This window comes from Marmota monax, unplaced genomic scaffold (assembly GCF_021218885.2).
Source record: "Marmota monax isolate L192 unplaced genomic scaffold, Marmota_monax_Labrador192_F-V1.1 WCK01_AAM20220418_F8-fsc00017, whole genome shotgun sequence".
Lineage (NCBI taxonomy): Eukaryota > Metazoa > Chordata > Mammalia > Rodentia > Sciuridae > Marmota > Marmota monax.
Window position 1 is genome coordinate 18350392 of NW_026695241.1, and position 70497 is coordinate 18420888.

Consider the following 70497-nt stretch of genomic DNA (forward strand, 5'->3'; position numbering starts at 1 on the left):
CAGAGCAACAAGTGGGCTCCACAGACAGAGGAAGTGTAAAGGGGGGTGGAGAGACTGGTGCAGAGCATGGCGGTGACGTCAGCGCTCCGCCCGGGCGGCATCCCGCGCGGCCAAGCCGGGGACAGCGCGAGCCGCAGCCCGAGCAGGAGCGCCGAGACGCGCCTCCGGAACGTAGAGTAACAATCACAACCCCACATTCCGGGCGAGCACGAGCGGGAAGGGATGCGACCCGGGCCGAGGCGCCGCGCGAGCGCCCTGCAGCCAACGTGAGCGCCGCCAACCGCGGCGGCCCGGGCGCCGGCCAGGCCAGGGGGCGGCGGGAGCCTGCGTGCGTGCGCTCCTCTCTTCTGCTCTCGTGCGTCCTAGAAGCGGTGGCCGCTGCGGCTCCCTCCGGCGTGCAAACCCTGCCGCCAACAACGGAACGGCCGACCCTGCGGAGGGGAGAAGCTCCTCTCTCGGCTGCCACCCCCTCCCCCGGCCCTCCAGGGAAGCAGCGGCTTCAGCAAGATTGGACCCGGGCACCGGGTGGCACAGCCCTCTAGCCCTCGCCCCAGGGTGCCTGGCGGGGAGAGGACGCAGCTCGTAGGGGGGCCCCCAGGGGAGAGGAAGAGGCAGCCCCGTTCGAGCTTCCACGCACCAGCCACTCCGGGGAGGGGGCCAAGAGGCAACGGCGGCCAGCACCGGACACCCTCGCCCCCTCCCCCCGGGCCCGGAGCTTCCAACCCCGATCTGCCGCACCAGGAAGAAGGCGCCTGGGCTCGTTTCCCGACGAGACAGCCGCAGTAGGAGGTGGGGGCGAGGAGCGGGCTGAACCCGTCCACCGCCCCGGCGGTGGAGCCCCGGCGGAGAGGCCCTGCGCCGGCGGTGGAGACTCGTGCTCCCTCCAGCCCCGGGGGCAGAACTTTCTCGCCCCCCCTCGTCCCTCCCCCGCAGCCGGACTCCCTCCCCAGCCAGCCAGTCCTCCCGGAGGAGAAGGCGCCGCGGAGACAGCCCGGGCGGGGGCCTCCCTTACCCAGGGCTGGCATCATGTCGGCGGCGCAGGTGTCCTCGTCCCGAAGACAGTCTTGCTACCTGTGCGACCTGCCCCGCATGCCCTGGGCCATGATCTGGGACTTCTCCGAACCTGTATGCCGCGGTTGCGTCAACTACGAAGGCGCAGATCGCATAGAGTTCGTGATCGAGACCGCGCGCCAGCTGAAGCGGGCTCACGGCTGCTTCCAGGACGGCCGCTCCCCCGGGCCGCCGCCGCCCGTCGGGGTCAAGACGGTGGCCCTGTCGGCTAAGGAAGCGGCGGCGGCAGCGGCGGCGGCGGCAGCTGCCGCGCAGCAGCAACAGCAACAGCAGCAGCAGCAGCAACAACAACAACAGCAGCAGCAGCTCAACCACGTCGATGGTTCCAGCAAGGCTGCGGTACTGGCGGCCCCGTCCGGCCTAGAGCGCTATGGTCTCAGCGCCGCCGCCGCCGCTGCCGCCGCAGCCGCGGTGGAACAACGCAGCCGCTTCGAGTACCCGCCACCGCCGGTGAGCCTGGGGAGCAGCAGTCACACCGCGCGGTTGCCCAATGGCCTTGGGGGCCCAAACGGCTTCCCAAAGCCAGCATCAGAGGAGGGGCCCCCGGAGCTGAACCGACAGAGCCCCAACTCCTCTTCCTCTGCAGCGTCGGTGGCCTCTCGGCGTGGGACACATGGTGGGCTAGTGACTGGGCTGCCCAACCCGGGGGGTGGCGGGGGCCCCCAACTCGCGGTGCCTCCCAACTTGCTGCCACAGACGCTGCTTAACGGCCCAGCCAGCGCCCCGGTGCTGCCCCCGCCCCCGCCCCACGGGCTGGGAAGCCGGGGACCCCCGACGCCAGCACCGCCAGGGGCTCCCGGAGGCCCAGCCTGTCTTGGGGGCACTCCGGGCGTTTCTGCCGCGGCGTCTACCGCGTCGTCTTCAACCTCGTCGTCGGTGGCGGAGGTGGGCGTGGGTGCTGGTGGCAAGAGGCCCGGCTCAGTGTCGAGTACCGACCAGGAGCGCGAGCTGAAGGAGAAGCAGAGAAACGCCGAGGCCCTGGCCGAGCTAAGCGAGAGCCTGCGCAACCGCGCCGAGGAGTGGGCCAACAAGCCCAAGATGGTCCGCGACACGCTGCTCACGCTGGCGGGCTGCACGCCCTACGAGGTGCGTTTCAAGAAGGACCACTCGCTGCTGGGCCGAGTCTTCGCTTTCGACGCTGTCTCCAAGCCCGGCATGGACTACGAGCTGAAGCTGTTCATTGAATATCCTACGGGCTCGGGCAACGTGTACTCCAGCGCGTCCGGTGTGGCCAAACAGATGTACCAGGACTGCATGAAGGACTTTGGCCGGGGCCTCTCCTCCGGCTTCAAGTACCTGGAGTACGAGAAGAAGCACGGCTCCGGGGACTGGCGCCTGCTTGGGGACCTGCTGCCCGAAGCTGTGCGCTTCTTTAAGGAGGGCGTGCCCGGCGCAGACATGCTGCCCCAGCCCTACCTGGACGCCAGCTGCCCCATGCTGCCCACGGCGCTGGTGAGTCTCAGCCGCGCCCCCAGCGCACCTCCAGGGACTGGGGCCTTGCCGCCCGCCGCGCCCTCGGGCCGGGGCGCAGCTGCTAGCCTACGCAAGAGGAAGGCGTCCCCGGAACCCCCGGACTCAGCCGAAGGCGCGCTGAAACTGGGCGAGGAACAGCAGAGGCAACAGTGGATGGCAAACCAGAGCGAGGCACTGAAGCTCACCATGTCGGCCGGGGGCTTTGCGGCGCCTGGTCACACTGCTGGGGGTCCGCCCCCACCACCCCCACCCCTGGGACCCCATTCCAACCGGACCACCCCGCCGGAGTCAGCCCCGCAGAACGGTCCGTCCCCCATGGCCGCCCTCATGTCAGTAGCAGACACTCTGGGCACAGCGCACTCGCCTAAGGATGGCAGTTCAGTGCACTCAACCACTGCGTCCGCGCGGCGCAACAGCAGCAGCCCAGTGTCGCCCGCGTCGGTGCCTGGGCAGCGCCGCTTGGCATCACGTAACGGGGACCTGAATTTACAGGTGGCGCCCCCGCCGCCTAGCGCCCACCCGGGTATGGACCAAGTGCACCCCCAAAACATTCCGGATTCCCCCATGGCCAACAGCGGACCTCTCTGCTGTACCATTTGCCACGAACGTTTGGAGGACACGCATTTCGTTCAGTGCCCATCCGTCCCCAGCCACAAATTCTGCTTCCCTTGCTCTAGAGAGAGTATCAAGGCCCAGGGGGCCACTGGCGAGGTGTATTGCCCCAGCGGAGAGAAATGCCCCTTAGTCGGGTCGAATGTACCTTGGGCCTTCATGCAGGGCGAAATCGCGACTATCTTAGCTGGGGATGTTAAAGTGAAAAAGGAGAGAGACCCTTGAACCACAGGGCACCCACCTCCTTTGCCCTAGACCAGCTCCTCTCCAATCCACAAAGCCCCTCCCCCACCCCTCCTCCAATCTCCCTCCCCTCACCCCCAAGATGTAGAATTGTGAATATAACAAACTGCAAAAAGTTAGTCTTATGTATAGACATTATTTTCGTCGTATGTTTCTATATTTTGAAACAAAGGTATGTAACTTCTTCATTTGAAGGATAAGCTGGTTTGTGTTAAGCAGTATAATATTAGTTGGGTCATTTGCATCATATTCGTTAGCATTTATTTGGTGGCAGAATGTTTGCCTAGGTACAGAATTAATAGCCCTTAGCAACGACTGCTGCTGGTGTGTATTTTTGTAAATGTTATGCACTCTGAAAGGAAAAAAACACAAAAGAAAAAGATTTTTTTTTTTTTTGCCAAGGCCAGTGTTGCTGCCTAAAAAAAAATAATAATAATAATAATGATGCTATAAAATGGTGAAAGCTTCTTTCTAAACAGCCCCAAGTGTTGAAGTCTTCACTTTATTTTGTTCTGTTTTGTTTTGTTTTCCTGTTTTGTTTGCAAAATGGTAAGGGGGTGTTGGGGGGGACGGGGTGTTTTTTGTTGCAAGTTTGTGAGGGGAAGATGTTTAGGTTTGTTTCTACTGACCTGAATGTGTTGGATCTTCACGTGTTGTTTTGTTTTTGCTTTATTGATGCACGGATGCTTTTGAACAGTAGAGCGAAATGCTAGACATGGAGAATCTGCTCTGTTTGTCCTTTATACATTTCTGTAGTTAACAGAACACTGTAATGTGCCTTGGAGCTTAGTAACTTGTAATAAATTCAATTGATATTAATTCTGCCCCGAGTCAGCAAGTTTTGTCTTTCTAGGGCTAAGGCCACACAACTCCTACCTAGGGGACACCTTCCCTACCCTCAACAGAACAGGAATGCTAGTCCCTTTGAAAGCCCTCAGCTGGCCTGTGAGGAAGGCCCTGTGCTGCCTGGCTGGCTGCCCCTCCCCCTCAGTACCAGGCTATTTACATTCACCTCTTGGGGAGGCGACAGTTGCTGACTAAGCGATTTCTGTTTACTCTTCAGCATCTCTATTTTCCCCCGGAAATGGGGCCCAGCTGCAAATGGCATTGTCAGGAAAGCTTTTTGGTGCCTTGCCCTGTGGCCATGAGTATACACTGATACCCAGTGCATCTGTGACTTGACAAGTGGGGCGTAGGGGGTGGGTGGAGAAAAGATAGGGTGCTTCGCCTCTTGGCTATGTCAGTATTCACTGTTGATGCACATTGAAAGCAAAAAAAAAAAAAAAAAAATGCCACAGAGCTAGGATTCTTCAGCGAGGGCAGAGGGGTGTGGGCAACCGGGCAGCAAATGCTGAGCCCAGACACGGAGAGCCCCCGCAGCTTCCAGTCGATGCGCTGGAAAAGCAGTGTTTGCCTCGCTCATTACATGCCCTCTCCCTTTTAATAAGTATTTCCGAAGGCAGAACACAGCTGATCAGAGCGGCAGAGTGGGGGTTCAGGGGATGGGGAACCGGGGCTGGCGGCGGAAAAACCTAAACCCAGTTCCTGAAGTGAAGGTTACTTATGACACCAAATAAAATCCATTTCTATCGGTGAAGACATGCAATTACTCATGGGATCAACTTTTTGGCGGCATTTGTGAAGTGCCAAGGAGTGGGGAAGGGGACAGAGGACTAACGCTTTTCGGAGCTCAGAGCCCCGGAGCTGAGACCAGAAGGCAGCCCGCCCCAGGTAGCGGAAGGCAGACAAACCTGGTTTGAACCTTGTACTTTCCTGGGAGGCAAATAGAAGAAGAGTAGAAAACAGAAGGGAGGAAGCAAAACAAAACGCCGCGATCCTATCTAAATTCATTCCTGGCCACGCCCCATTCCTGGGCGGGGCGAGCTGGGCTCCGACCGTCCCCTCGGAGGCTGGAGGAAGATGTGAAGAAACTTGGCGCCCCCACCTCACACCCATCCCAGAAGGAGCGGGAGGGCTGCGAGAGGGATGTGGGCACCGGCACGTTTGGAGAAAACAAATCACCGGTTAGCCCAGAACCCCGGTGTGGAGGTTTGGTTGGTGTTGGAACTTGCTGTTAACGACACCCTTTTAGTTTCTGTTCCTGCTATTTGCCACCACCATCATAGAAGCGGTGGAAACCAGGACTGTGTGTGTGTTTGTGTGTCTGCGGGTGTGGATACCGGGAGATATTGATGGATCTGCTGCAGTCTCTTAATCCTGGTCCATGCGAGGTGGCTGTCTCACCTCTTTAAGAATCTCCCCACATATAAATAGACATTCGTGTCAGCTTCCTGCAAATGTGTCCTTGCATTTTCATCTGCTGCCAAGTGTTGTATTGGTGCTTATGAGTCATGAAACCTATTTTCATCCTCAGGGGTAATTAACTTGGGGGTGGGGGGTGATAATGCATAGCAGACTGTAGGAAGAGTTAATTCTAAAACCCATCCTCGCCTGGCTACCAATCACACATTTCACTTAGAGGTCTGGGTTGGCTTTTCTCATAAGCTCATTAATTTAAAAAAAAAAAAAAAAAAAAACCTGAGGATGTTTCGCCTGGAAGATCTTCTAAGGTGCTCCCAACCCCCACTCCCAATGCATACACTCTTGAAATGGGTTAAGGCTCCGCAGCCTGAGAAGACAGCCATTCGTGGGTGTAATTTAACCACTGCTGAAGGAAGGAGCTGTGATATGAACTTGGATGTGTGGATTACCTGTCTGGGTGTGGACCCTATGAGTAGTCTGGTGGCTCCTACTGGGAGCCTGCCCTGTTATCTTCCTCTGTGTGCTCACCGGCTCCTGCCTGCTCACAACTCTCTTCATGGCTTTGGTATTATGCTTTTAGGATTACAAGACCCTTGATTACTGGTGCACAGAGGTAGGCAAGGGGGCCTGTCATTACGAATTTAGACCATATAGTTTTCTCCCCTCTCTTGTTGCCAGGTGCTATTATTAGCGAGAAAAGCAGTAACTGTAATAATGAGGCATCCAGCAAAGGAGACCAGTTTTGTTTCAAGCCTGACTTGATGAGACCTCGGGGAGAGGAGGAGGGAGCTGGAGGGAAAGAGTGGGTTGGGGTGGAATACTTGCTGAAAGTGAATTATAATGGCGCAGTTAATTAAAGTTTACCCTAGCCAGGGGCTATTTGTTAAATGGTGGCTCACCCTTCTTCCCCCCCTCTCTCTATGTATGTCTCTGCCTCTTTTTCTTTCTTTCTTTTACTTATTTTATTTATTTATTTATTTATTTATTTATTAGCCATGTAACCTTCCTCTTTCCTGGACATATTCAGTTGCCTTAACTTAATTTGATCCTTTCCTAAGTCCCTCCTTCCCCGAAGCATTCTGTGTGCAATACCTAGGAAGCAATTCTCCTGCTCTGTAGCATGTGAGGATTCTTGTGGGTTTCAGAGTTTCAGACCCAGGTATCTGTATGAACCAAGCCTTCATTCATCTCTGTGTCACCCGGGGTTTCTCCACTTCCACTTCTCATTCTTTCCACCTCCTTCCCCCTCAGAGCCAAAGTAGTAAACTTTCTAAGTCTATATTGCATTTATTTATATCACTACTTCTGTGCCCATCCCAAGCTGAGTATCTCTTCTGGTGGTCATGAGGGTAAGGCAATGAGAACTTAATTCAACAGCTTTGAGAGAATACTCGGAGGGAGTTCATTTCTTGATTTTGATCCCTGCAGGCATCATCATGAGTGATCCACTGTGGAGGACAGCTAAACACATCAATTTCCAAAATATTGAGATTCAAGGTACGTTTTCACATCCATCCTGCCCTGGAGTGGCTGATATAATTATGAGTATGGAAATTTACTTTTGTTTCCTTGTAAACTTCACCTAGTAAAGAAAGTTAGAAGTGGAAATGATCCTTGGGTGATCTAGTAAAGTGTTTTCTAAACTTTTTTGGGGTCAGAGACACCTTAGAAAAATCTAATAAAAATTGTGGTTTTCCCCTAATAAAGTAACAGTTTGTCTATGAATTGCACACTTTTTTTTTTCTGGTGTTGGGGATTGAACCCAGGATGCTCTACCACTGAACAATATCCCCAGCGTTTTTATTTTTTATTTTGAGACAGGGTCTCACTAAGTTGCCCAGGCTGGCCTTGAACTTGAGATCCTCATGCCTCTACCTCCAGTCACTAAGATTATAGGTGTGTGCCACTGTGCCCCAATTATTCCACATGTTTTCTTTGCTTTTTAATATATGTTTTATGCATTTATTTTTGAGTGGATAATACATTCCTTTGGCTTGAAATTCAGAAGATGCAAAAGGGAATACAGTACAACTGTAATGTCCCCTTTTTATAATTGGCCCCTATGACACCAGGTTCTCTTCTGGGATACGACCAGTGTTGTATTTATAAAGGGGTTTGTGTATATCTGAAACCTATCCATGGAACGTAAGGTTAGAACCCAAGTTTAGTGCATTTACCTTGTAATGATGAGGACTTCAAAGCACAGAGATGTGAATAACTTGCCTATGGTCACACAGTGGCAGAGGGTGGTCTAGATCTCTGTTAGGAAACAGCAAAATTTTAAGGCATTTGGCTTAACTAGAGCCTTTTAGGAGAAGGGGTAATAAGTGATGGGCAGAAGGATGATGAATATCTGGTGGGGTAGATCATCCAGGATGTAGTAAAAACAAACAAGCATTTGTCCCATGGTCTCTCTCTCTCTCTCTCTCTCTCTCTCTCTCTCTCTCTCTCTCTCTCTCTCTCTCTCTCTCTCGTCATTCCTTTTGGGAAAGGGGATGTTCAAAGAAGTTTCCATAGCCTGGTGTGGTGGTGCACACCTATAATCCTAGTGGCTCCAGAGGCTAAGGCAGAAGGATCACAAATTCAAAGCCAGCCTCAGCAAAGGTGAGGTGCTAAACAACTCAGTGAGACCCTGTCTCTAAATAAAATACAAAAAACGGGATGTGGGATATGGGATGTGGATGGGGATGTAGCTCAGTGGTCAAGTGCTCCTGTGTTCAATCCCCGGCTTCCCCCTCCTCCCAAAAAAAGAAGTTTCTATGATTCTGGCTATAAATGTCAGGTGGGTCCAAACTGTTCTTAACCTTTGATCTGTGGACCTTTATACTACCTCCCCCTTTGCTGACTGGAAACTTCTGAAAGTTTCAAGACAGTCACATAGGTAGCTGACTAAGACCAACTTGGCACAACCGTTTGTAAGATGAAGGGTGGGAGACACACCTAGCACACTTTGCTCATTTCCTTGAAGTTGGGGCTTCTCTTCCTGTCCTTGTCCTTGTCTGACATCTCTGCCTAGGTATCTCTCTGCCACTTCAAAGGAGGGAACTGAAGGTATTAACGACAGGCCAGGGGTTCCACAGTGTGCCAGGTAGATGTGCACTTTGCCATCCATGCTGCAGCCTGGCCCTCAGGAAGGTGTGGTGACCCGTTTTACACACATGCCTGCCAAGCTCAGACAGATTAAAGACCCAAGAACATCCAGACTCACTGCAGCTCAAACCCAGGTCAGCGAGAGCCAGGGCTCCTCCCAGACGCCAAGGTTCCTCCATGCAGCAGGCCTCTGACTTCTGACCCCAGGGCCCAGGGATGTGAGGCTCAGAGCATGACTCCATCCATGACCCCACTCTGCATCTTCCTGGGTCTTGGAGGGAAACCCACCAACACAGGGAGCAAGGCCATCTACAGGCGAGGACATCCGGAATACTCCAGGGGAGCCACTCGCAGGCTCCATGTTTGGGGATCACTCAGGGGTACCGTCTGAACAATATTTAGTCAGGGATTCTGGACTGAGAGTTCTGAAATCTCCCTCCATGGACTCCTACTTTCAAACTTAATTAGAGAGCAAACCCACCTTTGTCTCAGCTTTGATGAAACAGAGGGGTGGGCAGGAAGCAGATGGTGAGTCTAGATTCTAAAACATGTTGCTCCTTTGGGGAGCCTCAGCCCCACCAGCCAGTGTTTCCTGGCACTCTTGTTTGTTTTAAGGGAAAACAGTAGTTGGTTAACTTTGGTGCCTTGTGTACTTGTCCTGCCTCTTTTGGGGGCCCCAGGGTGCATCTACCAGAGAGGACAGGTCTGGGTGTTGGTCTTGGAGATCTAGTAAATCTTACCCTACACCAAAGCCCAAATCATGGGTCCCTACTTCAGTCCACTGAAGACAAGTGTCTTAGCCTCCCAGCTGGGCTCCTGGTGGCTCTGGTCTCTATCAGTCAATCCTCTTCCTTCTAGGCATGACACACCCTGGCTTAGAACCTTCCTTGGTTCCTTGTTCCCTGTCCAAACTCCTCAGCACAAGGAGCAAAGCCCTCCACTATCTCTTCAGTATTTTAATTTTTAAAAAGCTCTTACATACACATGGCGAAAGGGAAAAAAATATCAAAGAGCATGAAAAGATTCTCAGTGCAAAGTGGGTTGGTCTCCTTTCTATTCCAAATCTTCAGTTCTCCTAGGAGGGAACCTCGGTGAGCAGTTATTTGGTGTCTACTTTCAGCAGTAGTAGATGCACAAAGGAGCTTAGATCTATAATATGGATCCCCTGGGGGTAGATCTGGATCCAGGACAAGGATCTGGAATTAGGTCAGAGAGACCCCTATCTTGTTCTGGGGTGCTAACTTGAAGGTCAGCTGATGGCCCCTATCCCTGCAATGGAGGGTTAACATTTATTCTTCATATACTCCTAGGCAAGGTATGTGTGTGTGTGTGTGTGTGCACGTGTGTGCGCAGGTGTGCTGCCCTTGGTCCACATCCAGTATGTTTATATTTTTGCCTGAATTGGGGAGTTGGGCTCCCCAAGCCAGCTCCTGAGTGGCCTGAAGGTTCTCTGGAAGGAACAGAGCAAGTGTCTGGGACAAGTAGGGCAGTGACCACGGAGGCCAGCTATGCTCTGGAATATCCAGAACCTTCTTCACCAACAACCATACTCCTCTCCCTCTCCTGTCACCCACAGGGCTTGGTGAAACTGGCAGAATTGCACTGTAGGTGGCAACCTGGGGGGCTTTGGCAAAAAGAAAGAGCAAAGGAGAGAAATAGTTGAACATGAACTTCTGACCAGCCAGGGTGGGGTGGTGCATACCTGTAATCCCAGTGGCTCAGGAGGCTGAGGCAGGAGGATCACAGGTATGAAGCCAGCCTCAGCAACTTAGCAAGGTTGTAAGGAACCTAGGTAGACCCAGTCTCAAAATAAGAAGTAAAAAGGGCTGGGGATGTGGCTCAGTGGTTAAGCACCCTGAGTTCTATCCCTGGTACCCAAAATCAAAACCAAAACCAAACTGACTTCAGATAGTGAGCCAGGCATTGTTATATACAAGTTCTCCATTATCAGGGCAAATCCTTGAGGCTGGTTGTGGCTATTATTCTCCTTTGACAGGAAAATACCCATCCTAGATGCTGTTGTTACCCCCACTTAACAGATGAGGACACTGAGACTCAGGGTATTAAATAATTTGCTCCTCTCTGGCTTCCCTCTTCCAGACCTGACCCTCTGGGGCTCTGGGGTTTTGTTGCAGGGAGGAGGGAGCACTTGAATTTTGGAGCCATGGGCTCTGGTTTCTGGGGCAGCTGGAGCTACAGGAGGTCCCCTGCATCTCAAAACAGGTTTGAGAGGCTGAGGCGCCTGACCACACTGATGGCCAGCACCCTGGGAGAGTCTGCTCTGGAATGTGGGGTCACGTGGACACAAAGGAATTAACTCCGTGCCCCTGGGTCTCAGCCCAGATGGTCATGGCCATGTGACTACCTCTTACAACTGCCCCTACTCTTTGCCCCTTGTCTGCCTGGAGCTGTGGGCTCTGTTGGTTTTGGATCAGAGGTGGTGGCTTGGGGAGCTGCCAATTTGCCCACTCTGGTAGGGGCCTTCTCTAAGTTTCAGGACAGGAGACAGAGGCACCTGGGAGCTTCCCAAGGTGAAAAAGAAAGGCGGGGGGTTGGTGCTTGGGAGACAAAGGAGCTCCTGCAGGGTCCTCTGCCTCACCTGGCTAAGCTACCTGGCCAGACTCCTTGCTGGAAAGCAGCATCTCAGGCTCCAGGCTGGTCCTGCCCTAGAAGAGCCTCTAGGACCCTGGGCGAGTGGGGAGCTAACTGGGGCTGGGAGCACTGGCCGCTCCTGCAGCCCCAGGGACAGCCCCCCCAGCCTTCTGACTTCTACATGATCTTGGCCTTGACCCCCTACAGAGGCAAAAGTAGGGGTCAGCTGGTGTCTGGCAGCCATAGCCCTCCTGAGAGCCTCCACCCCCTTTTTCTTAACCCTGCATGGTCCAGGTCAAGCCCTCCTCCCTGGGAGCCAACCAAGCCTGAGCCAGGGGACCTCCTAATCCTTTCATCTGCTGTCTTCCTGCTCCAGGGGCCTCTTCCCAGGGCTCTGTCTCTACACTGAGGCTGAGGGCCTGCAGCAGGGTCCCATGCACTGCAGGATGGCAGAGGTGGCCGGGCTGAGCTGGCCGTGGAAGAGCACACGGCCCCCGCATTGCTTCTGCTCCTTTTCCCTTTGTCTCCGGTTACTCCCCTGCCTCCCCGCAAGGCCCTGAGTCTGTGGAAACTTGTGTTCACCCATTTCACCCAGCAAGCGTCGACTATTGATCTATGTTTGTTTGGGGTTCAAATCCTGACTCCGCTACTCACTTTGGACAAGCTATTTGCTCTCTTTGGGCTTTGGTGTCCTCCGTGTGGCATGAGAACCCCCCTCACACGTTGTCGTTGGAGAATAAAGCAGAGTGTGTGTGAATTGTCTGCAGAATCCAAGCTTCTGGGCTTGCAGAGATGTTACTCTTCTTGCTTCCCTTACTCGTGTGTGTGTGTGTGTGTGTGTGTGTGTGTGTGTGTCGGGGAGGATGCTGGGGATGGAACCCACGTGTGCTCTACCACTGAACTATATCCCCGGCCCATTTTAGTTTTTATTTTGAAACAGAGTCTCATGCCTGTAATCCTAGTGACCCTGGACACAGGCGTGAAGGAACTGGATGAAGAGAGGGCTGGGGTGCCCAGGGACTCTGAGGGCTGTCAGCAGGAGCTATTCAAGGCCCTGGTACCAGGGACAGGAGGGAGAAAGGAATCAGGGTTATCCCTCAGCTCCATGTTCAGGGGAGGCAGCATGAAATCAGGTTTTAGGGAGGAAATCCAGGCCTGAGGTGCCAGAGACCATGGGACAGAAGAGGGTAGAGGACAGGTGAGCAGGTGGATGCGCAGGTCTGGTCTTGAAGACTGGCCTGGGCAGGAGATGGTCCTCTGAGTGGGTGATAGCTGGAGGAGTGACTTTGGATTGGGACCCAGGGAAGGTGGGCAGTCTGAGAAGGTGGGAGGGGATGCTGGGAGCGAATGCACCTGAACTTGGGGGCAGGACAGGAAAAGCAGGACAATGGCAGGAATTAGTGTCTTGCTTCCTAAGGAGACCTGCAGATGGGGCCGAGGTAGGACCTGCTGGACCGAGATGGACGGAGATACAGCTGGAAAGAGTCCAGGAAACCTGGGCCAGAGGGATGGCTTCAGAGTGGAGGGGCCCAAGCCAGGACGCAGGATGCGAGGGGTGGTGGGGACATGTGGGCACAGTTGCCCAACTTGTCCTGTGTCTTGGCTCTGAAGGGCAAGAGGCAGCCTGGCAGGAGGGGCAAGTGGGAAGAGTTTCTTTGATGCAAGATGAGAGGGAAATAGCACAAAGAGCTGGGTGGGAAGGACAGGTCGGCTGTACTGAAGGGTGATGGTCATTAACAGAGTGACAGCCTTTAAAAGGGGAAGGGACATCCAGGAGATGTGTGATTTCCCAGGCAGTATAAGGTACTGGAAAGCCATAATTTGTATCAACCATCTTCCATTTACTCAGCATCATCTACTAGGTGGCAAACACCAGTGTACATACTACATGCACACACACATACACAGACACACACACACACACACACACACACACACTAACCCACTCTATGCACCCCGTAGCCCTATGAAGGAGATGCTGTCATATTCCCCATTTCATAGAAGGAACCCTGGCACAGAGATGTTAGGTAGCTTACTCCAAGTCACACAGCCCACATGCCAACGTGGTATTGCTGATGTGTGGGGGTGGGAGGATGAGGGGGAGTGAGGGGTGACTCCAGAGGTGTGTCATGGATTCCAGGGCCAGATTGCAGGGGTTTCAATTCCCACTTATCTGCTTCACTCCTCTGTTGCTTTGTTTCCCCATGAGGAAAATGGGTGTGAGAAGTGATACCTACTTCATAGTGCTGTTGGGTGGATTAAATGTGCAAGTGCCGGGAGGTCTGGCATATAGGGGGCACAAGTAGGGTTAGAACTGGGTGCCCTCTGACTCGGAGAGCAGAGGGTGATAGACAGATGGCTGCCATTCCTCCAGGCTTTTCTAGGGTATTTTTCTATTTCTTGGCTCTGCCCTGGGTGGGACAGGACCCCTTGCAGGCAGGTGGAGAAGCAGCTTGTGGCAGAGTTACAGATGCCTTTGGGACCAGAGGCCAGTCTCTTTGCTCTACTTGGTGGTAGCTATGGGGCCTTCTGCACAGTACTCTGAGAGCTTCAACCTCCTCTGGGCACAGACCGCCAGCAATACCCCACTTTGCTGGGTGGCGGTGGGAATCAAATGCATGCGTGAGGCACTGTGTTCCATCCTCAGCACCACCTAGAACTAAAAAATAAATATTAAAAAAGAAAAAGGAGAGCAGAGACCGTCTCTCCCCTTTGCTTTATAACTGGCACCATCAGATGTCCTGGGTCCCTCTGTCTTGCCCCACCTAAGTCAGCTTTCTGTGGATCACAGTTGCTCTGGGCAGCCCCTGGTTCCATGCCCATGTGACCAGGAAGAAGCCAGGCCAGGCCTGTGAGCACTGGGGGACAGTGGCAGGGCCTCCTGCTCAGAGGATTTGCTTCCAGACCAGACACTTGGGGCCCTGAAAACCAAATTCCCTTGTGTCGGGGCTCTGTGATTTCCCAGGCAAGGGAGGAGTTTGTTTTGGGGATACTGTGGGTTCTGGGCAGGCCTGACTTCATGGGTGTGGACTGCTGTGGTCACACGGGGCCCCACATTCCGAAGGGATGCCACCAGCTTGCGATTCTGAGTAATTCTGAATAAGGAGTCCCCACAGTTGCTGTCGGTTCCCAGAATCATGTAGCTGGACCTGGTCCTAGGACCTGGGGTGCTGGTGTGTCTCCCACAGTGGATGTTGGGGGTTACTCGCCTGCCCTTGAGAGGTGCAGGATTAGGTGGGGGAGGGAGAGCAGGAGGGCTGCTGGCTTTGTCCCTGGGGAGGCCCAGGAGCGGCTGAGACCTGCGGTACCCAATAAAGCAAGCCAGGCAGCCAGACAGGGTTTGCACTCCAGCCTGCGGCTGGTCAGCCGCGTGCTCCTCAGGGGACATTTAATATCTCTGAGCAGCTTCCTCATCTGAAGCAGGGGGCTGGTGTGAGGGTTCACACGAGGTCATGCATGAGAGTACCTGGAGCGGAGCAGGTGCTTAGCAAGTGTTTGCTGTCGCTCGTGGGGCTGTGGGCAAGGAGGCAGCGGTGAGGTGAGGTGAGTGAGTGTTCTGCTGTGGGAGGCTGGGGGAGGGGAGGCACAGAGCCCTGGCCAGCCCTCCCAGGCTCTCAGAGGGTCCAACACCACGGTTGGAACCAAGTTCCAGGAAATGGGCTGCCAGGTCCCCTTCAGGTGACCACCCTCTTTGTCTACTTCTGACTAAGAGCTTTGCCAATTCTGGAGTGACCAAATCCTAGCTCTAGGAGGGAACCTCAGGTGGCCGGGCCAGTGAGGCCTGGAGGGATCCTGCCTCCAGGTCCGCCTCCAGTGGGGGAGGGAGCCAGTAAGTCCTCAGGGCACCAGAGACCCTCAGGGCACCTAGGCTGGGCTAGGCCACTCTCCTGAGACAGCCCAGAAGTCTCCCTGCTCAGGGGACAGAGCTTCAGGCTGCCTCCTCCTCAACACCCCTGTCCACTCCCATTTCTGACCCATGACCCTCAGCAGCCTGAGAGCTGAAAGGTTATGGTGCCCCTCCCCCCATCCAAAATAGAAAACACCCTGATACTTAAAATAAGTGTGAGGAAGTCCAAGAAAGTTCTGATTTTTTCCCAGGATGTGTACTTCCTTGCTATTTTTGAAGTACCAAGTTTTAGCCCTTAAAAAAGCAAAACCAAACCCAAACACTTTGTTGATGCCCTTTTCCTGCCAGTGCCCTAAGTACATGCCTAATCTGCCTATTGGGTAACCTGGCCTCGCCTGCCCCCTTCCCAGTGCCAGAGAAGGACAGAGGCCTGGCCTGCAATACCAGGGCATTGGGCCACTCTGCCCAGAGCCTTCCCAAGGGAGTCAGAAACCCTGGGCCAATCAGCTTCTGCCGGGGAGGTGACATCAGAAAAGCCCAGAAAGTTCCTCTGCTTCCGTCCCTGCCCTGGAGCACCTCTCCTCCCCATGAGAACAGCCAGGGCCAGCAGGGGCCAGCCCGGCCTCCTTCCAGTCCTCAGCTGGCCAAGGACAGCAGGGCTGCGTTGGTCCCAAGGCCAGCTGCCCTTCACCCACACCTGTTGGGCAGGTCCCTCCGCCTAGCCAAGAACTGCCCCTTCTGCTCACTCTCCAGGGCGGGCGGGGGAGGGAGTAACAAGTCCCGGAGCGGAGCCTTTTCTGCAAACTGGCTTTTCCAGATCCTGCTCATAAACTCTGGTTAAAAATAAAACCACATGTCTGGAAAGGAGAGGGAGGGGAGGGGGCGCAGAATGCACAGAGGCTGTGGATAAGCAAGGACAGGCGGCCCAAGCACAAGACTGGAGTGTCCCATGGGAAGAGGCAGATAGGGGAGCATCTTGGAAAATTCCAGAGGAGTGGCATCTCTCAGGGCACTCCACTGTGCAGAGAGAAAACAGGCCCCCAAAGGGGCGGGTGACGTCCACAAGGTCACTAGCAAACAAGTGCGCTGTTGGCCTTGTTCTTTCTTTCTTTCTTTTCCTTCTGGGCTGGGGATCAAACCCATCAAACCCAGGGCTTCCTGCTTGTGAGGCGAGCACTCTACCACTGAGCTACATTCCCAGGCCTTTCTATTTTATTTTGATACAAGTCACCCAGGTTGGCCTTGAACTTGCTATCCTCCCGTCTCAGGCTGCCAAGTAGCTGGGATTACAGGTGTGTGCCACCACATCTGACTTTGACCTTGTTCTTGCTCCTGTCTTTTCCCCTAGTGAGGCACCAGGACAGCCCTCCTGTCTCCTCCCTCTGTGGAACCCCTTCTCTCGGTTCCTTCTCTCCCTAGCTGCTTCTCGTCCTCTGGGGGGGGGGGGCCATCCAGCTGCTGTCCCTTCACCTTTACCTCTCCAAGGGACAGAAATGTATGGCGTGAATCCATTCCTCTTTTTCCCCCCGGTGGTTCTGGGGATTGAACCCAGGGCCTTGGGCACATGAGGCAAGCACTCTACCAACTGAGCTATATCCCCAGCCCCCATTCCTCTTGATAATAAACCCAAACTAGGAGGCTGGATGCTTCCTGAAGGCAGAGAAGAAGGAGCTTGAATCCTGGCCTGCAGGACTCCCACTGTGAACACCTCCCACTGTGAACAGCTCCGTGGGGGCCCAGACCTGGGCCTGAGAGCTGGTGCAGAGCTAGGCCTGGGACCTCTGTCTGGCCACCTTGTCCTTTGTTTCTGGAGCACCACAGGCTCAACTCCCCAGTGCTCAGTATGGAGCAGGCCCTGCTATGAGCCCTGCCGGGCTGTCCTCATTTCATTCACAGGCACCCTGGGGCGGTCTGGTTAAGGGGCTGTGTCCCCCAGCCAGGAGGAAGAGGAGCTGGGATCCTGTTTTCCTCCCTCCCTCCCTCCCTCCCTCCTTCCCTTCTTTCTTGTGCTGTGGATGGAACCCCAGGCCTCATGCTTGCTAAGAACTTCTCTACCACTGAGCTGCGCCCCCCAGCCCTGGAGCTGGATTAGAACCCAGGGCTTCCTGCCACAGGCCCATGCTCTTAATCTCAGCACCATCTGGCCCCAGAATCCCATCTTAAAGACTCAGTCCGACCTTTCAGCTCTTCCTGCTAGACTTCTCTGTCATCCACATTTCTGGCTCCTCATCCAGCACGGCATGCCCTCCCCTAGCCTGCAGCCTCGGGCAGTGGGTTCAGGCCAGTCAGCCTGGGCTCTCCCTGGAGGGGCAGAGGTTGTGGGTCCTCCTGGGAGCTGGGACGGAGAGGTGGGGTCAGTAAATATGAGCTGACTGACAGCTATTCCAGCTCAGGGCCTGGGGAGGGAGGAAGTGGGGTGTGAGCTGAAGTGGGGTTTGTGTCTTTCCCTCTCTTGCCTGTTTTGGAGCTTTAGCTTTGTCCCCGTTGCTCTGGACACTAAGGTTGTATATTTCCTTCCTAAACAAGTGTTCCCAGAAAAGCCTATAAAACAGAGATGGGATGTTTGGAGAGAATCCATTCGGGCTTTGGGATTGTCCTGGTGACCTTGGGCAAGTCACCCTGGGCCTTGAATTTCTGCCAAGTAGGAAGAATGGTGCCTCCCTGAGAGTATTATCCAGGGGATCAAGAGAGACAGTGGAGCATTCTAGACTGTAAAGTGATCCGTATTGTCAACCATGATGCACCGAGGCGGCTCTCTTCCTTCCTTTATTCATTTATTTATTTGGGGGGGGGTGGGGGGGTACTGGGGATTGAACTCAGGGACACTCTGTCACTGAGCCACATCCCCAGCCCTATTTTGGATTTTATTTAGAGACAGGGTCTCACTGAGTTGCTAAGTGCCTGGCCAATGCTGAGGCTGGCTTTGAACTTGCCATCCTCCTGCCTCAGCCTCCCCAGCCGCTGGGATTCCAGGCCTGCGCCCCGCACCCAGCTGAGGCCATCATCTTCCTAAAGGAAAAAAGCTATTAGAGGATCAGTGGCTAAAGGCAAGGAGGCTGTCTGCAGAGTGGAGGTCGTCCTGAGCCCCACCACTTCTGAGCTATGACTTCCGAGCTAGTGAGGGAAGCGGCAGATGGGGAAGGGTTGGCTCTACCTATGCCCTGTCCCCAGCCTGTGGGGAGGGGATCCCAAGATACTGGCCCTGCCTGGGCTGCTCAGGGAGCAGCAGGGGCTCGCACTGCCCTGGGGTGGAATCACCTCTTCCCCTTCCAGGGCCTGTGGCTGGACAAGAGCAGTGACATTATCTTCTACGCTGATTCAATCCTAGCAGCAGCAGCACCACCACCCCCTCCAAAAAAGGAGGCCCTTCCTGACCTTTCCGGAAAGTTGACAGGCTGCACCTTTCAGGGGTCTTAGTTCCTGTCAGTGTGGGAAGCCTTGGGCAGAATGGTGGCTAGGGATAACAAGAGGAGCCTTCACCTACATGGAGCTGGGTGTCCATGGCTGCAGAAGGAGGGGGCTGCCGTAGGCTGACAGTCTGTCCGGTTGCGGGTCACGTGCCCATCCCCTCAGCCCTCAGCAGCGCATGTGCAGGGGGTGGCTGGGAATAGATACCAATCTGGTTGCAGCAGGTCATCAAAACCTGGAACTGTCCTTGCCAAACAGGAACATCTTGCCCCAGAGTTGAGCTGACACCTGGGTTGTGGGGAAGGAATGAGGAGATCTAATCAGGCTGCCCAAGTGAGCAGGCCTGGCTTCGTGGGGTCGTTTGGACAATTATCATTTATTCAGCCTTGGGTGCGTGGCCGTACACAGGCCTACGTCCTGCTTGACTTGCTCGCCGTCTAGTGGGTAGAATTCCAGAAGCACCTGCCTTGGTCATGGTGGGTGGACTATTTAGCCTGAGCAATTGGACCTGGGTTTTGATGAGTGAATAGGAGTCTCCAGAGCAGGAACAGGAAAATCTCAGGCCTCAATTATCTACTGGTTGAAGATTACAAACTGTCCCTGCACAAAATTCAGGAGTGGAGGGAGGCACTGTAGGGGACAGAAGAGCCTGACTCAGGAACGAGGCCATTCTGGGGCTGAGGGCAAATCTCCCAGATATGGTGATGTTGGCTTCTGCCCCACTGGTCAGGCCTCCAGCTCTTCCTTAAGGTGGATGGAGGAAGATTTGGTGAGAATTATGGTTTTTTTCCTTCAGATTTAGCCCTCCCCGGGGGCCCTGATAGTGGGAGGACTGAGCTGGAGAGGGTCAGGGGGTCAGCACAGAGGGGAGCCCGCAGGCCTGCCCTGTCCACGCGCACTGCTGTCTTCATGCTCGTCCCTGGTCCTGGGCACCCAGCAGAAGCCAGGAGCTGCTGTTTTCTGGGCCTCTGATTGGGCTCAATATATTCAGGGCCCAGATTCCTTATAGGGGCTGTCTCCAGTGGTCCCCTTCCTCCTGGCTTTGACCCAGGCGACTCTGCTCTACCTGGGGACCCTGGGATCTGGCTGTGAGCCAGCTGTGTGCACTAAGCAGCCGCCCACCTGGACACAGGGCAGCTGGCGTTCACCATCCCCGGGACCCAGTGGAGCAAGGCCAGGCCCAGTGCAAGGAGGGGACACTCAGGCCATCTGTAGTCACAGCCCTTTGTCACCTAAATATCAGGGGAGGCCGAGCTGTGTGGCTTTGGTCTCAGCTGAATTTCTTTTTCTTTTTTTTTTTTAAAGAGAGAGAGGAGAGGGAGGGGGAGAGAGAGAGAGAGAGAATTTTTTAATGTTTATTGTTTAGTTTTTGGCAGACACAACATCTTTGTTTGTATGTGGTGCTGAGGATCGAACCCAGGCCGCACGCATGCCAGGCGAGCGCGCTACCACTTGAGCCACATCCCCAGCCCCTCAGCTGAATTTCTTTGCATCTGTCTTTAGAAGAACTAAAAGCATGTCTGATTGTCATGTGATATCCCCATGTGACAAGTGAGAGTGGGGTTCAGTCACCTGTTTCACCAGAGGGACACTGATGACTGATTGGCTCGCAGTTCCTCTGTTTAACAGACACAGGATGGAGCACCCACTACCTGCTGGGTGTCATTTGGCTCAGGGGATCAGCAGGAAGCACGGGCCCCACCCTCAGGGAGCTGACCTTCATTCAGGTGGATAGACCAGCAACCAACAAAGGCTCCTAAGCAGGTTGGGTTGTGGTGAGCACTGTGAGGCTGGCTAACGTGGGTGGGGGAGAGGGCCTGGCTGGATGGGGAGAGTATCATTATTTTATACAGATGGCCCTGGAAGGCCCTGCAGTGAAGGTGAAATCAGAGGACAGGCAGAGGGAAAGGCCTTGAGGCAGTGCAAAGGCCCTGAGGCAGAACTATGCCCGGTGTTTTTGAGGAACAGCAAGGAGAGCAGGGTAGAATTCACAGGAGGGAAGATGATGGAATTGGGAGAACTGACCGGCCCTTAGCTGCCCTTCTCTTGTCTCCTACCACGCCCGGCTGAGTAGCATGGGCTCAGTGCCTATCCCAGAAGGCCTCTCCAGGGGGCTGGAGGCCAGGGCAGTTCCATCCCGAACATGCTGCATACACAGCACTTGCCATTGCCCTGTCTGCCTCTCCTCCCTCTGCAGCTAGATATAGCTCTTTGAAAGGAATATTTATTCCTTTTTGAGTCCTCAGTTCTGAACGTGGCCTGAATGCTGTTTGCCTGTTCCCAACTCCCCCTCCAGCAGGTCTTCTCTGACACCGAGTCTCAGAGTGAGAGCCGTGTCTGAGCAGAGGTGTTTGTTGACTGACTGCTGGATGACAGAGGCCACTGCTGGAGGAGGGGCAGGGGCTGGGCCGATGCACAGTTTAGGAACGAGGCAGGAGAGAGTTCTGATTTCAGTTACCTGGAGTGATGTAGTTGCTTCATTTTATTCTGTTGCAGAAAAAACAATTGTGAATTTTACACTGCGTGAGCCACTGGTCTAAGCGTTCGTTAATGTGCTGAAAAGCATGGATAGCAGGTGCTACTATTATCCCCATTTAACAGGCCAAGGTGTTTGTTTGTTTGTTTGTTTGTTTGCTGCAGCACAGGATGGAACCCAGGCCTCACACACACCGGGCAAGAGCTCCACCCTGAGCTGCGTCCCCAGATGTAAGCCAAGGTTCTTGGGCACAGAGTGGTGAAGTGATTCAGCCAGGTAAACACAGCTAAGAATGGGCAGAGCCAGGATGTAAACCCAAGAACGCCCATTCTTAATTAACTAATTAATTAATTTTGGGATTGAACTAGTGGTATTCTACCCTGAGCTTCATTCCCATCCTGTTTTATTTATTTTTTTTTAATTTCAAGACAGCGTCTCACTAGTTGCTGAGACTGGCCTTAGACTCTCCTGCCTTAGACTCCCAAGTCCCCAGAGTCATGGGCATGAGCCACCACGTCTGGCTATGAGCCAGAGGGTTTTTGAGATTCAGCTTTTAAGCAAGGATTTCAGGGGAAAAAAAATTAAGCATTTAATTATAAGAAATTTAAGATAATTGACAGATACGGTGAATAATACCAAAAGCTAGGTGAATTTTTAAGATATAAAAGGAGAGAGGGAGTTCCAAGAAATGCCGCCCTACTAGGGAGTTGCTAGGTTTCTGTCCCCAGACTCAGGCTCAGCCCAGGGTAGACTATCATTGTCTGTGACTTCCCTTTATCCCAGCATAAGAGGGTGTGGCCAGGTACAGCGGTACATACCTGTGATCACAGCTCCTTGGGAGGCTGAGGCAGGAGGATTGTAAATATGAGGCCAGTTTATGTCACTTATTAAGACCCTGTTTCAAAAAATGAAAAGGTCTGGGGCTGGGGATGTGGCTCAAGCGGTAGTGCGCTCGCCTGGCATGCATGCGGCCCGGGTTCGATCCTCAGCACCACATACAAACAAAGATGTTGTGTCCGCCAAAAACTAAAAAATAAATATTAAAAAAAATATATATAAAAAAAAAATGAAAAGGTCAGTGATGTAGCTCAGTAGTAGAGTGCACCTGGGTTCATTCTCAGTCCTTAAAAAAAAAAAAGTGTGTGCACATGGGAATGCATGTATACACACACACACACACACACACATGCATGCACGCACGCACGCACACACACGCAGTGTATGTGAATACCCAGATACAGGTGAGCTGGGGTCCCCATGCCTGTGGACGGGCCTCAGGAGACCTGCCGCCCTGCAGCACTGTGAGACTGGGGCCCAGGAGGAGGGTGGGGGACCTGGCTTTGCAGAGACCCCTTACCTGCTCCTGGCTGCGGCGAGAGGCTCATTCGGTGGCCTGCGTTTTCTGCGTGTCTGGGTATGTCAGACCCAGGGACACGTGCCCTCACTGCCACGTGCCGCAAAGTGGGTCCCCCTGGGGAGGCCATGCCCACGGGATTCTTGAAGGCAGAAGGAGATGGATGTAAGCTGACACTTCCCCCAACCACTGACAAGGAGCTGATGTGGCTCGGCCGAGGACAGGCCCGGTAATTAATGTGCCAGCGGCTTCATTGACAAAGCAGAAAAGCAAACACAACGGAAGCGAGTGAGTCACACAGGGAGACGGCTGTGGAAGGGAGAGGGCAGAGGTGTGTGGAGCACGTCTGGGGGACAGGCAGGGTGAGCGGAGAAGGAGGGAGAGAGGCGGAACAGAACAGTCTGCATCTGGGAGGACGTGTGTGCGTGTGAGTGTGTGTGTGTGTGCGTGTGTGTGTGTGTGTGTGTAAGGGAGCGAGAGAGAACATGCGAGAATATGTCTGAGAGGGAATGTGTCTGGGAGGATGTGCAGCTGAGAAGTGTGTGTGATTGACAGGAGGGGGAGGGAGGGAGGCTGGTGGAGGGGGAGGCCAGCCTCTCTCATCCCTGCTTCAGCCAGGAGGGCTTCTGGAAAGCCCTGCAGTCTGGAGTGGGGGACGGACATGCAGGAGAGGTGAGATTTCATTACCTTTCTCTTTGTGTGATATTTTCGTGTTAGAGATGTAAGACTGGAGCTATAAATAATCCAGTCATAGCTGCAGCATCCTAGAGATTTATGGCGCGTGCCAATGCCAATCAGCTCGGACTGGGGGGAGGGCAGGTCTGCTTTACAAAGCCAAGATGAAAGGCTGCCTCTTCCCCATGTGATCCCCTAGCCCCAGAGAGCCCTCCCCACACCCCATGCCTCCCTCCTGACCCGCAGAGCCCAGGGGGAGCAAAGCTCACTGATGCCTAGATCCCTCCCTTGTCCTGGGCAGTTGGGCCTGAGCTGGGACAGTACCAGCAGGCTAGGTAGACCAGGGCGGAGGGAGCGGGGTGGGTGGAAGGAACATGTCCTGCCCAGGGGCTCCATTTTCTTTTGCATCAGATCATGGGCAGGGTTGGTGGTGCCGAGAGAGTGTACAAGTGGTCCAGAGACAGATGAACTTGAGCCTGATGAGGTCCCTGGAGCATGGGGCATTGACACCCTGGTTCCTGATCTCCCCCATGGGCTGGGACCAGCAAAGACTGTCAGTATTTGATAGGTTGAAGTCTCTGTGTGGGGCCGGGGATCCCCCAGCCCAGGAAAGGATGCTGGGGTCTCCCCAGGTCACTTCCTGGGCTCTGTCTCCAGCCCTGATGTGAGGGCACTAAAGAGGGCATGGAGGTGAAAGGGAGACTCAGGGAGCCCAGACCTAGGCTTCCCACAGTCCACAGGGGCTGGAAGCGGGTGGGATCAGGAAGTGGCAGGTTCGAGGCAACCCTCGTACATCTGTGTGCCCCCAACAGTTTCCCATCTAAGCACTTGGCCACCTGTGTCCCCCACAAGTCCTGGTTTCCTGACAGCAGGGAACAGAGGGAATTTGCTCTCGCTGGCTCCCTGGACACTTCACGTGTGCCAGCCCCTGTATCTATGCACCGGTCTCTGTGAAGCATAGTCCTCCATGCTAGGTGCAGAAAGCAAGGGGGCCAGAGCCGCCTGGGTCTTTGCTCAGCCAGGTTCCCTCCTGCCAGCCCTCACACTGCTCCCTAGACCAAACATCTCCTGGACTCTGCCTGCTGCCCCTCCTGCCCTCTCTGGGCCCAGTGTGGCCCCATTATCTCAAGCTGGTGCTTTGCTTGTCTTCTAACTCCCTGAGCAAATTGAAGGCCCAGAGAGACAAGCAAAGCCCGGGGGTTGGGGGGAATGGAGGGGCAGCTCATCTGGCTACTTCCAAGAATGGCTCAGTCGAGATAGACACACCTCAGGCCCAGGCCTCTGGCAGAGGGAGGCTGCTGCAGGGTGGGTCCCTTCCTTCAGAGGACTCCTCTGGGGTTCCGTGTCTGTCGGATGAAGGACCAGGCCTCCAGCCCAGTGCTGGTTCCTGGTGACAGGATCTTTTCTTGGGACCGGGCAGCTTGTTCTCCTGCGGCCTTCACCAGTAAGCCAGGTCCGGGAGGGGGATGCACACAAGAGGATTCACTCCTTTGAGTTCAGCTGAGCACACAAATGACCTTGGACCAAGCTCGCCTGATTGGTGAATGGCAGGGCCTGGCAGGTCGGGGGCATCTGCGGACTCCCCTGCTGCATTCCTGGTGCACCTGCCAGAGGACCACCTGCCACCAAAATGCAACATCTACCTGTCCTGGATGGTGGCAGCAATCAGGCTTCTCATGGGCACCAACACAAATGGACTCTGACGTGCATGAGCAGAGGGTAGATCTACTGGAAGGATTTGGGGAGGCTCACGGCACTCACAGGAAAGTGAGCGACCCACCTTGGCCAATGGGAAGGGTCCAAGCAAGGCTGCCAAGGGGACACCGTGGGGCAGTCTGGTTAGGATGCCCTTGCTGGCCCACCTTCTGCCATCCATGGTCTCCCCTGCCCACATGGTGACTTCACTGCCACAACCCAGATCTCTGCCAGGAATAATTTCCAACTGACTCTGAGTGTTTGGGCTGCTACTCACCATGCTGAGGCCCAATGGGACTTTCTGACTGAGCCTAGGTCCTCCTCTCCCACCCTGGCAGCCAGCAGGGAGGGGGAGAGGGAATCCCTGACCTTGATTTCTATAGTAAAAAGCAGGGTCTGTTTTATAAACGCCCCCTAGGAAGGGAAGTGTCTACCCCTGGTCCCAAACAGGAGAGGAACACGCTAAAGAACCCTGTCTTTTTGTTCCTCCAGACCTCCAGCTGCCTGTCCTCCACCCAACGCTGAGGTCCAGAAGGTGGACCTGCATGGCCGCCTCAGCTGAGGCCTTTGGCTTCTGCTTGGGCTTGTCCATTTGGGGACACCACTGGAGAACAATGAAGGGGAGAATAGAGAGGTTGGGGTATTTGTCCCCTTGGTCCCTTCCCTTTGTGGCTATGGCTCTCTCTAGCTTCCAGCCTCCTCCCTCCCAGGGCCTTCAAACTCCTCATTATTCCTTGTGGGATTCCTTCTAGTATCTTCTTGGGTTTTTTTTTTTTTTTTTTTTGGTCCCGGAGATTGAACTCAGGGGCACTTGACTACTGAGCCACATCCCCGCCCTATTTTGTATTTTATTTAGAGACAGGGTCTCACTGAGTTGCTTAGTGCCTCACCGTTGCTGAGGCTGGCTTTGACTTGAAATCCTCCTGCCTCAGCCTCCTGAGCCACTGGGATTACAGGCATGTGCCACCGTGCCTGGTTCTAGTATCTTCTTGAAATGTTCCTCCATTCCCCTGGTGAAGGTAACACTGTTTCTTTCTGGGACCCAAAGGAAACAGGGAATTTGAAGGTTGGGAAGTGACAGATCTCCAGTAAATGCCACAACATGGCAAAATAGGTACCCAGTGGAAAGAGGCAGCATGGAGAAGTGGCAAGAGAAGGACACTGACAGCCAAGGGCAGTGGCGCCCACCTGTAATCCCAACAGCTTGGTGTAGGCTGAGGCAGGAGGATTGCAGGTTCAAAGCCAGCCTCAGCAACATACTGAGGCCCTAAGCAACTCAGTGAGACCCTGACTGTAGATAAATTACAAAAAAGGACTGGGGATGTGGCTCAGTAGACGAGTGCCCTAAATTTAATTCCCAGTCCAAAAAAAAAGAAAAGAAAAGGATTCACCTTCTGAGCCCTTTATCAGCAATCCCTCCTTGGAACACAATGCACAGAATTCTGACACCTCTTCCTGGCCTGGAGGTGATAGGTGCACTCGTGATAAATTAGTGATGTCTGTCCTGGCGTGGACTGGAAATGGTAGCAGGATGGGCTTGCCCCCTCTGTAGGAGACCCTCACTAAACATAGTAGTTTTCATATTGTAATCTTCTCTGAAAGGGAAGTAGGGTTCTGCTGGAATCCGAAAGGCCAGCTCCCTGTTTGTCCAGCATCCACTCCTACCAGCACTGCCCAAGTCCCAAGGGGCTGAGCACTGCTCCTGGCCACCACTGACTCCTCAGCAGTGCCGACGCCCTAGCCAGCCCTCCCCTTTAATCAGCCTTAGACAGGTCACGTAAGGACTTCTTTCTCCTGGGGCCTTTTTAAAATTCTCTGTGCAGTTTTGGGTATTGAGCTACATCCCCAGCCTTTTTAATTTTTGTTGGGGGGGGGGGCGCTACCGGGGATTGAACTCAGGGGCACCTGTCCACTGAGCCACATCCCCAGCCCTATTTTGTATTTTATTTAGAGACAGGGTCTCACTGAGCTGCTTAGCACCTCATCTTTGCTGAGGCTGGCTATGAACTCAAAATCCTCCTGCCTCAGCCTTCAGAGCTACTGGGATTATAGACTTGCATCACTGCACTAAGCTCCTGGGATCTTTTTTATTTTATTTTATATATTTTTATATTTATTTTTTAGTGATAGTTGGACACAATACTTTTATTTATTTATTTATTTATTGTGATGCTGAGGATCAAAACCAGTGCCTCAAGCATGCTAGGTGAGTGCTCTACCTCTGAACCACAACCCCAGCCCCTATTTTATTTTTTTAAATATTTTTATTAGTTATAGGTGAACATCGTGCCTTTATTTTATTGGTTTATTTTTTATGTGGTGCTGAGAATCAAACCCAGTGCCTCACGCATGTTCGGCAAGTGCTCTACCACTGAGCCACCACCCAGCCTTCCTTTCCATCACCAAATGCTCAGCCTCATAGGGGAGTACATTTAGTCACCTGAATTTCTCCACTCCTGGTGACCCGCACTGTCCAAGCCTCCCCATCACCTCCAGTCCCAGCTCAGGGCACCTGAAGCTGTTCCAGCAGCACACACCACAGCTGGCTGAAGTAGAAGACAGGTAGAGGAGCATTCATGCCCATCCTTGGATGGGCGCTGGGGCCTTAGTGATCTCCAACTAGTCCCTGGGGTAACAAAGAAGATGAGAAGGAAAAAGAAATCCTTTTCCAAAACAACCTCCTTTCTGTTTTCACTCACACAGAGGAGCAGCCTTTATTTATTCGTTTATGCCCAGGTTATTTATTGAGCACTTGCTATGTGCCAGGCAGCAGTGCACAGAACAGATACGCCCTCTGCCCCGAGGGGAGGCACACAGGCATAATCCAGCAGGTCTGGCAGCACAGTGAAGTGCCCAGGTGGAGGTGCGCACAGGAGGGACCTCGAATCACAGCAGTATGGAAGACTTTCCCAAGGAGGTGGCTCTTAAGTCTGGAAGGATGAGGAAGCTGTTCTGGGTGGGGAGTGGGGGCAGTATATGTGCGGATCTGAAGGTGTTTGTTCCAAGAGCTTCTGGTTGCTGGCTGGTCACTGTGGCTGGTGCTCAGAGCTGGAGAAGGGAGTTGCCAGAGGGGAGCTAGGCGGGCAGGTCCTTTAGGGCCTTGAAAAGACCTAAGGGGTTCAGGTATTCCCAGAGCAGCTCCCACCCCACCTGAGCCTGTCCTCTGCCTGCTGAGGCAGGTGAGATCCTGAACGAAACTTGCCCCATTCCTTCCTGGGCTGTGAGCGGAGAACCTATGGGCAGTTGCCCTATCACCACTGTAATACCCTGGGAGTCAGCAGACAGACAGACAGACAGACAGAGCCGATGACAGCCAGGGGCAGGTGGGCAGCAGGGGCTGGAGGAGGAACCGCAGAGGACTCCCACACACCTGTTGAAGGAAGGCTTTCATGCAGTCTCTGATGACTGGCTGGCCCAACCATCAGGTGCCATTCAGGGTGAAACAGGCCTTCCGGAATTTTCTTACTCCTGTGACTAAGTAGGCTTCCAATTCCCTCCTCCTATCATAAACCCTCAAACCTCTTTGTCTTAGCTAATCCCCTGCCAGGCCTGCTTCCCTTTGGAAAATGGGAAATGGCGTGACCGTGTGGAGGAGTGCTCCGGGTGCCTGGGTAGAGCCGAGTGTGCGTGACAGTGTCTCATAGTTGAGTGAGGAAGTAAATACATGGGAGTGGGGTGTTTGCAAGACTCACATGCCTTCGGTTTGCATCTAGAGAACATGTACATGTCTGCACAGGAGAGTGTGGCAGGGGTGTTTATGGACACAGGAGACATGAGGCATGCGTGTGCGCACGCATGCAATGTGTGCTGTGCGTGTGTGCGACTCTGCCACCCCAGGACCATGACTGTCTTTGGAGGAGAGAAGTTGCTGGGCTGGGATACCTAGATTCACCAAAGCAATAAACACCAAGCTATCCTCAATGACCTCTCCTTTCCCATCCATTCTCTACCCAGCAGCCAATGCGAGTTCTTAAAAATGCACATCAGATCATGTCACTCCTGGGCTGCAAACCCCTCCTGTGCTTCCCATGGCATTTGGAACAAATCAAACTTTTTGTTGTTGTTGTTATTGCTCTAGGGATTGAACCCGGAGGTACTTACCACTGAGCTACAGCCCCAGTCCTTTTTACTTTTTATTTCAAGGCAAGGTCTCACGAAGTTGGTTAGGGTCTCTAAATTGATGAGGTTGGCCTAGAACTTGTGATCCTCCTGCTTCAGCTTCCTGAGCCGCTGGGATTACAGACCTGTGCCACCACGCCCCGCTCAAATTTTGACTGGCCTATACCACATGCCCCGACTCCAATCTTGACACTTTGTGACTTGATCTCCTTTCACTCCTTGGGCACCTCCGGCCTCAGTCATAGCCCAGAACCTGCACACCCACCATCCCCTCTCTTGGTCCCCTTTGCTATCCTGGCTCCGGATATCAGTCCAACATAATGACATTATCCATGAGGCCTTCCCCGGCTGCTTTAGTTAGCTTTTTTTTTTTTTTTTTTTTTGTCACTGTGACCAACGTACCTGACAAGAACAACTTAGAGAAGGAAAAGTTTCTTTGGGGCTCACAGTTTCAGAGGTCCACAGGTGGGCGTCTCCATTGCTCTGGGCCCAAGGGAGGCCGCACATCATGGCTAAAGGGAAGCTGCTTAGCGCATGGCAGGGTTAGGAAGCAGAGAAAGATAAGGGGGAAATGGCCACAGGGGAGAGGCACCCTTCTAGGACACACCCCCAGTGACCCACCTCCTCCAGCCACGCCCCACCTGCCTGCAGTAACCACATTGTCAGTCTATGTGAACTCTCATGAAACAACCGTTATATTGTATTTTATTATTTTTGTTTTGTTTTTTGACACCAGGGATTTAACCCAGGGCACTTTACGAGCTACATCCCTAGCCCTTTTTATTTTTTATTTTGAGACAGGACCTCACTAATTTGCTGAGGCTGGCCTCAAACTTGGGATCCTCCTGTCTCAGCCACAGCGCCTGCCTGTAATCTGATCATTTTACCAGTGAATATTCCTGCATTAACAGAAGATTTGGGGATGGGAGATACGTCCTATCCAAACTAGAACACTGGTCGCCCAATTTAAATGGGTCCTCCACTCCCCTTCCCTTTGACTACGTCTGTTGGTCTGAAGCAGACACTGAGACAGTTAGGAGCGCGTTCAGTTTGGTAGGGAGAGTGAAAATAAAACAGGGAGATAAGGGCACAGTGGTGCATCCCTATAATGCCAGGTTTTTGTGAGGCTGAGGCAGGAGAATCACAAGTTCAAGGACAGCCTCAGCAACTTTTCGAAGCCCTAAGCAACTTAGTGAGACCCTGTCTTAGAATAAAAATTAAGAAGGATTAGGATGTGGTAAAACACACTTGCAAAGCACCCTTGCATTAAATCTTAAAAAAAAGAAGAAAAATAAATAAAAAGTAAGTAAAAGACCTGAATGAACACATCACCAAAGGAGATGTGCAAGTAGCAAGTAAGCATCTGAAACGATGTTCAACCTGGTGTCATTAGGGAATTACAAATTAAAACAACACTGTAACTGGGCACAGTGGAGGCTGAGGCAGGAGGATCATGAGTTCAAAGCCAGCCTAAACAACTTATTGAGACCTTAAGGACTTACCAACATTCTTTCTCAAAATGAAAAATAACAAGGGCCGGGGATGTGGCTCAGGGGTTTAGCGCCCCTGGGCTCAATCCGTGGATCCAGAAAAAACACCACCACAACAACATTGAAGCTTTGGAGCGAGGTGTGTAGCTCAGTGGTAAAGCTCATGTAAGAGGCCCTGTGCTCAATCCCTAGTACTAAAATAAAAAACAAACAACAAGAATATTGAGATATCACCATGCATCTCTCAGAATGGCTGAAACCCAGAACCTGACAACACCAAATGCTGGCGAGGATGAGGAGCAACAGGAACTCTCCCTCATTGCTGGCGAGAATGTAAAATGGTAGCACCACCGTGGGAGACAGTTGGGCAGCTTCTTATAAAACTAGACATACTCTACTACAGAATCCCACCACGGAACAGTCTTGGTATTTGCCGACATCAATCAAAAACTTAAGTCCCTACAAAAACCTGCCCATGGACATGTATGGTAATTCACAAAACATGGAAGCAGTCCATATGTCCTTCAGTGGGTGGATGAATAAATAAACAATGATACAGCCAGACAATGAAATCGTATTCAGCGCCAAAGGAAAGGAAGTATTAAGTTATGGAATATGAAGGAAACTTCAGTGCATCTGACTCAGTGAGATGAGCCAATCTGATAAGGCTACACTTGGTATCACTCCAAGTACACGACACTCTAGAAGAGGTCGAACCGTGGAGTCAGTAAAAAGATCAGTGGATGCCAGGGGTTTGGAGGTCTATCAATAATCAGAGATATGTCACTGCTCTGAAGGACGCTGCAATGGCCCTGTGTCATTGTGCATTTGCCTAAACCCATGGAATATACATACAGCCCCAAGAGTGAGCCTAACGTAAACCATGGACTTTGGGTAACGATGATGTGTTCCTGAATGATGATGATGATTAAGATGATAATAACATAAAGGGCTGAAGATGAAGCTCAGTGGTAAAGTGCCCCTGGGTTCAATCCCCAGGACCAAAAAAAAAAGGAAGAAGGACAGAAAAACAAACAGTTTACTTGGGACATTCTTCCTGGTCTGCCCGCCCCTCTCTACCATCCTGGTTCTTTCTCTCTGCTGCCCAAGTGTTCTGACCACCCCACCGGGGAATGTGTTTACTGGGGCGTCTGCCTGCTTTCCTCTTCTTCGTGGTTTGCTGGATCCTTTGTTAAAGATTTTCCAGTTTAGGGGCCAGCCTGGCTGGAAGCTTCTGGATCTCCGGTTCCTCTGCCAATCTTGTAGCCACCCACCCCCCAGCTTCCTGCCAGCCCACTGATCTTCTAGAAAGAATTTCATAAACAAATGACAGCCCTGAGCTGCTCTGCAAGTACTGTCCTGGTATAAACGTGTATTCTGACACCCAATGGAGGAGAAGAAAATTCAAGATTGGGGAGAGAAGAAAATCCTGGATAACTCATTAACATCACCTCCAACCAGGCTTAATCTGGCCTCCTTTGGAGTGAGTCTGAAGTGAGAGGAAAAACATCTTCCCTCCTCACCCTCCAAGGGAGAGAGCTGTCATGCAGAACAGACTTGAGGGGAGCCCACCGACTGTGAGCCCCACTTCCATTTCCCAGGCCTTGATTAAGACTTTTAGAGGCATTAAGCTCTGAAAAGATTGGGCATCTCCACCCCAAGGAGAAGTGCAAAAATATAATCAAATATAAGCTACAAATAAATGTGAGGGAGCCCTTCAACACTTCGCATGATTCCAAGATGACCACTTTGAAATCTTTCAGTTTTTGAAATATGTAATGTGAAATTCTTTTTTTTTTTAAAGAGAGAGAGAGAGAGAGAGAATTTTTAATATTTATTTTTTAGTTCTCGGCGGACACAACATCTTTGTTTGTATGTGGTGCCGAGGATCGAACCCGGGCCGCACGCATGCCAGGCGAGCGCACTACCGCTTGAGCCACATCTCCAGCCCCACAATATGAAATTCTTAGATGGGTTTCTCCTTCTTTGCTGATTTCCTTGTGTGGATTTGTTTTGCACGTTGCTCCTATTTGTAATCAGCTCACACCCCCAGCTGGTCTTCCTGCCTAGTGCTGGGCTGTGGTAGAATCATTTCTGAGCTGACCTTGTCCAGGTGGCTCTGAGCTAAAGGGTCCCTCCATGAAACAGGGTCACTGACTCAAGTTCTTTCTCACCAAGACTGTGCTTCATCCTCCAAGGCACACCAACTCCAGGCTGATCAGGGACAAGATGAGCAGGGAGGCGGGGGGACAGAGTCCTGTATAGGCATTAGTCCTTGGGCTAGGGTAGTTCAGCTTAGGAAATCAAACTCGAATCAAATTGATTGCTTCTGGGATCCCTGTTGTAAGCTAAAAGCAATTTTAGGCTGGAGTGGGTGGCCCAGCATGGGGTCTTATCATCAGGGGCCTGGGTCTCTTCTGACCTAGGGTGGCCGAGAGAGTGGAACAGAGTGGTCAAGAATCCACTTTGGAACTGACCAGCCATTAAGGTACATTGCCTCCTATAAGTGTTAGAGGGTCACCCCTGCACTATAGATGGGTAAACTGAGGCCAAGTTCACCTGCACAAAGATGGAAGAGTGGGGTCTGCTAAGGGGGTCAGTGTTGAGATGTGGCTCAAAGTAACCTGCAGGGACCACAACCTGGAGCCCCTTTTTCATGTTTTATCATCTCCTGGAGCTTCTGATGCTAGAGTGAAAGGCGAGAAGCCTCTGGACATCAATATCATCACTGCACGTTTGGTCCTACTATGTGCTGGGTGTTCAGGTAAATGCTTCAAATTTGTCATCTCATCTACACAGCATCCCTGCAAGGTGGGCAATTTTTCTTTCTTTCTTTTTGGTACTGGGGATTGAACCCAGAGGTGCTCAAGCCACATCTCAGCCCTTTTTTGTATTTTATTTAGAGACAGGGGTCTCACTGAATTGCTTTGGTCCTCACTAAGTTGCTGAGGCTGGCTCTGAGCTCTCGATTCTCCTGCCTCAGCCTCCTGAGCTGCTGGGATTTGCCCAAAGTAGGGGCTTGCTGGGGACTTCTTACCCGCTGGAAGAGAAGCTTCATGAGAGCAAAGCAAGTCCGACTCGTGGCTGTAACCCCAGTCACAGAACCTAACACAGTGACTGTTGTATTGTCAGCGAGCAGTGGATATCTAGCAAGTGAATAAATCAAGGAACGATGGATCGACTTCTTTTGGACCCAAATCTTTGCTCTTTCCTGGTTTCGCCCAGTCCAGGTGGCTCTGAGCTAAAAGCAGGAGCCCTGGGAACTTCCTGGTGGAAAAGGCACCCTGGGCAGAGCTGGCTGGAGCTGCCTGGGGAAGAGACTGCAGCAGAGCCCAGGCCGCCTGGCCTCTGCTGATTCAGGGAACCCCTGCCCTCAGCCCTGCCCAGCACACCTGGTGGTTATGTGGAGTCCCAGACAATACCGGGAGGGTTTCACCACAGAATCAGCATAGGGGCTGTACATCTAGTCATTCAGAAGATCCTGCTGGCCTCACTTATCCTCAAACCTTCTGTTGCCATGGCAACCGGCCTCCATCAAACCAGAGCTTGCTGAGGGCATCCCAGTTAACCCCTTCCTGTACAGCAGGGCCCTCAATATTCTTGTCCATAGGGCCTGGATGCTGATGCCCAAGCCAAGAGACAGTGGCACAGGAGCCACCAGACAGAGGAAGGGTGGGGTTGTGGGCAGTGCAGGCTGGGGAGGTCAAGGTTGAACAGGGTTGAATCTTTGGGTCAGCTCTGCAAACTCAGATATGCCTGGAAGCCTTTCCAGCCTCAGTTTGCTTTCTTGCAAGGTGGACACAACAGTGTGCCCGCTCACGGTGCTGCTCACGGGTGGGACGTGCGTGGACTGCATGGTGACAGATCTGAGGAGCTGGTGGCACACAGCTAACGCCAGTTTCTGGAGGCCAGGTTCAGGGTATCCACACAGGAGGAGCTGGGTGACACACTGTTATGCAGGGGCCCCACATGTCAGGGGACAGCTCACCAGTCCTAGACACACAGAGTGATTCATCTGGAAAAAAGGAAGCCCACAACCACTCAGACTGTCCCAAGCCTGGAGGTTGCCCAGGGAGAACCCTTCAAACAGCCCATTCATTCCACATTGAACTCAGCCGGCTCCAGTCCCACAGGGCTCTGGACTTTCAAAGTGAGAGGTTTGACTCGAATATTCAAGTCAGGCTGCAGGAGGCTGGTGGAGAAGGGGAGGCCTCCGATAAGTCTGAGGGGAGAAGGTGGGACTGGGCCTGGGTTATCAGAACTCACTAGCAGCCTGTGGGGTGTGCTGGGCCCTGTCCATGCCAACTCCTCTCAACTCCAATTGAGCAAAAAGACCCCTGGGGGATGTGAGGGTAGAGTCAACCAGAAAAGGTAGCAGTAATGTCCCACTCCCCAGTTTACTGAGGGAGCGCAGGGTTCAGAGGGATGAAGGCCAATAAGGTCACATTCCTCACCTGCTGCTTAGAGGGGTAGGATGGCTCCCCCTGCTCTGGGCACAAGGACCCAAGTCCTGGCTGGGCCTATAGACCTCCAGGTCCTGGCCCCTGCCCACCTCTCGGCTCACTTTGCATGTCTAGGCCCAGCTACTCAGTCTTTGTTTTTTTGGGCACCAGGGATTGAACTCAGGGTTGCTTAACCACTGAGCCACATCCCCAGCCCTATTTTGTATCTTATTTAGAGACAGGGTCCCACTGAGTTGCTTAGGGCCTGGCTGAATTGCTGAGGATGGCTCTGAACTTGGAATCCTCCTGCCTCAGCCTCCTGAGCGGCTGGAATTACAGGCGTGTGCCACTGGCCCCCCCCTCCCCAGGGGGTGGGGGGTGGGGCAGTCTTTCTTTATTATTGTTTTCTAAATGAATTGTGCTTTCTCCATCCACAAGGCTTCTGCACACAATGGATCACCTCTACCTGAAGGGGCCATGCACTCTCTTCCCAAGTTCAGTTACTGCAACTCCTTCATTGTAAGTTACTTAGGAAACACTGAACTGTCGATTTTGAAATAATGTCAGAATACATAAAAGTTGCAAAAAAAAATCATACAAATAATCCCCGTCTTCCCTTTGCTCGTTTTCCCTGAACGTTAGCCTTTTACCCTGCTTGCGTCTGCGCTGGTTGCTGGGTTCCTTCCCAACTCCCTCTTCATGGACTTCGCGATGCCAGTGTGAAATTGGCCGTGGACAAGAGCACCCCAGAAATAATTGGTAGCTGGACTTTTTCCCCTTGAGAGTTGATTCTTGGGCTGGGGATATGGCTCAAGCGGTAATGCGCTCGCCTGGCATTCGTGGGGCACTGGGTTTGATCCTCAGCACCACATAAAAATAAAGATGTTGTGTCCACCGAAAACTAATAAATAAATATTTTAAAAAAAGAGAGTTGATTCTTAAACAGTTTTAGCATATTACCATTTTATCCATCTCCCTCTTCTCTCTCTCTTTATTTTTTCAGTGCTGAAGATTGAACCCAGGCCCTCATGCATGCTAGGCAAGCAGTCGACCACTGAGCCACTCTCCTCCTCTTTTCTCTCTTTTTAATCAACCTTTTCTCTTTATATGTACAGGAAGTAGGTGTGTACACTTACTTTTTTTTTTCTGAACTGATTGAGAGTAGGTGACATATATGTCTCTTTATCCTTAAATATTTCTATGTGCATTTCTAAAAAAAAAAAACAAGGTCATTCACTTACATAACAACCACAGTATGTTTATCCAAATCAGAAAATTAGCAAGGCTACCGTTCTATTGTTTGATGTACAGACATTTTTCAAATGCCTCCAACTATCCTACTAAAGTCCTTTATAGTAAAAGAAGAAACTTTCTCTGGTCCAGTGCCCAGTGCAAGCCTACATATTGTATTTAGTTGCCATGTCTCTTCAATATCCTTTAGTCTAGTATTATTCAGTCTTTCCTTGTCGTTCATGACCTTGAAATTTCTTTAGGGGACAGACCACTGATTTTGAGGAATATACTTCAGGTGGGTCTGTCTGGTGTTCCTGCTTGGTTAGATTCAGGTCCTGTAGATTTGGAGGTCAGGGATAGCACACAGATGCTGTCGTGGCCATCTCAGGGCATCCCATGGAGGGACACATTATTGTCCCATTACTGGTATGAACTTGGATCACTCCATGTTTGCTACTTTTCTCAGAATCCAGATTTGATTTTCCTCACTTTGTCATCAGCAGATTTCTTTGGGGAGATATTTCGAGATATGAAAATGTCTTGTTTCCTATCACCCATTACATGTTGAATATCCCTTATCCAAAATGCTTGGGACCAGAAGTGTTTTAAATTTGGGAGTTTTAAGAATTTTGGAATATTCATATTGACTTTACTGACTGAACATCTCTAATCTGAAAATCCAAAATCTGACATGCTTCAAAATTCAAAGTTTTTTGAACACTGACATAACACTCAAAAAGTTCAGGTCTTGGGTAGAACATTTCAGATACTGGACTTTCAGATTAGGAATGCTCAACCTGTAGTTGCAGCCTCCATTGATGAATTTTGCCTGAAATGGTTAATATTATGGTGATAGTCAAGCAATTATTTTATTTATTTTTGGTACTGGGGATTGAACCCAGGGACAGTTAACCTCTCAGTCACTTCCCCACCCCCTTTTTTAATTTTTATTTTTTTGTAGTGGTACATGAACAGCATGCCTTTATTTTATTTGTTTCATTTTTATGTGGTGCTAAGGATCGAACCCAGTACCTCACACATGCTAGGCAAGTGCTCTGCCTTTGAGCTACGGCCCCAGCACCCCCAGCCCTTTTTATATTTTATTTTATTTTAATATTTTTAGTTGTAGATAGACACAATACCTTTATTTATTTATTTTTTATGTGGTACTGAGGATCGAACCCAGGGCCTCACACATGCAAGGCAAGTGCTCTACCACTGAGCCACAACCCCAGCCTCTTATATTTTATTTTGAGACAGGGTCTTAACTAAATTGCTTAGGGCCTTGCTGAATTGCTGAGGGTGGCTTTGAACTTGTGATCCTCCTGCCTCAGCCTCCTGAACTGCTAGGATTACAGGCGCGCACCACTGTGCCCAGCCTTAAATGATGAGTTGAAATTTTTGGGTTTTTTAATTAAATTTATTTATTTATTCTAATTTGTTATATATGACAGCAAAGTGTAAAAATTCTGTTATTATTTCTGCATTCTACATTAAAGAAGAGCTTCTTTCCTTCCCCATTTATTGTTGTTGTTGGATGGATTTTTTTACTTCTTTATTTGTGGTGCTGGGTTGAAACCTAGGGTCTCAAGCATGCTCGGCAAAAGCTCTACCACTGAGCTGCATCCCCAGACCCCAAACATTGTTTATTCATTCTTTTATTTAAATCAAAAGAGATCCATGGATTCTTATATAATTCTTTGAGTTATAATCTGTCATTCTCATTATTTACTTCGTATAAATAAGGCCAAATTTGTCCAGGGAAACACAGTTATGCTGGCTCCTGTACCTATTGACAACTCCCCATTTATCTAATTTATTTTTTATTTATTTGTTTGTTTGGTTTTGGTCCTGTGAGTTGAGCCAGGATCTTTCTTTTTTAATATACCTTTATTTGTATTTATCTATTTTTTTTTTAATGTGGTGCTGATGATTGAACCCAGGGCCTCACGCATGTGAGGCAAGCGCTCTACCACTGACCCACAACCCCAGCCTGAGCCCAGGATCTTGCACATGCTAGGCAAGTACTCTACCACTGAGCTACAACCACAGCCCTTTAAAAATTTAATTTAATTAATTAATTTTGCAGTCCTGGGATTGAACCCAGCGGTGCTCTCCCCCTGAGTTACATTTCCAGCCCTTTTTACTTTTTTATTTTGAGACTGTCTCAGTAAGTTGCCAAGGCTGGCCTTGCACTTGTGATCCTCCTGTCTTAACCTCCAGGGTAACTGGGATTACAGGTGTGAACTACCACACCTGGCTTATTTTATTTGTTGTTATTATTATTATTATCATTTTTAGCACATCCTCGTTTTCTGGCACAACCAGATAGTCCAGGTTTGTCTTGTTCTTTCTCTGAGCTGGCTCTAGAATTAGCTGTTTCCCACAAGGTCCTGGTTCCTTTGTGTGAAGAGTGGTATTTAGAAACGAAGATCTGGGAGCGAGGGATGCTCCCTGCCTCTGGTCAAGGTGCACCTTTTAAATTTCTGACAACAGGCTGCATTTCACAATCATGGCTGTCGAACAAGCCCTTCAGTTTGGCATTTAGCTCTCCTTCTGGCCATTCTACTCAACCAGGAGCTGAGCCCATCATGAACACTCAGCCAGGACTCCTTCTCACCCTTCTTTCCAAGCCAGCCTACGAGACCCTTTTGTCCTGTCTTCCCTCTCCACTGGACCAGCGCCTAGAAGTCCATCGGCCACAGACTGGAACTTCCAGCAGGCCAGCCTGTGCAGGGCAAGGTGGACTTCTCTTGCATTTTACCACCCTCTTCTCATCTCTGCCTTTACAGGTCCTTCTTTGTTTTAAGTAGGAAATTTAAAACAAAGCCCTTCCTGGGCTGAAGGAAATCTAAGAGAGCTCTTTCAGAAAGCACAAAATAACATTTCTACATGCAAGAAGTCGCTGTGTCATGGTTAATTGGATGAGTTTTCCTTTCTCAGTGTTATCTATAATAATAGTGTGGTACAGGGTGTGGTGGTGCATGCCAGAGATCCTAGCGACTCAACTCAAGGCTAAAGCAGGAAGATGGAAAGTTCAAGGTCGAACTGGGTAACTTGGTGGGACCCTGTCTCAAAGTTTAAAAAAAAAAAAAAAGGGCTGGGTTCAATCCGAAATCGCCAATAAATAAACAAATAAATAAAATAATGTGAATAGTCAATAGCATTTAGATTTGATGAAATGAATAACAACTAGTTATCCTTCAAAACTGAGCTCAGTGGTAGAGTGCTTCCTAGCATGCACAAGGCCCTGGGTTCAATCCCTACTAGCACAAAAACAAAACACCAAACAAAACTAGTTGGGCCAGGAGGTACATGCCTATAATCCCAGTGACTCCAGAGGCTGAGGCAGGAGGATTGCAAGTTTGAGGCCAGCCTCAGAAATTTAGTGAGATCCATGGCAACTTAGCAAGCCCCTGTCTCGTAATAAAAAAGAAAAAGGACTGGGGATGTAGCTCAGTGGTAAAGTGCCTCTGGGTTCAAATCCCAGGATAAAACTGGATTCAAACCACTTACCTCCTAAATTCTTTTCCAGCATAACACTCAACATAATTGGGCACTATGTTGTTTTTTTATCTACATCTAAAGAAGCTAAAATTAAGAGTAAAGGTGTTATATAGTCCAATTTTCCCTACCTTAAATAATGGAAATAAGTTCCTATTACTTTGTTACAGAATTACGAACTACTCAGGCGAGGGTTATGGCTCAGTGGTAGAGCACTCACTTAGCACGTGCAAGGCCCTGGGTTCGATTCTCAGCACCACATAAAAATAAATAAATAAAATCAAGGTTAAAAAAAAAAACATTACTCATGGAGAGTGGGAAAAACGTGTATTATTGACCTGTTAGGCTCATATAATACACAGAAAATGTTGGGGGTAAAAGAATAAACATATTTAAGGCAAAATATTCTACAACAAAGTTCTAAATTGACTGCTATTACTGAATTAATCTCAAGTTAACATGAGATGTGGCTTACTTATGACAAAATAAATAACACTAGTCAAAAAGTAAGAAAAAAGGCTGGAGATGTGGCTCAAGCAGTAGCGCGCTCGCCTGGCATGCGTGTGGCCTGGGTTCGATCCTCAGCACCACATGCAAACAAAGATGTTGTGTCTGCCGAAAACTAAAAAATAAATATTAAAAAAAAATTCTCTCTCTCTAAAAAAAAAAGTATCTCTCCATCCATTATATAACTTCATTTAATTAAAAAAAAAGAAAAAGAAAAAAAAACTTGGGATTAGAGAATTCAAAGATTTATCCTATTTCTCAGTTCTGCAGCATCATAAAAAATAAAAACCAAACCAAACAAAAAACCCTCCAGTGATTCCTGAAACAAACACCCAAACAACACTCAACATAATTGGTAGCATAGATTTGGGGGTCACTATTGGCTCATATTTGCCTGAATGCCACATGGGTGCACACCAATCTCTCCATTTTGAATTCATTCCTGCATCTTCAAAGCCTGATGAAGGTAGATGCTCAATAAAGATTTGTGAAAGGAAATGACTGACTCAGTTAATCTTCACAAGGAGCCTGCAAGCAGAGATGCCTTTCCCGGCTTTACAAATGCAGAAACTGAGGTTCTCAGAGCCAGAGTTGTCCAACGTTGGACCGATGCGTGGTAGAATCAAGATTCAAATTCAGATACATCAGATGGCAACATTCGTGCAGTGTTTCCTCAGAAGACATGGCTTTAGCAGAGAATCAAATTGAGTTTTTAGTCCCATGATGAGTTTAGTCCCCAAAGGAGGTCTACATTCTTAGAAATTGGGACACAGTACTAATATGATTCAGGAAAGGGCACAGAACAGGGCAGGTGCTGCAAAACCAGCTCGTCCTTTCCCACACTCCCATGGGGGAGCCCTGGACTGCCCTGCCCCCTCGTGAAAGGCCAGGCAGAGGCCAATCCGACTCAGACACAAGCAGCTGGCCTGGCCCTGCCAGACCCCTACATGGACCCACCCCTAACTTTGTCTGACAGGCTCTGGGACCCTCCACGATTTTTTCTTTTTGTTTTTGTTTTGGTATGGGGGATTGAACTCAGGGGCAGTTGGTCACTGTGCCACATCCCCAGCCCTAATTTGTATTTTATTTAGAGACAGGGTCTCACTGAGTTGCTCAGCACCTCGCTTTTGCTGACGCTGGCTTTGAACTTGTGATCCTCCTGCCTCAGCCTCCTGAGCGGCTGAGATTACAGGTGCGCCACTACACCAGCCCCTCCATGGTTGTTTCTGAGGCCAGGATCACACCTCTCAAGGGCTTCGTCTTCCCACCCTAGCTGCCTCCTGCACATGCGCAACCGCTGGGCAGAGCTACCATTACTACTTCTGCTTCAAAGGTAAGGAAACTGAGTCTCGAAGGTCTTCAATACTCACCAGAGGCTAAGACTCTCATTTTCTCCAGCTGTACAATGGCAGGATCAGATTTGGTGGGGACACAGGCTTGTCCAGCTCTCCAAATTCATTTTGATGGCCAGTGGCCACCTCCTTCGTTACCACCCCACCCAACCACAGGGCTTTCCTGCCCTCTTCCAGGGGAAAGGACATTTTAGGGGCTTCCTACTGAACTGGCTGAGTCAAACACAATCCTCATTCATGTTCCAAAGACTTTGATTGGGTCACCACCTGATCTGTACCAGTCTGGGCCAGGCAGCCAGGTTGAACTTGCATGCAGATGATTTGAGAAGCATTAAGATCATCTTGGTTGTTGTTGGTTTTTTTTTTTTTTCGTAACAGAAAAGCCACACATCCTGATACTTCACACTTACACACACTGGTGGGTGCCAAGTATTCATACCTCCCCACCCTGTGAAGTAAGCATGGTTATCTCCCCATTTGCAGATGGGAACACAGACAGAGGGAGGTTAGCAACTAGCCCAAGGTCAAGATCTGGAATTTGAACTTAATTTTATTTTATTTTTTAGTACTGGGGATTGAATCCAGAGATGCTCTGCCACTGAACCCCATCCCTAGCCTTCTTTATTTTGAGACAGGATCCTGACTAACTAGCTTAGGGTCTTGCTAAATTGCTGAGGCTAGCCTCGAACTTATGAGCCTCCTGCCTCAGTCTCCTGAGTTGCTGGGATCACAGGCTTGTGAACCACCTGGCTGGAATCTGATCATCTTGAATGCAGCCATTGCATTGCATGGCCTCAGATTCCACCCTTGGAAGCCCACACCCTTCCTCCCTCCCTCCTTCCCTTCCCTTGAATCGATCTCTCTCTCTCTCTCTCTCTCTAAACAGGAATAGGAATACACGGAATTCATGACTTGCCTAAGGTGTGGCAGTATTAGACTCCTGTCCGTGCTCTCTTTTGGAGCTCAAACTCTGCAGACAGGAGCCTAGACACACCTGGACCCTCCGTGTGAAGGTGGGCGAGGTGTGAAGGGGCGGGGGAGGCCAAGCCGCAGACCCCTCTGGATGTACCCACTGATTCTGAATCTCCTGCAGAGGCAGGGAAGGGGTAGAGGAGCTAGAAGGGGTGAACAAGGCCTTTCTCCTCCTCACACATCTTCCACCCCCACTGCTGCCTCGGTGCTGGGCACTGGGGACGCGGCCCCCTGTGGAGGATGTGGGTGAGGATGAGTGGGGGGATCTCAAAATGAGAAGAAAACCACACTGACTTACAAATGGGGCTGCGCAGGGGCTCAACTTGTCCCAGTGAATATATCTAGGGTCTGTCTTCTGAGGTGTGATTGAAGGCTGTCCCTTTGGTAAGCAGAAGGTTGGAAAGGCCTGAGGATGGGCAGGAAGGGAATCTGCTCAGTACTTACTGCCTGTCCCCTCCCCACTGGTGTATCTACTCCTTCGGAGAAGGTGGTAGCTGATGGGGGTGGGGGCACCGTTCCCTGGTGGGGCAGAATCTGGCTCAAGATTAGACCTCAGCCTGATGGTCTCCATCTGGCCCTGTCCCCTTCCCTTCACCCACTAGGGCCAGCCTCTGGTCTCCAGATCCTCACAGGTGAGAGGGGTACAAGGGACTGCAAAATGTCTGCAGGTGCTCGGACATGCCTGGGGTTCCAGGTGAGGTGAAATGCCAAGGGCAGTGTGCAGCCTGCGCTCCCTAGGAGGCTAGGACCCTCCAGTTTGGGCGTGGCATTAAAGTAAACTCTTTTCACCCTGCTTAGGACACAAGAATACAGGCTCACAGAGTGTGAATACACTCCCACAGTCTGATTCGCTTCAGTGAGCATGCTCAAGCAGTCCCAGCCAAGCCTTGGTCACACTTGCACTAGTATACCTCGTGCGCACGCGCGCACACACACACACACACACACAGTTGTTCTGCCTTTCCAGCTTTCTAACACAGGCACCAACAAGAAGATCATGTATCAACATGATCATGTATATTCATGTCCCTTAAAATTGGTATATTGAAATACCAAAGTGATGGTATTAGGAGGTGGGGACTTCTGAAAAGTCATTAGGTCACAGGGGCAGAGTCCTGATGAGTGGGATTAGGACCCTTATAAAATAGGCCCAAGATGCGGGACCCAGGGACCTGCACACCTGTCATCTCAGCGACTGGGGAGGCTGAGGCAGGAGGATTGCTAGTTCATAGGCCAGCCTCAGCAAGCTAGCAAGATGCTGTTGCAAAACAAAATTTTGAAAAGGGGCTGGAGAAGTGGTTTAGTAGCCAAGCACCTCTGGTTCAATCCCCAGTACCACAAAATAAATAAATTAATGAATTGATTAAAATAAGGCCAAAGGACTGAATTCTTAACCTTTCTACCATCTGAAGAAGCAGCAATGACCTGGAAAGTTGGCCATTGCCAGGCATTGAGTCTGCCAGGACCCTGACCTGGGACTTCCCAGCCTCCAAAATGTGGAGAACTTCCTGTTGTCTATAAGCCACCCAGTCCCCTGTGGAGAGAGTCAGAGCTTCATTACACCTGGTCCTTTCTTGCCGGGGTAGGGGTGCCCTGAAGAGAAATTGCCCCATGGCATGCGAGTGCAGAGCCGTGGTTGACTTTCCTCATACATCCCAACCCCACCCCGAGTCCCTCCTGTAGAGATGTGTGGCCTGGGAGGTGAGGGGGTGTCCAGGGTAGAGGCTGGCTCTTAGGAGGGAGAGGCTAACCAAGTTGGGTCTGAGACTCCAATATCAGAGCCTGGTCTCGCTCCCACCCCATCCCACAGGACTTGCACACGGCCCTCTGCCTGGGCGAGGTGGGCTGGGCTACCCAAGACAGAAGTGTGCTCCTAAATCCCCCCCACACACACACACACACAGGAGAGCGGTCTGGGCACCTACACAGCCCACCCTCACATGGCCGCATCCCAAGGAAGTCCATAGGGGAGAGGAGAGAGCCCAGGAAGGAAAGGGGTGTTGAAGGAGAAAGAGGAAGAAGAGGAGGAGGGGTGGGTGTGATACAGGGGAGAGTAGCAGGCTGGTCACAGTGCCTGCCAGGGCCGGAGCCTCGGCTCAGCCTTCTGATAGGACAGGGTCTCACCAGTAGTTAAGGGCAAGATTAGAACTCAGGCCTCCAGCTGCATCTGACCAAAGGGATGCTCCCTCGGATCTGTCCTCTCTGTCCAATACCACTCTAGGACTGACCGAGGCTCCTGTGTCTAATGTATTTGAGGTGGAGACCTCTTTGAGGAATTTCCTGCTGCCCAGGGCCCTCCGTGGACTTCACCAAGGATTCTGCATTAGGAGACTCAACGCAGATGCTGCGAGGATATTTCCCATGAATCAGCCAAGATGCTTGCAAGAATTACAGACGGACGCCCAGGCTCCGGAGGGCTGAGCTCTTAGAGGGGCTAATGACCATGGGGCTGCCCTCCCCAGAATTCCTCTTTCTCTCTGGACAGACCATTACCTTCCAATCTGCTGGTGCCCATGGCCTGCTCCCTGCACGCGCCTCTCTTCTCTGCTGGCTCCTCTCCCACCCCACTCCCTCCTCCTCTTTCTCCTCTCCTTCCTCCTTTAGCCTTCTGACTTGGAAGGGCAGCTGTGGGGAGCCAGCTGCAACCTCCCCCAACACACACATCCTATATCCAGACTCCAGAACCCAGAGGAAGCAGATGGGAGGATGAGAGAGGAGCTCAGGCCAAACATCCTTCTTCCCCCTTCCCAGAGTTCCCCTCAGCATCCCTGGTTTACCTCTGCTCTGAACAGGAACCCTCCGCTGCGAGAACCTTACAGGGTGACAGAAAGGACAGGCAGTGCAAGTTCACTCAGTCCTTTCATGCAACAGGTACTTATTGAGCAACTACTAGGTAGCAGGTGCCGAGGAGACCAGGGCGAACAAACGCAATAGTGTTTATGCTCACGGAGGCACCAACTCACCAGAAGGCCCTCTTTGGAGGCCTTTTGTGCCTTCCTGCCTTGGATGATGTGAGCAGTTGTCCTGGGCCCTGCCTGGGAGTCTGGGGGCACAGGCAAGTTCAGCTGTTCCCGTGACCATATGCTCTCTGCAGAGCCTTCTCCACCTGCCCAGCCCCTGGGCTCTTCCTGGGGCACTGTCCACCCCCTTCCCTTCTTGCCCCACTTCCCCCTCCCTGACAGTGGCCATCGGTCTCCCATGCTGGTGGCCACTGCATTCCCTGGAAGAGCTTTCACCCAGCTCAGCCCCAGGTCGGGCTGATTCTGGAGTCTGCAGCTGGGGCCTGGGCTCTGTGTGTTTTAAGGCTCTCCAGGTCTTTCTGCGACACTTCCAGATAGAGAGCCCCAAAGGAGTAAGGACAAAGGCCGAAGGACATCTGCCCTGAAGCTGTGATGTCCAGAGGAGGGGGCCTAAGGGCTTCTGAGAAAGACCGGGGACCTCAGAGCCGGGTTAGAGGAGGCAGGGCCAATGCAGTGGGTCCAGAGGTGGCTGTTGACACTCACTCAGGGAGACCAGCAAGAAGCAGAGATTCTGCCTCCTCTTGAGGCCTCACCCAGAGCCCTCTGTTCCTGCAGGCTGATTCAAGGAGAAAGTGGAGCAGAACAGGCATGGGGCCTCTCCGGCTTCTTTCTCTGTTCCTCCCCATCTCTTGGTCTTTCAAGGTACAATTCAAATTTCACCTCCTCCAGAGAGCTTCCCTGATGGCCCAGATCAAAACCTAGTCACAGGCTTCCACAAGTATTTCCTTTGGATTATATGCTTGATGAATCAAACTTGGATTGAAAATGACCTTGAAGTTGGCTGACTCATTCATGCAGGCCTTCAGGACGTATTGTACACAGGTAGACTCATCTTGAAGTCAGAGGCCCAAGTGCCTGGGGCCACATACAGTTGCTGGGAGCTCCTGGGAACACGGTGGCTCTCTTAAGCCCCTCTCACCTTCACCCATTTGCCTGGGTGATTGCACCTGGAGGAGCCCCTTCCTCAGAAGCTCCAGCCAGAAAACTTGCCACAAGATCCTGGGCAAACAGCCCTCTGTGTGGATATGCAGGGTCCTTCAGGAGCCCAGGCTGGAAAGGACCGAGGGGCCCCTTCCTTCATGTGTAATACAATAAAAACCAAATTTAAAAGTCAGCCCAATGAAGATTCTGGTTTTCCCGACAATGGCCTTTTCATTGTTTAAATATGACATTCTACCTTCCCCCCGCCCCACCTCACTTTTTTGAGTGTCCCTCCTCGCTGGTGACCTCAGCAGCACTTGTTACTCTGTGTATTAGGAAATCCAGCTTTGGAGTCCACCCTGCTCAGAATGCCCTTGCTGATGAAGAGAAGGAACGCTCTCCGGGGCCAGGCCTCTCTGGGGCTGTCCATGTGTCGGAGTTCTCAGCAGGGCCCAGCTGCTTCTGTCTTTATGATGGGCAGAAACCAAAGGCTCCTCACGGGAGCAGACAGCAGCCGCGTGAGCTGCCTGGGAGTGGGATTAGGGAGGATTAGTGCATGCGGTTTGGAGGGGTTCTGGAGTCTTGCAGCCAGCTCTGGAGTTTGAGGTCCAAACATAACAAGGGAAGGAGGAGGAGACTGAATGGAAGGGAGCAGGAGATGGGGGACAAGGGACAGTTGGCTGATTGATGCTTGGGGAGTGCAAAGCTCATTTATTAATTACTAATGTCTAAAAGGTATTCTCTCTCTCTCTCTCTCTCTCTCTCTCTCTCTCTCTGGATCAAAGCCAGGGCCTTACACATGCAAAGCATGTGTGTATTCTGCCATTGAACTACACCCCCAGCCCCTAAAGTGTTTTTTCTTTTCTGATTTTTTTTATTTGTTCTTTCTAGTCATACATGACAGGTAGATCATACATACATGGAGTATAACTTCCCATTCTTGTAGTACATAATGTGGAGTTTTACTGGTCGTGTATCCATACATATGAACTAGGAAAGTGATGTCCGATTCATTCTGTCTTTCCCATTCCCACCCCCCCTCCCTTCCTCCCACTCTCCCCTGTCCAATCTGTCATATAGTAAAAAATTTGGTCAATTTTGAAGTTTATAGATGACGAAATGAGCACCATTTCGGTGAGTATCCTTTTAAGCCATTTTCTATACACATATGTTGCATGTGTTATTATTTAAAAAAAAAAAAAAAAAAAAACTTGGGTCAAGCCAGGTGCCATGGCATACACCAGTGATCCCAGTGTCTCCGGAGGCTGGGACAAAAGGATCAGGAGGTTCAAAGCCAGCCTTAGAAATTTAGCAAGGTCCTAAGCAACTCAGTGAGACCCTATCTCTAAATAAAATACAAAATAGGGCTGGGGATGTGGCTCGGTGGTTGAGTGTCCCTGAGTTCAATCCCCAGTACAAAAAAAAAAAAAACTTAAATGGGACTTAAACAAAATGGAATCCTCTGGGGCCCTCCACAAGCCTTCAACTTCCTGTTTCCCAGGTGGGATGAAGAGGGAAAGACAAGAAATGGTTTGTGGCCAGCATTGTGCAAATGGGGAGTGGGGTGGGGCAAAAGGGGAACCCTGGCAGCGGCTGCTGAGCCTCAAGATGGCTGTGGGGAGAGCCTGTGACAAAAGGGGATGAAGGGGCTATCCAGGGCCATCCCCACACAGGGAGCCAGGCAGGCGGGATAATCCAGGACGCAAGGACCTGAAGCTGAACAGCCTTGGCGCCAATCCCAGCTCCAGCCCTGCTGGCTGCGCATTTCTAAGCAGGATGTGTGACCCCCATAAGCCTCCCTTGCCCAGCTACTGCAAGTGGGTGATAGCAGCCATCTTCCAGCACCTAGGGTAGGGACAAAATGAGCTGATTTCTACAGTGTTCACAACAGTGCTGGACTTGAGTGAGTGTCCAATTGGTAGACCACTCCCACCCCAACCCAACCCCACCCCACGCAAGCGCACACTCCTACTCCAACAGCTGGGTGTGAATTCCACATTTTATGAACACCTAAGCTCATTGACTTGTATATGCACCTGGGTGGGTGCATCGGGCAATGAAAAAATACTTTAAACAAACAAAATGGAACCTAAAGGACCCCAGGAGTCAGATATAATGCTGACTTGGATTATACTGACCTTGCTGCCCTGTCTCCGCAAGAATTGGTTCTCTCTCTCTCTCTCTCTCTCTCTCTCTCTCTCTCTCTCTTTTTTTTTGGTGGGACTGGGGAGTGAACCTAGGGTCCTTCTACCACTGAACTACATGCCTAGTCCTTTTTATTTTGAGACAGGATCTTGCAAAGTTTCTGAGGCTGGCTTGCGATTCTCCTGCCTCAGCCTCCTGAGTTGCTAGGATTACAGGTGTGTGCCACCATATCCGGCTTCTTTTCTATTCTTACACATGTGGGCTCTCTCTCTGGATTACACTTAATATTTGATCCCAACCTCCTACTGGTTCTAGGCACTTCCCTCATGGAACCCAAAGGCTGCCACAGTTCTAGCTCTAGACTTCCATTCTCACACCACATCATTCAAGGGACAGGAGAAGGAGTCCTCTGCAGGTTGGGTGGTTCTGTGGCTCTAATTGTTCATCTGCTGTTCCCTAGTTCTGTGGTCTTGGTTATATGAAGCTTCTTTGTAAAATTAGGACATTTGAATATCTAAAGAGTCTCAGATTCTCAGGGTGCAGTGGTGCCCACCTGTAATCCCAGGAGCTCAGGAGGCTGAGACAGGAGGATCTCAAGTTCAAGGCCAGCCTTGGCAACTTAGTGAGGCTCTAACAACACAGAGAGACCCTGTCTCTCAAAAATTTAAAAATAAATAAATAATAAAAAGGGCAAGGTATATAGCCACAGGGTTAAATCCCTAGTACAAAAAAAAGAAAAAAAATATTATCTTCTGGTCTGTGATTGAGGCTGATATAGCGTCAGGAGAGGCAACTTTAGCAGAAAATGGCCTCTAGAAAGAGGGAAGGGAAGATCCTACCTTGCATGCTGGCAGAACAAACCCAGGTGGGCAGTGTTCAAAGCAGACACGTCTGTAAGAGTCAATAAACTAGCCATCAGAGGGCAGCTGAGGCGGAAATGTGCCTAAGAATGGAGGAAGAAAAATGGAAAGAAATAGGAGAGTCTGGCCTGGAGGAGAACAGGACCCAGGAAGGAGGAAGAAGGAAGAGGAGGGCTGTTGGTCAAGACCTAGACTCCCATGGGAAAGGGATGGCCATGTCAGTGTGGCCCAGGGACAGTGGAGGAGCAGGGATACAATGAATAGGTTAGCAGTTTGGGCACAAAAGACATACTGTCTTGAAAAATTGGAATACACTTAGATGGCACTTTACCAAAAGGCAAAGAGATAAAGAAGGCAGTTTAGGGCTGGGCTCCTGTGAGCTGGCCTAGCCTAGGCTGTTCCTCTCCTTGCCTGCCCCTCCCAGCCTTAAAACCAAACTGCTTTTTGTTACTCTCCCTCTGCTACCCACCACCACCATCACCACCACCACCATCACCATCACCACCACCACCATCACCATCACCACCACCACCAACAACAACACCATCACCACCACCAACACTACTACCACCATCACCCCCACCACCACCACCATCACCATCAGCAACACCACCACCACCACCACCATCACCAACACCACCACCACCACCATCACCACCACCTCCACCACCACCATCATCACCATCACCACCACCACCACCATCATCACCACCACCACCACCATCACTATCACCACCCCACTACCATCACTATCACCACCATCACCACCACCACCACCATCATCATCACTACCACCACCACCACCATCACCACCACCATCACCACCACCACCACCACCACCACCACTACCATCACCACCACCACCACCACTACCATCACCACCACCACCACCACCATGGAGCGGAGCTGCTCTCCTTCTACTCTTCGAGGGCTTCCTTCTGTTCAATCTCTAGGAAGCTTTCCTGCCCTCACCAACCTGGTCTCCCACACCTTCCTGTCCTCCTCCCTCTGCTGCCGCTCCTGTCCTTTGCCAGTGTCCCCTCTATCCGTGCCTGCCATCCCCCTGTCTGGCTCATGGCCCAGACCTTTCATTTTCCTATCCCCTCACCTCAAACATAGCCTCTAATTACCTCCAAATGCAGATGGCGACCAGTCCAGAACTCTGCCCCCACCCCCCACTGGCCCAGACCTCTGTAGCCAGTGGCCTGGTGTTTCACAGGCACCTGAAACTCAACTCCTCCCAGAGGATCCTTGTTGTTTCACCTTCTTCTTCCAGCTCTTTCTTCTGCAGGGAAGGAGGAGGGAACCATTCATGCAGAACCTGTAGGTTCTAACCTAACCTCCACATCCCATTTTCCTGTGTCCTAAACATCTCCTGGGTCCATTACCCTCTTCCAAACAGCCTCCTGACCTTTATCTACCCTTGCCCTTCAACTCCATTCTGAGCAATATGTCATTCTGACATGAGATCCTTCAAGGGCGCCCCATTACCCTCAGGAAAAAGTCCAAATGGTTTAGGAGGTGTTCAAGGTCCTGTTGGCTTGGGCTCCTCCCTCTCCTTATGCTACCCAGATCCTGCGGCTCCAGCCAGCTTTATTGAAATGGCACCACTCGCAGGCTGTTCGCTGGCCTGTAAGAACCCTTGTTTGCAGGCTAAAAGCGGACTCCAAGTCATCCTACAGGCCTCTGTCCAGACTTCTCTGCGTCCAGGGAACCCTCCCTGGCTCCCCCAAGGCTGTCCAGGCTGTCCCTAACACCAAGCACGCATGCGCGCTTCTCTAGCACTGTGAATTAAGCCGCAGGGCCTTTGTCCACTGTTTTTAATCTTTGGATTGAAATCCCTGCATCCTAGGCTTCTAGAAGTGCTGTCCGTGCAAGAACCTCGCCTGTCTTGCTCCCATTGCACACCTAGAACCTGGAACGGAAAGTGCCGGGTAAATATTTGCTGACAACTGTTGACTCTAGACTTAGGGGCACCCGGGTCTCAGCGGTGGCCCCCACCTTGAGAAAGGACCGGGGCTAGGAGCTCCAGGGCGAGCGAGAGTGACTAGAAAGCGAAAGTAACGCGGAGCGGGGCGGAAAGCACCCCGGGCGAGGTCTGCGGAGGAGGCCGGGCCAAGAGTTCATTCAGCGGGTCCCGCGGCTCGGCGCCGCGGTCTGTGGCGCGCTGGGAAGGCGGGGGCGTTGTGGGCGGGGACCGAGCCCCGCGGAAAGGAGAGAAAATGTGTTTTGTAATTAGTCATTGCCTCCCGGGGTGAGGCTGGGAGTTTTCTCCGGAGGTGGGTTGAACAGATTTGCAAAATGACAAACAGGGGCTAACCGCGGGCTGGGGCCACAGCGGGGCTTCCGGCCCTGGTGGCAGAAGTCGAGCTTTCTAGTTTTTTCTGTCCCCCCCCCCCCATTCAAGGTTCTGCCAAATAGTGGAAACTGGGAGGAGAAAACCCAACTGGCTGTCCTGACTCCTGCTCCCGCCCTCTGCCTCTCCGCGTGGTCTCTAGAGGACCAGGAATGGGGACAAGGTGATGCTGGTCACCTGGACCTGGAAAGCTCAATCCAAAGATTTTGACAGATTTACACGGAGAGGTTGTGGAAGCATGAAGATGTTCTGGAGATGAGGGATCTGGGTCAAAGCTGCCATGTCTCTCTTCCTGCTAAAGGGACGGACCCGCGGATGCTGGAACTCCTAGAAGTTAGATAGACAGTGTCCCTCCGCTCCCCAACACACACACACACAGGGCACACTTCTGTCTCCACTCCTGTTTCCAGAGCAGTGACTTTCACTTATGTATGTATGTATTTTGTGGTACAAGGTATGGAACCCAGGAGCCATCCATCACCAAGCTACATCCCCAGCCCTGTTCATTTTTTGAGACAGGGTCTTACTAAATTGCTCAGACTGTCTCAAACGTGCGATCCTCCTGCCTCAGCTCCCTGAGCAGCTAGGATTATAGGCCTGGGCCGCTGTGCCAGCTCCGTTTTAAAATCACAAGTCACACTAAGAAATGGCATTTCATGTCTCAACCCATTACTTATCTGAGAGTCTGCCCATGCAGATACACAGAAGCAAAAACTCTCCAAAGCCCTACATTCCTACATTATGTGTTTGCGTTTTATGCTACTTTTTGTTTTGTTATCAGGAATTGAACCTAGGGAAGCTTTTCCTCTGAGCCACATGCCCAGCCCTTTTTTATCTGTTACCTGAGACAGGGTCTCACTAAGTTGCTTAAGATGCTTAGGGCTTTGCTATATTGCTGAGGCTGGCCTGGAACTTGCAATCCTCCTGCCTGACCTCCCAAGTTGTTGGGATTCAGGTATGTGCCACCATGCATGGCTTTTTTTTTTTTTTTTCCTTTAAACTTTTTGGTGCTGGGGATTGAACCCAAAAGCCTTCCACATGGCAAGCACATGATCTACCACTGAAGACTATACCCCCAGCTCTATGAAGCCAGATTTAAAATTAGGTAGTCAGTGTAGTTAGGTAAATCGGGTCTAATATCCAGTGAAATCTAAAATGGAGGCCATGTTGAGAATGAATTCCTGGAAAAAGTTGAGCAACTCTCGGAATGTTAATGAAGTCCAGGAAACAGCCCCCAACAGATTTGAAGATAGCCCATCCCAAAGAAATGTTAATGAACAGCAAACTTGAAGATGCTGACTCGGAAGTGCCCAGATTACTTCTTTGGCCCACCTGTGTCCCAACCCTTGGGCCTTCCCACCTACATTCCATCACCAAAAACTATAAAAAGGGGAACACATTTGCCCTTCAATGGATTCCATCTCTTGGGTTCCCTTCTTCCTCCAGGAGAAGTCTTTTCTGCTGTCCTTTAATAAACTTCTAATTTTCCACTCTGACCTTGCCTCGGCGTGCTTCTCTGGTGTTATTCTTCAACACTGGGGAAGCAAGGACTCCTCACAGGTCAACAGCGGTAACACACACACACACACACACACACACACACACACACACACATATATATATATATATATATATATATATATATGTATATATATATAATTTTTTTAAATTATGGTTGTGAGCCACTAAAGTTGATCACATGATCCACTAATGAGTCTCCTCCCACAATCCGGAAAAAAACTGCTCTGGAGGAGTCAATTCTGCACACTGCTGGCCTTCACCCCCTGACAGCTGGAAATGGGCCACAATTTTCCCTTTATGTTCTCCTCCATAGTTCACACCCTACACCAGACCTACCCTCCTCAAAGTCACCACACCTGTTCCCATCTGATTTCCCCTGGGCTTCTCAGGGACCCCTAGGGATTTCTGGAGACTGTTGCTGGAAGACTGAGCTAAAATAACAGCCCTAGGAGGCCACGAGGCTCATATCTGTTCATAGCTGCTGAGTCCCTTTGGCTACAAGAACAAATACTCAAGCAACTTAAATGATAAGGGGCAGGTAAATAAAATCACACACCAGGAGCCCAGAGGTAGGCGGTGGTTTCAGATTGGTTACTGAAATGGTGATATGGCCCTATGTTATCACCAACCTTTAGACAGGTCTTTTGCTAGCTTAGTCTCAGTGTGACCAGGTGCTACGTTAGGAGGCTTTGTGGGTAGCAGGAGAAGGGAAGGGTGGGGCCAGGGTTTCAGCTGGCTGGGTAAGTGGATGAGTCACTGAATGGCTGGCCCCTTTAGCCCCATGTAAGGACAGGCGGCAGCCGCCCACCATCCGCCCCAACTGTGTCTGGACAGAAATGGACCTGTCTGATTTGCAGGGTCCCCACCCCATGCTGGGACAACCCCTGTGAGTCATGGAGGCCAGAGAAGCCACACCCCTTTCTCTTTAGTAGTCACAGGCCCTAAAAGCAGAAATGACTCTTGGCCTCACCTGTGAAACCACCCAGGCCAACGCAGAGAATCCAGTGTCCTGTCTAGGCATGGGGTTCCCCAGGAGTAGGAAGGGATGGAAATGGGGATGAAGGAAGATCTTTGGCGCTCTCTTCCACTTTGGGTTCCTTGTAAGCCCAATCTCTAGGGACCAGGCCACCTGTGCTGATTCCTTTTGCCCATGTGGGCCTGCTGTCTGCTGGCTTTCTCAGGGAGAGCTGGGATCTGGGGGAATATGGGGAGGTTCCCCTCTCTTCAGTGTCTAGGTTCATGGTAGCACATGACAGTGCAGACCTAGCCATGATCTAGGTCTCATAGCATCTGGGACAGTGTATGATCTGGAAGAAACTGGGTGCAGCCTCCCTCATTTTGCAGATGTGGAGACAGATTCAGAGAGGGTTGTCAGGCCACATGGCTCATTAACAACAGAGGCATGGGGCTGGGGATGTGGCTCAAGCAGTAGCGCGCTCGCCTGGCAGCCTGGCATTCGTGCGGCCCAGGTTCGATCCTCAGCACCACATACAAACAAAGATGTGGCCGGTAACTAAAAAATAAATATTAAAAAAAAAATTCTCTGTCTCTCTCTCTCCCTGTCTCTCTCTTTAAAAAAACAAACAAACAAACAAAAAAAACCAAATCAATTAAAAAAAAAAAAAACAGAGGCATGAATTGGAGTCTCTTGGACTTCAAGCTTCCACTCTTTTTTGGGTGGGGGCACTCGACCACTGAGCCACATCCCCATCCCTATTTTGTATTTTTCTTTAAATTTAGAGACAGGGTCTCACTGAGTTGTTTAGCGCCTAGCTTTTGCTGAGGCTGGCTTTGAACTCATGATTCTCCTATCTCAGCCTCCAAGCTGCTGGGATTATAGGCATGCATCACCAAGCCTGGCAAAAGCCACTTTAAAAAAATTTTTTTTGGATCTTGACATCAAAAAAAAAAAAAAATAACCCAATCAATCAATAAAGGCCAAGGAACTGAACAGACACTTCTCAGAAGAGGATATACAATCAATCAACAAACATGAAAAAATGTTCAACATCTCTAGCAATTAGAGAAATCCAAATCAGAACTACTCTAAGATTTCATCTCACTCCAGTCAGAATGGCAGCTATCAAGAATACAAATAACAATAAGTGTTGTTGAGGATGTGGGGAAAAGGGCGCACATACATTGCTGGTGGGAATGCAAAGTGGTGCAGCCAATCTGGAAAGCAGTGTGGAGATTCCTTGGAAAACTGAGAATGGAACCACCATTTGACCCAGCTATCCCTCTCCTCTGCTTATACTCAGAGGACTTAAAAACAGCATGTTACAGGGACACAGCCACATCAATGTTTAAAGCAACACAATTGGGGCTGGGGATATGGCTCAAGCGGTAGCGCGCTCGCCTGGCATGCGTGCGGCCTGGGTTCGATCCTCAGCACCATGTACAAACAAAGATGTTGTGTCCACCGATAATTAAAAAATAAATATTAAAATTCTCTCTCTCTCTTAAAAAAAAATAAAGCAGCACAATTCACAATAGCTAAGTTGTTGAACCAACCTAGATGCCCTTCAGTAGATGAAAGGATAGAAAAACCTTGGTATATATACACAATGGAACATTACTCAGCATTAGAAGAGAATAAAATCATGGCATTTGCAGGTAAATGGATGGAGTTGGAGAATATAATGCTAAGTAAACCAATCCCCAAAAAAACAAAGGTCAAATGTTTTCTTTGAGATGAGGATGCTGACTCATAATGGTGATGGTGGGGAGCATGAGAGGAATGGAGGAACTTTAGATAGGGCAAAGGGTAGGGAGAAGGCAGGAGGGGGTGAGGGGGTAAGGGGGTAGGAAAGAAGTGGAATGAGTTAGCCATCATTACCCTAAGTACATGTATGAAGACACGAATAGTGTGAAAATACTTTGTGTACAATCAGTGACTTGAAAAATTGTGCTTTATATGTGTAATATGAAATGCATTGCATTCTGTCATGGTATTTAACAAACTAGAATAAATAAATAATTTAATAAAAAATAAATAAATGAAAACAAAAAAAAATTTGGTGATTGAACACAGGGGCAGGCACCATACCACTGAGCTGTCGTCATCGTCGTCATTATTATTACTATTGTTTTAATTTGAGATAGGGCCTCCCTAAATTGCCAACACTGGCTTCAAACTTGCTGTCCTCCCATTTCAGCCTCCGGAGTCACCTCTGCACCCTGCAAAAAGCCACCTTTAATAAGTGGGAGCAGGGCTTGCTTGGCTCTGGGAAGAACTTGCTGTGGGAGCTAGTGGTGAGTTCCAGCCAGCATGTGGGAATTCTGCCCATGGGCGGAGGGGATCCACCAGGGTGAGCTAGTGTCTGTCTGTGTGCCCAGGAAGAGGGCTCCTGATATACACATCCAGGACTGCCTGACAGGCAACTGGAATGCCAGGGTCATTCTCTCTGCCACCTGTCAGCACTGTGAGCTTGGGATGTAACCACCAGAGCTTTAGTTTTCTAAGCCGCAAAGTGAGGATGCTAAGAAACTCCTTCACAGGATTGTTCAGGAAAGAGAACAAGGCTAAGGACGGAGCTCAGCAACAGGGTGCTTACTAGACATGCTCAGGGACCTTGGGTGAGACCTCCAGCCTCACCACCACCACCACCACAACTACCACCACAACAAGAAGAAAAAGAGCAAATGAATGTGGACATCCCCTGGGACACAGCCTGGTGGGACTGCTCTGGGGCTGGGGTGGACACCCTGGCTGGTGCTGGGGGTCCCAGGCAGCACTTGGTCTGGGGAGGGGTGGGGCTGCTCCCCAGCTCCTTGCCTGCACTCTTCTCACTTTCCTGGCTGCCCAAGGCACTAAATCAGGTCATCACTTTTCTCTCCTCACAGTGGCTGTCATGCAAACTGCGCTAGCCCTGCTCCTAATCCAGGCCACCCTCTCTCCACCAGCTCTGTCCCCAGCAGCCAAGGCAAGGGCCGCTCAGTGCTTTTGTTCTTGAGGGCTGTTCAGTAGAGCCTGGCTGTGTGCCTGACGCTGGCCAGTGTTTTAAGAGGTAACAGGCACCCTTAGCTGCGTGTGCTATGCCAGACCCCTCCCGCCATGATCTCCTTTCAGGAGATGTGATCATGTCTACTTAATAAAAGAGGCTTGGTGGGGGGTGCTGGGGTTGTGGCTCAGCAGTAGAGCGCTCACCTAGCATATGCAAGGTGCTGGGTTCAATCCTCAGCACCACATAAAAGTAAATAAATAAAATGAAGGTATTGTGTCCAACTACAACTAAAAGAAATAAAATATTAAAAAAGAAAAAAAGCGGCTTGGGAAAAAGGTGTCTCCTTCAAGGTCACTGCTAGCAAGCGCAGAGCCAGTGTGGACACCTAGATCTGGCCGAACCCAGGGCCTGTGCTGTTTGTTTGGTTATTTATTTGTTTGTTTATTTATATTTGGTGCTAAAGATTGAACCCAGGGGCGGTTTACCACTTTGCAGCAATTTAGTGAGGCCCTGTTTCAAAATAAAAATATAAAAAGGGCTCTTTTATATTTTTATTTTGAAACAGGGCCTCACTAAATTGCTGCAGCTGGCTTTGAACTTGAGATTCTCCTGCCTCCACCTCCCAAGTTGACAGGCATGTGCCACTGTGCCGTCTTCAAAGCCTGTGCTCTCAGCCCCTGAGGCCCTGTGTTTCAGGGTTGGAGGTAGAGTGGTGGGAGCTGTTGTTACCAGGGTAAGGAAGATTGCTCCTAGTGGCCTCAGGAAGTCTCAGCAGCAGCTGGATGTGGTAGCACATTGCCTCTATCCCCAGCAATTTGGGAGACTGAGACAGTAGGATTTTAAGTTTGAGGCCAAGCCTCAGCCACTTAGTGAACCCACAGCAATTTCCTGAGACCCTGTCTCAAAAAAAAAAAAAGTCTCATGGGGAGGATGCTGGGACTGAGTTAGAGGCCTGTGATGTGTTGGGGAAGCACACACACACTCCCCCAGACCCAGAGATGACAGACACACAGATATGCCAGGCACATGATAGGTACAGACATGCATATGAAAACCCAGACACATGGAAAGACCGCAGGGGGTGCACACAGACGCACAGCTAAAAGGTACATACAGATTCAGCCTCCACAAAAGACACGCAGCAGACATACAGCCAGATACGAAAACACACACATACACACACGTCCTAGAAGGATGGGAAGGAAGCCTGGCCCGCTCATTTCCGGGCCTCCTCTAAAACTGGGAAAAGCCTTTCCCAGAAGTGCTGAGTCAGCAGCGGGTGACAAATGAGCCTCGGGCGCGGGGCCCCGGCGTGAGCAGGAGCATTTAGCGTGCTTGCCAGCGCCAGCCCCCGGCCAGCGGCGAGGGGGCAGGGAGTGGCTGCCCGGCCGCGCGCCCCGGGGAGGCCCGCGGGAAGCCCGCGGGAGGAAGTGACTCGCTTTGACTTTGCAAACGCCCGACTTTGCAGCCCAAGGTCACGCAGCAGGCGCCGCCAGCCGGCTTCCTGCAGGGAGGCGGGGTGGGCTCTGGCCGGCTCTGGGCTCCGGCCAGGACCAGACCTGCGCGGGCCGGCGCAGGTGGGGAGCGGAGCAGGGGCGTATCCCCCCCTGGGTGGCCGGGCTTCCCAAGGAAGGACAACGGAAACCTGCGGAGAGGGCCCAGAGTGCTGAGGACCCTCCCAGAAATGCCCAGGGCTGGCTCACGGGTTGAGTCTGGGTGGGATCTTTGGGGTCTTTCCTAAAGGTTGCCACCGCTGGAAACTGGTAAGAGGGCAAGTCCCAGCATGCATGGCCCGGCTCTTCTTCCATGTGCTTAGTCTAATTTTTTCTTCATGAAGCAGCCAGTGAAATCTTTTCAAAACCCCAATCACGTCATTTCCTCCCATGGCCTCCCGCTGCTCTCAGAGTAAGTGGCGGCGGGTAACCTATTTTGGGCATGGACCACTATTGACTGATAGGAGAGGCTACAGCAGTGACACGACAACATGCCTGAACTGGGACTGTCCTGGCAGCAAGCCCTAGTTCTAGCTTGTTCTACCATCTTTCTGTGGCTGACCCAAGTTTCAGCATAGGTGTCATTTCCTCAGAGACCTAACCTGGCTATCTACCTAAGGAGGTCCATCTGCCACTCATTCCACGTCATTGTGTGTGTGTGTGTGTGTGTGTGTTTAAATCTCCTTCACAGCATTACTTGTGGTTTCTTCTTTTCTGTCTGTCCATTCCCCTCCCTCCCTCCATAAAAGCTCTTGGCTGCAAAGACTTCTGCTAGATTTTGCTTGGCCCTGCTGGAACCCCAGTGCCTAGAATTGTGTCTGGGACACAGCCACATTAAATTCATGCACACAGATGAGGAACAGTTCGTAAGGGAACACAAACCTTAGGGCTACACTGGCAAGGAGAGCCGCGACAGGGCCACACAGGGTTTGTGTGGACGCGCGGGTCCCTGGACCACAGTTGAAAACAGATCTGGTTGAAAATTCTTGCTCTCTCAGTGGCCAGCTCTGTCTTTAGGCAAGATATTTACTATCTGGTAAAAGAACAAATACAACCTCTCTGGCTGGGTTATTGACAGCTCAGGGTCCCCACCCAGACCCTGCTGGGAATGCAGGAGTGGAGCATTCCTTTCCTTAGGAGTGGAGACACCATGATGGAGGTGCCTGTTATGTTTCTACTCCAGGTCCTGCCAGGCGTGCCTCGGTTATTACCTCCTCCGTGGATGGGCATTGATCAGGGAGGGCTCTGCTGCTCAGATGTGGACCTCCAAGAACAGTGAGGGAATCTGTCAAAATAGAGAAACTAGCAAGTGTGTCCTGGCTGTCTGGCTTTGGCGGACTCAGAGCCTGGAGAACTATTTTTTTCCCCTTTTGTTTCTTAAATCCCGTCTTCTCTATTCCACCCCAGTAAGATAGTAATCATGATGGTGATTTGGGACAAGATCTCTGGCTGGAGGAAGGGAGGGGGTGTCATCGTTACTGTTCTACCTCAGTGCTTTTGCCCTTTCCCAAGTCCCCCATCTTTCCATGGCTGACATTTACTCACATGATCGCAGGACACAGGTTGTGGTCCCCTCTCGCTCCATGCCTGAGGAGGAGCTGGTTTTCCTGCCCTCTCTATGGCCTGAGGCTGCAGCTTCAGTGCAGAATACAGAAAGTGAAGGTGGCCCTAGGAGGGGGCAGTCCTGGGGAGTGCATAATCTGTCACTGCCTGTAAGGGACACCAGCTCCTAGACCTAGGTGCTGAGCCGGATGTCCAGCCCCCAGAGCTCTTTTCTGTTGTAGCCCTGAACAAGTTGACTGGTTGCCCCCCCAATGGTGGGGTGGGTCCACAAGTGGGGTTTATGGGTCAGGAAACTGCCTCCACCTTGGCACCCCTCTGTGGACTCCCAGCAGGGTTTCCTGTGGCCTCACTGGGAGCTCCATGGGTGTGGGTGAAGGAGAGTGAAGGAAGAAGTGCACACAGCAGTCAAGACCAACACCACACATGCCAGCACTGTCCACGGCCAGGCCTGTGCCAGACCCTGAATCCACCTTGGTAAGACACAGAATCACCACCTGTGATTCCAGCTACTCAGGAGGCTGAGGCAGGAGGATTGTGAGTTCAAGACCAGCCAGTGAAGCAAGAATTAAAGACCGGCAGTCAGTATAGATAGGTAATCTGTGGATAGTGAAGATGGCGGCAGGTTTGGGTCTGGGAAGTAGGAGACCTCCAGAGCCCTTGGGTTCAGGATTACCAGCCTACACGGCCCCTCCCAGAAGACTGTTAATGAAGCATCCCCTGAACACACAGGGAGCTGCTAATTAATAATGCCGCTTCCTTCCTGCCCCATCCCTCCACCTGGGCCCTTCCAGCCCACTTGCTTCTCACCTTTAGGCCATCCCACCAGCATCTCCTGGGCACAAGAAGGAGAGAGATTAGGAGGAAGAGGGAAGGAGAACAAAGAAAACCTAAAATGTATAAAAGGGACAGGCAGCTGTCTCTTCTTGGGATACCAGGACACCAGCTGTGGCCTCCTTCTCCCTCCCAGGAGAAGTCTGTGTTACTATTTTTTAAACAAAACCTGCTTTCCAGGCTTGCCTTGGCATGCTTCTCTAATGTTCAGACTTCAACATTTGAGGAAGCAGAACTTGTCACGGATACCTGGGGTTGTCACAGGGGCAACTTAGTGAGAACGGAGCCTAAAAACAAAGAGCTTAGAACTACACCCCTTGAAAATGCCCAGCCCCTTTGGTCCATAGATATTCGTCAGGCCCTGCTGTTCTAGACACTGGGCACATGGTCTCGGAAACACATTTTAAAATCCCTGTCCTCAAGGGGTTTACAATCAAATGGAGGGAAGACAGTAACCAAGATGAGGGAAAGATTTAGTATGTCGGGTGTTGATAGATGCTATGGAGAAAAACAAAATAGGGAAGGAGGTTGGGGTGCCCAGAGCAGGGATAAGTAAGTCGGTATAAGTAGAAGTCTGAGAAGGCTCTTGGAGAAGGTGGTGCTGAGTCTGATTCATTAAGAATCATTCATCTGGGCTGGAAATGTGGTTCATTGGTAAGGTGCCTAGCGTGCACAAGGACCTGGGTCTAATCCCTAGCACACCCCAAACAAAAAACAAACAAAACAAAAAAGAAGAATCCATCTGCACAAAAAGACCAAGATGCAGGTACAATTATTATCCTTCCCACAAAGGGTGAGGAAGCTGAGGCCCAAGTGAGGAGTCCAAGTTGGGAGGACTGGGAAGAAATGGAAGAACTGAAATTTCAGCTCAAGTTCCTTCTGTGCTTGCAACCACAGCACGATATTGGACAAAGAGAATGGAATGGAAAGTAAAAAGGAAATAAGAGGGTGTGTGGAGAGCTTTGCAATGGTGGCCATCTGTTTTCCAAACTGAAAATCAGGACACAATCTGAAAGGGTTTTCCTGTGGCTTGCAATGAGAGTGGCCGTCTGGGAGAGGCGGTTTGGATGCTGGCCTGAAGGATGGTATTTCTGAGACATTCCAGTGGCTTGTGGGGCCCACGAGGCTGTCCAAGGGTTGGGCATTGCCATAGCAACCTCAGCCTGGCCACTGGGCCAAGAGCCAGGTGCAGGGCCACGTGGTCGAGAAGCTGCTCTGAGCATGGACCCAAGACTCTAAGGGCCACAGAGGAGGCATGAGCCACTGAGCCACCAGCTCTGAGGTGACATGGAAAGGGGAAGGAATGCCATTGGTGGTCCTTATTGTGGGCCAGTCAAGAGGGTGTTCTAGCAGGTTCCAAGAAGCCTACTGGTAGGAGTCTGCAGGCAATGAGGAAAGAGCCAGGCTTCCCCAGGAGCCAAGCCTGGGTTTGAATCATCTCTCTGCGATTTCCTGCTCTTCGGCTTAAGTCACGCGGCTCCGAGCCTGTTTGCTCTTCTGTAAGGTGGTGGGAATAGCTGCACTGTGTAGGGGGGTGGCAAGGAGCACCGCACCTCGAGATAAGGTGGCCGCTGAGCTTGGCTACAGAATCCATAAGTGACTGTTGCCGATTCCTTCCCCACAGTACAGCACTGGGGGCATGCCAAGATGGAGAGCCGGGTGGAATGGCAAGAATCGTGGGGCTTGGGAAACAGATGACCCAGTCACCAAGGGCAGTTGCAGGTTCCCAGCCAAACCCTGCACATGAGCTGGGGCTTCGTCAGCAACAAAAGAACAATACCCTTCCTAAAGGGCCAGGCCGCGGCGTGAGCCTCCCTCCCCCAATTCCCAGTTCCCACCACTGGGCAGCCCCAGTGCCCTTCCACCCACAGGCCCCTTCAGGACAGCTCCAGGGCCCATGGCGCCCTCTACTTGAGTGAGTGGTCACTGTACCCTCTGAAGATGGACGCTCCCGCTGGGAGATTTCATTCTGTTCAGCTGCCAACACCATCTCCGCCCTTGCTATTGCTTCTGGAAGATTATTCTTAAAGAGGGGAAAGAGAAGGAGAAGGAACTTCAAAGACTCTTGCATCCCCCACCTCCCTGACTTCCACGGGTTGAAGTGCATCTCTCAGGCCCCTGCTGTGGCCAGGCCAAGGGCGGCTGGAATCCAGCCCAGCTTTTACCAATAATTTGCTGTGTGACCTTAAGTACCCTCTCTGGGCTTTCTTGCTTTCATTTGTAAAGAGAGGGGTTTTCAGACCACCTCTGAAGTCTCATCATGCCCTCTAAGTGATGCACTCATTGATTCTTGGGTTCATGCATGCCTCTTATCCCTTCCTCACGGTTTGTTTACTGTCTGTCCTTATTCCACTCCAGATCATTGAAGGCAGGAGTTTTTGTTCTGTTCACTGCTGTATCCCTGTCACCTACAAAAAAAGATGGTGGGAACTTGGGCCCCTGTCTTGGAAGGAAAGGAAATTGAATAGGGCTCTCCAGGGGACTTCAATGGAACCACCATTTCTAAGGTTGCCGGTAAGGTGAGAAGCAACAGGAAGTGTGAGGACTAACCACCCACTGGGAAGGGGAGGCAATCAGGAGCATACCAGGGCCAGGAGCTGCTCCTGTGGAGGAGAACGGCCCACCAAGGCCCAGCAGGGGAGCAGATGGGGAGTCAGTACCCAGACCTGCTTCTCTTCCTGCCCCATGGCCTGCACCCTCCTCCCATGGGCGGGAACCAAAAGCAAGAGGGCTCTCTGACAGTCCTCAGAGGTCAGCTCCTGAGCTGTGGGAAGAGGAGTAGAGGGCAGGGAAACGGGGTGTGGGAGGTGACTGTGGATCTGGAGGGGGTGGCTCACTCAGCTAAGCACCTGATAAACATTTGCTGGCCACGGCCCTGGGCCAGAGTGCTACACTGTTAGACCAACTTGGGACCTGGAGGTCTATAAAGCCTGGTTTCTGCCCTACAGGCAGCACCAACTTACCTGAGCTGGGCGTTGAGGGGCCCTGTTCCCTCTGCCTGGGGCTTCCCCATCTTTATCTGATCTGGAGCAGCAAGTCTGATTTACATAATTATACTGACAGTAAAAGGCCGGGAGCACCTTTTGAAGAAAGGCTGGGGTGGAGGGTCTGGGTGACAGGAACTCTCTGTGGATCCCTGAATTATCCCTCAGGCAGGTGACCTTGAAGTTATAGTTCTGGGTGCAGGGTCTGAAAGATTCCAATTCCACTCCCTCCCTCACTGGCTGGGCAATCTTGGGCCCCTCCTTGATGTCTCTGATCCATCGTTTCACCAGGCATAAAAACAGAAAGATGAATGGGATGCAGGCGTTTTATGAGGATTTAAGGAACATACATGTAGAGAGCTCATAGAGCACAGTGCCTGGCACATCTCGAATTCTCTATTTATTCTAATTAGAGACCTAAGGGCCACCCCCTCCCCTTTCCGTTTCTCGCCCGACAGGGGATCTCCACCCCCTCTCCAGCTCCATTTAATTCTGAGTGTTTTAGGTCATTCTTTGCCTGGCGTTCTGCCAAGGCTCTGACAAAGCCCGGAGTTTCTGCTCATTCATCCTAATGCAAGTTCCTGCCTTTATGATAATAGGCGAAAATGCATGAAAGGGCTCGCAGCCTGTCGAGGGGAAATCGGCTTAGAATGGAAAATCTCGTCCTTCGCTGGCCCCGCTTCCCTCCCTGCGCTTGGGCCAAGGCGGCAGAAGGGAGGTGGCTGGGAGGAGCAGGGAGGGAGAGTTGGCCAAAGGGGACAGAAGGACAGGGAGGGGGCAGGGGTGAGGCCCGTCTCGCCTGGTGAATGGGTTTCGGGGTGGCTGAGGAACCCTGCCAGAAAAGGCAGAGGGAAAGGCCAGGCCTGGGAGGTGCTGCCGCGGTTTCCATGGCGACCCCAGCGGCTGCCCGGGCACTGGTGCTGCCTGGCTCTTCTCGGGGCCTCGTCTGCCACCACATGGTTACCCAGCTCAGCGAGGAGGAAAAATCGGACGGCTTGTCTTGGCCCAGGGTGTCACCAGGCAGTGCCACTGTGTCCTGGGCACCTTCCTGTGCTCTGGGGAGAAGGTGATGGGGGGGGAGGGGCAGAGCGGGCAGGTCCTCCGGTGCCGAGAGGGGGGGGGGGCTGCCGTGCTGTGGAGCCAGGCCATGGGGTGGCAGGGTCACAGACATCTCCTTGGCCTTGGATGGCAAGTGTCGAGGCCAGTTGTGCGTTGGAGATGGCCAGGAGGACCCCGGGAAGATGGGGAGGGTGGGTGGGAGAGGCCAGGGGAGGCCTCCACAGTGATCCAGGGGTGAGCACTGGCGGGAGGTGGGAGGAAAGCTGAGCGATTGAAGAGGTTCACGTGTCAGAATTTGGTGCTTGGTTGGAAGACAGATGATAAGGGGACAGGCCAGGGTGTGTCCCAGGGCTTTGACGTGAGCAGCAGGTACATGGAGGTCGTGCCCCCACCCCCAACAGATAGAAAATAGGAATTTCCACCTGTCAGTGAACCGCAGGAGGAGGGTAGCCATGCACCATCCGGGTCCAGCTTCTCTCCTCCCTCTTCCCCACCCCTGAGCCTCAGTGATTTGGATCATGGTGGGGATGCACAAGTGTGATGACCGAAAGTGACTTGGAAAGAGGTAAGAAAGCACCGCGTGAAGCCAATGAAAGAGAAGGACTCTACCCACATGCATACCCACATGCACACTTACCACCCCAGACACACACTCTCCGGCACCCTGCCAAGACCAAAATGTACAGCCCCTCACAGCCCACATACACCCTCCTACAATTGTGTTACCTAAATATGTTATTTATTTATTTGCTTAGTATTGGGGATCAGATCCAGGGTGCTTTACCACTGAGCCACATCCCCGGTCCTTTTTTATTTTCTATTTTATTTTTTGATCCAGGGATTAAACTCAGGAGCACTTGACCACTGAGCCACATCCTCAGCCTATTTTGTATTTTATTTGGAGACAGGGTCTCACTGAGCTGCTTAGCACCTCATTTTTGCTGACGATGGCTTTGAACTCGCCATCCTCCTGCCTCAGCCTCCCAAGTCACTGGGATCACAGGTGTGTGCCACCACACCTGGTGATTTTTTTTTAAAAGTCATCCTAGCATTCAAATTGGTTTTCCACAAATCTCATCATAGCCCTATTTTGTTTTTATTTGCTATAGAGTTCCCTTTATGAGCTATGGCAGACAGAGATTTTTTCTTGGGCCATAAAGCATGTCCGGCTCCTTGTGAGCATGGGGAGCAGCCCACCCCCTGTTGTAAGTCCACAGATGCTGCAGGTGGGTATCGAACACCTTAGTGTTGACCTCATATGCTCCCAGAAGATCTCTGCTGCCCTCCCACTATGTGACAAGCCCCCCAGGGCGTGGTGGGGGGGCAGGTGCACAGTGACACAGAGCTGTAAGCACACAGCTACCTGGGCAGGAGAACTGTCTGGCCACAGGGAACTTCCCTGAAATCCTGGCACCTGCTCCCGTCTTCCTACCAGAAATGTGCTGTGCTTGCTACTTGAAGATGGGATGAGGGTGGAGGGTGGGGCTGGAGGAAGTCCCCTTGTGCCCAGGCCCACCTGTGTTCATCACCCCCAGACCTCCCCTGGTTTCTTCCTCTCACTCCCTCACTCCATCTCTCCTCCAAGACCCAGTTTTAGTTTTGGTAGCACCCTTACTGCCCTTTTTATTGTATATTTTGAAACAGAGTCTTGCAGAGCTGCTCAGACCTCAAACTTGAGATCCTCCTGCCTCGGCCTCCCAAGTAACTGGGATTACAGGTGTGTGCCAGCATGACCAGTTTTTCTGGTTTGCATTCCTCCTTTGGTGGGACTCTGGAAGCCGTTGGGCCATTTCCTGTCCATCTCTCTGTTTCCAAGGAGGCCTGGATTCTAAACCCTCTGTAGCCTAGCCCGGGGCAAGGGTACTATTTTATCATCCAACAAATGCTCTCTGTGTGCCTGCAGGTGCCAGGCCCTATACAGGATGCAGCAGGTCCAGCAGTTGGTAAGACAACAAGGTCCCTGATCTCATGTGGCTTACGTTTCAGTGTGGTAGACAGCCAGTAACACAAATGAGTGAGTGAGTACATCAGTACATTGTAAATGATATTGGTGAAATAAAAGTCGCTGTAACATAGAATCCAAAAGGGAATCTAATTTAGATAAGGCAGTTATGGGAGGTGTTTCTGAGAAGGTAACATTCTCGCTGAGACCTAAAGGTTGAGAATGAGCCAGACATGTGAAGAGCTAACAGAATGATGTTCCAGGGAGAAGAATAGCATGTACAAAGGACCTGTGGCGGGTAGGAGCCTAGTGTGCTCTTGGAAGGCCAGAGTGATGAGAGGGCCAGTGCTGAAGGATCTTGGAATCCTCAAGGTGGAGTTTGTTTTTTATTTGGAGTGCACTGTGCAACCATTGTAAGGTTTGACCAGGTAAATGACATGCAACAGTACTTTGGCTTCTAAGTGGAGAAAGAATTGGGGGTAAGGTGGGCAGCAGGATACTTCTCTGGAAATTGAGCAGTTAGGAGGTGAGAGATGAGGGTTTAGACAGGTTAGGGTAGATGGAGAAGAGTGGGTGGCAGTGAGACCTGGGTACTGTAGGAGTGAGAGGGCATGGCATGGGCTGGTCTGTGGAGAGTGGGACCAGTCTCGGGACTCCTGAATGCTTGGCCAAGGAGCCCCACAAACCTCATGAACAATGCAATGTCCACACTGTGAAAGAAAGAAAGGCCCCACATTTATTGGACTGGAGAGAAGCTTTCCCCAGAGTGTATGAGGGCTGGGCAGTAAAAGCTCCCACTCCTGCTAAATAAAGAGCCCCATGTGAATGACGCCTCCACTGAAGGTGTCAGTGACATAAGGAGTCACGGGAGCAGAGCCTGGGTAGCAGTTATTATCAACCCCTTTGGCACGGCTTTGAATCACCTCATTCTTTCCACATTTACCTCCAGTTCTAGAGTATGAAAGTAGGCCTGGGCCCAACCACGAGAAAGGGCTCTATCTTTGCTGGTTGTGGTGGCACATACCTGCCATCCCAGCAACTTGGAAGGCTGAGGCAGGATCACAAATTTGAGGCCAGCCTAGCAAAGTCCTAAGCAACTCACCCAGAGCCTGTCTCAAAAAAAAAAAGGGCTCATGATGTGGCTCAGTGGTTAAGCATCCCTGGGTTCCATCCCCAGAAGGTTCTCACGGGGAGGAGCCTCTTGTCATCAGGTGTGTGTAAGCAGAGGTGGGCAGGATGCAGGGCATCCATGATAAGGAAGCTGGACCACAAGGAGGTGAGGTCCTGGGTTCTGAGTGCCCCTTTCTATTTGGTTTCCTGCCTCTCAGGAGGACATCAGCTATGCAGCTGCCTTCTGTTTCCTCAAAGAACAGACAGACAGACCAGCGCTCGCCTGGCGGGACAGTGGCTGAATCTCATCTAAGGGCACTGCGCTTGCTTGCCCTGGGTCTAATGGCTTCCGGTTTCCTCCCGGCCACAGGCGGGGAGAGGACCAGGCCTGTGTGGGCAGAGCAGGCCCTCGGCTCACAGGCCTGCTCAAGGCCTCCTGGCTCTTCGGGAAAGGGCGTCCTCCTGCCTCTGGAGCTGCTGGAGACAGCAGGTCCCCCGAACCTCCTCTGCTCTCAGGCTGGACACCCCAAGGTGTCATCGTCTGAGTGCACCCACATCACAGCAGTGCCGATCAGGACAGTAGCAGCTGCCACCAGGGGAAAGAACCACCCCCCTCCCACCCGGGTGTCCTCAGGGAGAGGAGCTCCCCGGGGTCAGGCACAGGCTGCCGACTCCTGCCGTGGGTGTGGGGACTGGGCTAACATTTCCAGAAGGCTCTGAACTCTGGCAGGCAGGACTGATCTGCTCCAGGGCTTATCTCAGCTGCTGTAATGGATCCCTCAGAGCAGCCGGAGCAGCTGGAGTGGGGAGACTAAGTCGCTGAGGGAGAACATGTGCCCTGGGGGCAGCCCCTGGCCATGGGGACTCGCCCGCTCCTGGACGGCCTCTGAGGACTTTGCTTCTTTCTTTGCACTTGTGAGCCTCAGTTTTCACCTCTGGAAAATGGGGAAAGGACAACATCCTCCTTCTGTGAGGATGAAGTGAGACATGGGGAAGGCCCAGCCGAGCAGGGTCTGGTCATGAATTTTCTTCTGGAACTTTCTTCGCTCTCCATGCCCCTCCCCATCTATGGGAACAGAATTGCTTTCCAACGGAGGGGGCGTGCTGCACGGAGCGACCTCCTCCCTCATCTCAAGTCCCCTATCTTTGCTGATAGAACTACAAACCTGTGTTCTGTTGAAACCATAATAGGGTGGCCTGGCCTTCCCAGTGGACGTGGTGGGGGAGCGGGCCTCTCTGGGGTGGGTTTTCTAGCTGTGGGTGGGGTCTGTTAGGTGACCTGGGGGTGGTCACAGCAGATGGGCCTTCCAGACTCCCCAGACTGGGGGCCCAATTGAGAGCTGGAGGTGGGGCCTGGCTGGCTGGGCGGCTTGGAGGGACAACTGGGGAGGGGCTGCGGGCTGCTGCTCTCCCAGCTGCTGATCCTGCTATTTTTAGTTTTGGAATGTTCCGCCCAAGCCCCCTTCACTTCTGTTTATCAGCCTTTGAGTCTGGGTTCCCCTCTGACTGTTCTGCATCAGTGGATTGAGGGTGCCGAGGGGGGGGGGGCGGGGAGGGGGGGACCCCTCTCTGTCTCCCTCCCCCAGCCCGGGAAGTGGGGAAGGCTGGCTTGGCAAAGCTTGGCCCTTACTTGATTATTCCTCTCCGCCACTGTGAACGGGGCCTCCACGGTGGTCGGTCCCCAGGTCCCCAGCCCAGGCCGGGGTGCCCATCCTCTCACTCCTCCTTCCTAGTGTGGCTGGACAGGAAGGGTCACCTCCGACCCCTGCCCCTGTGTCAGGACAGGTGGTGGGTGTGGGACTCCCGCGTGGAGGGGAGCAACAGGAGCAGCCGGACTGGGGCCCTGCTGTGTCCCCCATGCAACAGAATGAGCTGTGGTCCCCTCTCTGAGGGACTGCAGGGGGACGCAGGGTGTCCTGAACAGAAAGCTTCACTGTCCATAGTGTTAGCAGGGAGGCCGCGAGGGCCGGCCACGTTGGTGGGTTTAGCCTCCTGCTTTCTTTTCAGGGGAGTCTGGGGGGAGCCATCCTGTCACCGAGGAGGTCTGGCTAGGCCACAGAAGGCCCTGCCTCGGGGGCAGGTGGCAGTCTGCACTAATGCTGGGGATGAGGGACACCTCAATTACACGGTGGCCACCTCCTGCTGAGGTCACAGGTCCCCCAGATACAGACCCTAGACCTGAAGGCCATGGATGGGGGGAGTGGCCCCTGGCAGCTGGAGGACAGAGGGAGGGGAGAGGAGCTCTGAGGTCCCAGGGGAGCCCAGTCTTCCCAACTCTTGGGAAGACCTGCCTGGTGGGCGAGCTGTGGCTTCCTGCCCTTTCCTGAA

At 51.6% G+C, this 70497-nt stretch overlaps 1 protein-coding gene and 2 long non-coding RNA genes across 3 annotated transcripts; all 3 read left to right on the top strand.

Annotated features, from left to right (window-relative positions):
- Positions 1-347: 347 nt before the first annotated feature.
- Positions 348-4218, top strand: Irf2bpl (interferon regulatory factor 2 binding protein like). The gene has a single exon (XM_046440776.2). It carries the CDS (start codon positions 1027-1029, stop codon positions 3379-3381), a length of 2355 nt encoding a protein of 784 aa, XP_046296732.1. The 5' UTR covers positions 348-1026; the 3' UTR covers positions 3382-4218.
- Positions 4219-4671: 453 nt separating this feature from the next.
- LOC124090264 (uncharacterized) lies at positions 4672-37581 on the top strand. The gene is made up of 4 exons (XR_006851043.2): positions 4672-5423; positions 7090-7158; positions 35288-35368; positions 35492-37581. It is a non-coding gene; the product is annotated as an uncharacterized LOC124090264 (long non-coding RNA).
- A 12544-nt stretch (positions 37582-50125) lies between these two features.
- Positions 50126-53215, top strand: LOC131424009 (uncharacterized). The gene is made up of 2 exons (XR_009226359.1): positions 50126-51297; positions 51771-53215. It is a non-coding gene; the product is annotated as an uncharacterized LOC131424009 (long non-coding RNA).
- Positions 53216-70497: the final 17282 nt, after the last annotated feature.

Excerpts from the sequence above, each read along its gene's own strand:
- Irf2bpl (XM_046440776.2), top strand. The coding sequence starts at position 1,027 with ATGTCGGCGGCGCAGGTGTCCTCGTCCCGAAGACAGTCTTGCTACCTG.